At 37.8% G+C, this 69536-nt stretch overlaps 8 protein-coding genes and 1 long non-coding RNA gene across 26 annotated transcripts; 3 read left to right on the forward strand and 6 right to left on the reverse strand.

Annotated features, from left to right (window-relative positions):
- Nucleotides 1-9197: 9197 nt before the first annotated feature.
- Nucleotides 9198-11527, reverse strand: LOC108221837 (cytochrome P450 734A1). The gene is made up of 4 exons (XM_017395690.2): nt 11048-11527; nt 10388-10632; nt 9901-10258; nt 9198-9617 (listed from the first exon to the last, which is right to left on the reverse strand). Exons 1-4 carry the CDS (start codon nt 11525-11527, stop codon nt 9198-9200), a joined length of 1503 nt encoding a protein of 500 aa, XP_017251179.2.
- Nucleotides 11528-19059: 7532 nt separating this feature from the next.
- LOC108223309 (uncharacterized) lies at nt 19060-27443 on the reverse strand. Of its 2 annotated transcripts, none has more exons than XM_017397491.2 (16): nt 27242-27443; nt 26484-26692; nt 26175-26311; nt 25990-26100; nt 25811-25909; nt 25554-25665; nt 25274-25471; nt 24726-24894; nt 24476-24557; nt 24136-24229; nt 23888-23984; nt 22783-22876; nt 21892-21964; nt 19981-20154; nt 19735-19857; nt 19060-19447 (listed from the first exon to the last, which is right to left on the reverse strand). In XM_017397491.2, exons 1-16 carry the CDS (start codon nt 27252-27254, stop codon nt 19286-19288), a joined length of 1947 nt encoding a protein of 648 aa, XP_017252980.1. In that variant the 5' UTR covers nt 27255-27443; the 3' UTR covers nt 19060-19285. The 2 variants fall into 2 exon arrangements, with proteins under 2 accessions (XP_017252980.1, XP_063949638.1); XM_064093568.1 differs by having other exon boundaries at nt 26484-26913; nt 27242-27400.
- Nucleotides 27444-27562: 119 nt separating this feature from the next.
- LOC108220802 (vesicle-fusing ATPase-like) lies at nt 27563-33733 on the forward strand. Of its 12 annotated transcripts, none has more exons than XM_064092854.1 (10): nt 27565-27849; nt 28871-29082; nt 29404-29530; nt 29603-29658; nt 29941-30006; nt 30304-30604; nt 31306-31439; nt 31535-31617; nt 32225-32359; nt 33449-33733. In XM_064092854.1, exons 3-6 carry the CDS (start codon nt 29504-29506, stop codon nt 30443-30445), a joined length of 291 nt encoding a protein of 96 aa, XP_063948924.1. In that variant the 5' UTR covers nt 27565-27849; nt 28871-29082; nt 29404-29503; the 3' UTR covers nt 30446-30604; nt 31306-31439; nt 31535-31617; nt 32225-32359; nt 33449-33733. The 12 variants fall into 12 exon arrangements, 10 of the variants coding, with proteins under 10 accessions (XP_063948930.1, XP_063948924.1, XP_063948922.1 ...); XM_064092852.1 differs by having other exon boundaries at nt 29431-29530; XM_064092855.1 differs by adding an exon at nt 31708-31802 and having other exon boundaries at nt 27566-27849; nt 28871-29530.
- A 1779-nt stretch (nt 33734-35512) lies between these two features.
- On the forward strand, nt 35513-40573 carry LOC108219926 (COP9 signalosome complex subunit 4). The gene is made up of 14 exons (XM_017393524.2): nt 35513-35748; nt 35836-35987; nt 36535-36638; nt 36726-36786; nt 37773-37865; nt 37951-38051; nt 38901-39009; nt 39171-39215; nt 39386-39454; nt 39565-39656; nt 39754-39796; nt 39903-39962; nt 40067-40126; nt 40351-40573. Exons 1-14 carry the CDS (start codon nt 35619-35621, stop codon nt 40423-40425), a joined length of 1194 nt encoding a protein of 397 aa, XP_017249013.1. The 5' UTR covers nt 35513-35618; the 3' UTR covers nt 40426-40573.
- A 426-nt stretch (nt 40574-40999) lies between these two features.
- On the reverse strand, nt 41000-43240 carry LOC108219758 (uncharacterized membrane protein At1g75140). The gene has a single exon (XM_017393264.2). It carries the CDS (start codon nt 43050-43052, stop codon nt 41115-41117), a length of 1938 nt encoding a protein of 645 aa, XP_017248753.1. The 5' UTR covers nt 43053-43240; the 3' UTR covers nt 41000-41114.
- Nucleotides 43241-43572: 332 nt separating this feature from the next.
- Nucleotides 43573-46654, reverse strand: LOC108222144 (outer envelope pore protein 24, chloroplastic). The gene is made up of 3 exons (XM_017396053.2): nt 46355-46654; nt 45667-46026; nt 43573-43785 (listed from the first exon to the last, which is right to left on the reverse strand). Exons 1-3 carry the CDS (start codon nt 46553-46555, stop codon nt 43702-43704), a joined length of 645 nt encoding a protein of 214 aa, XP_017251542.1. The 5' UTR covers nt 46556-46654; the 3' UTR covers nt 43573-43701.
- Nucleotides 46655-47827: 1173 nt separating this feature from the next.
- On the forward strand, nt 47828-49731 carry LOC108222903 (uncharacterized). The gene is made up of 3 exons (XM_017396871.2): nt 47828-48341; nt 48581-48913; nt 48980-49731. Exons 1-3 carry the CDS (start codon nt 48066-48068, stop codon nt 49463-49465), a joined length of 1095 nt encoding a protein of 364 aa, XP_017252360.1. The 5' UTR covers nt 47828-48065; the 3' UTR covers nt 49466-49731.
- A 360-nt stretch (nt 49732-50091) lies between these two features.
- Nucleotides 50092-60488, reverse strand: LOC108222902 (protein ESSENTIAL FOR POTEXVIRUS ACCUMULATION 1). Its single transcript, XM_017396870.2, has 10 exons — nt 60317-60488; nt 58448-58536; nt 57385-58308; nt 57184-57304; nt 57002-57052; nt 55812-56549; nt 52960-55663; nt 51149-51330; nt 51016-51075; nt 50092-50678 (listed from the first exon to the last, which is right to left on the reverse strand). The coding sequence occupies exons 1-10, from the start codon at nt 60366-60368 to the stop codon at nt 50290-50292; spliced, it is 5310 nt and encodes a 1769-aa protein (XP_017252359.1). The 5' UTR covers nt 60369-60488; the 3' UTR covers nt 50092-50289.
- Nucleotides 60489-63208: 2720 nt separating this feature from the next.
- Nucleotides 63209-67346, reverse strand: LOC108222946 (uncharacterized). Of its 6 annotated transcripts, none has more exons than XR_001807093.2 (3): nt 66670-67117; nt 64811-66582; nt 63209-63508 (listed from the first exon to the last, which is right to left on the reverse strand). It is a non-coding gene; the product is annotated as an uncharacterized LOC108222946 (long non-coding RNA). The 6 variants fall into 6 exon arrangements; XR_001807094.2 differs by having other exon boundaries at nt 63209-63544; XR_010292154.1 differs by lacking the exon at nt 63209-63508 and adding an exon at nt 63682-64368.
- Nucleotides 67347-69536: the final 2190 nt, after the last annotated feature.

The following is a 69536-nucleotide window of genomic DNA, read 5'->3' on the forward strand; positions in this document are numbered from 1 at the left end:
AAGGCCAACCTTGATGTGTTTGCTTGGAGTCATGAAGACATGATCGGGATTGACCCGGCTGTTATGTGTCACCATCTCAACATTGACCCCACTAAAAAAGGTATTAGACAGAAGCGTAGGCCAATAAGTGGGGAAAGAGCTGAGGCCCTACAGGAAGAGGTAGACCGTCTCATGAAAGCAGGACTAGTAAAAGAGTCGTTCTACCCAACATGGCTAGCGAACCCTGTACTGGTGAAAAAACCCAACGGGAAGTGGCGTACCTGCATAGACTTCACAGACCTCAACAAGGCGTGCCCCAAAGATAGCTTCCCACTACCTAGGATTGATCAGCTGGTGGACTCAACGGCCGGACACGCCCTCCTTAGTTTCATGGATGCCTACTCAGGCTACAACCAGATCCCCATGTACGAGCCTGACCAGGAGCACACCTCGTTCATTACAGACAGAGGTCTATACTGTTATATTGGCATGCCGTTTGGACTCATCAACGCGGGCGCGACTTATCAAAGGCTCGTAAATATGATGTTCAAGGATCAAATCGGAAAGACCATGGAGGTGTACGTCGACGACATGTTGGTCAAATCCAAGAAAGCCAATGATCATGTGTCCCACTTGTCTGACATGTTCGAAATCCTAAGGAGGTACAGGATGAAGCTCAACCCTCAAAAGTGTGTCTTCGGAGTCGAGTCAGGGAAGTTTCTTGGTTTCATGGTAAATCACAGAGGTATCGAGGCCAACCCCGCGAAAATCAAAGCTTTGTTAGAAATGAAGTCTCCAACCAATATTAAACAGGTCCAAAGCCTAACCGGGAGGATCGCCGCTTTGAACAGGTTTGTGTCAAAGTCTTCCGAAAAATGCAAAGAGTTCTTCAAGGCCGTGAAGGGTGCATCCAAAGATTTTGAATGGACGGTAGAATGTGAAAGCGCTTTCGTGAAAATCAAAAAACACTCGGGCGAGCCACCCCTCTTAGCCAAACCAGATGAAGGTGAGACACTCGTACTCTACCTAGCTGTCTCAGACTACTCCATTAGTGCCGTTTTGGTGAAGGAGGACGCGGAGGGTCAGTCCCCAGTCTATTATGTAAGTAAAAGGTTGTTGGACGCGGAGACTCGCTACACAAGTATGGAAAAGTTGGTGTACGCTTTGGTACATGCATCCCGAAAGCTACGACCCTACTTCCAAGCACATAAGGTGGAAGTAAGGACCGCGTACCCCCTTCGTCAAATCATGCATAAACCAGAGGTAACAGGTAGGATGATGAAGTGGGCGATTGAGTTAGGACAATTCGACATTGACTACAGGCCGCGAACCGCCATCAAAGGTCAGGCCCTGGCGGATTTCATTTTAGAATTCCCAGAAGATGGGGAGAACTCTGGCCTACTCATCAAATATGACCCAGACCTACCACCACAACCGGACGCCCCGAAAGAAGACATTCCCGAACTATGGTGGACGGTGCACACCGACGGAGCAGTAAATAGTGATGGGGCAGGTGCCGGCATAGTGTTGATAAGTCCCGAGGGACACAGGCTCTTAAACGCCATCCACTTCACCTTCCAACTATCTAATAACGACGCAGAATATGAAGCGTTAGTGGGAGGCTTAAAGCTAGCCCTCGAAATGAAAGTCAGAAGGCTCGTGGTAAAGCTTGACTCAATGCTGGTAGTAGAACACATAAAAGGGGGGTACCAAGCCAAGGGACCTAAGACAGCTATGTACCTCAGATGCGTCCAGAGGTTACTAGGCCAATTCGAGGAGGTGCAAGTAAACAAGGTACCTAGGGAGTTCAACGGAGACGCCGACGCCCTGGCAAAGTTGGGATCTCAGAAAGAAGCTTCCTTATTGGGGGTAATTCGATTGGAAGTCCAAGAGGTGCCTAGCATCCCAGAACTAGATGTCATGGAGATAGGAGACGGCGTTGAACGTCAAACATGGATGACACCGATATGGGATTTCATTAAGGAAGGAAAGTTACCTGAAGATAAAGCCGAAGCACGGAGGCTAAGGTATAAGGCAGCCAGATATGTCGAGTATGATGGCAAACTATATAAGAGAGGCTTCAACCAACCATTGTTAAAGTGTATAGACGGTGATGAGTGCACCTATGTACTGAGGGAGGTCCATGAAGGCATATGTGGGAACCACTCGGGGGGTAACTCATTAGCTATGAAGGTTCTAAGGCAAGGATACTACTGGCCTACCCTAAGGAGTGACGCCTTCGATTTCGCCAGAGCATGTGATAAGTGCCAACGGTTTGCCAACTTCACCCATAACCCAGCAACATCCTTGACCAGCATGACCAGTCCTTGGCCCTTTGCCATGTGGGGAATAGACTTGATTGGGGAACTCCCTAAAGCCAAGGGAGGTGTGAAGTACGCAGTGGTAGCTGTGGATTACTTTACCAAGTGGGCGGAGGCCGCGCCCTTAGCCACCATCACAGCCAAAAAGATTAAGGATTTTGTTTTTAACTCTATTGTTTGCAGGTTTGGAATCCCTTACAAGCTGATCTCGGACAACGGAAAGCAATTCGACAGCAAGGAACTGAGGGGCCTCTGTGATGACCTAGGAATAAAGAAGGACTTTGCAGCGGTGTACCACCCTCAGAGCAACGGGCAAACGGAGGCAGTAAACAAAATCATTAAACACACCTTGAAGACAAAGCTGGAGGATAGCAAGGGAAACTGGCCAGAGGAACTCCCCATGGTGCTATGGTCTTACAACACGACTCCTAGGACTACGACAGGGGAGTCGCCATTTGTGTTGACCTACGGATGCGAAGCCATGGTTCCCATAGAGGTTGGAGCTGGATCGTTCAGGCGAGATTACTTTGAAAAGCGAGACAACGATGTCAACCAAAGACTTTACTTGGATATGATAGAAGAAATCAGAGCTACCTCGCAGATACGGCTAGCTGCGTATCAGCAAAGAACAGCGAGGTATTACAACAGCAAAGTAAAGGCTCACCCATTCCAAGTGGGGGACCTCGTTCTCAGAAAAGTTGTGCTCAATAACAGGAACCCCTTGCATGGAGTCTTCGGGGCTAACTGGGAAGGCCCCTACAGAGTAAAGGTGATACTATGGAAGGGAACCTATAGGTTGGAAGACCTAGATGGAAAGCCTGTTCCGCGCCCTTGGAACGCGGAACACTTAAAGAAATACTATCAGTAGCTTACGGCTGCATAGACTAGCCATGACACTAATGTCACCCCTAGTCTAGGGGAGTAGCAGTGCATATATGCTCTCTCTTAGCTTAGGTTTTTTGCTAGTCTTTTTATGTCCCCTTGGGGTCAAAAACCCCCTGGGACGGGTGCGGTTTCGTACTCGAGCGTTTTATCTCTATCGTATGTAGGTATGGGCCCGAGGCCATGTCATGTTTTAACCATTTTAATAAAGGCCTAGAGCCACTCTGTTTCCACACAAATCTTGTGTCGAATGATTGTTTCTGAACAACTATGGTTGGAATGGCTTCTGAGCCGCGCCCTGGCTGATAACACAAGGGTACAAGCCCTAAAATATTCTAAGGCAGGAGAAGGGCGCGCCGTTGGTATGCTAGCAAAAGAACCTGTACCATAAGAACGATAGAAATATTCTATCACAGGGAGGCGCCCCTAATAAAGCGGAGGCCGCGCCCCTTCTAACAAAAGACATGCTTAATCCCATATCCAAAAGTGATAGTCATAATCCAAAGCCGTGGACAAACGATAAAGATAAGACACATTTGCAATAACAGTTTCACAAAACCACGGTAAAGCCCTAAGGGATAACACCTTCGCTATAGGTATAACGATACAAACCTTGGGATATATGCCGAGGCAAGCGGAGGCCGCGCCCTCCATTCAAGGGTTATGAAAAGCATCATACATGAAAGGTCGCGCCCTAGCCTAAGGCTGGACGTGAAGAAAGCTATAAGCTTGTGATTTTAAGCAGAAAACAATGTCTTCGCCACATGAAATGACGCAATGAGGTCACATAGCTAAGTTAATAGCAACAACATCTATTGACGGGGGACATTAACCATACAAGCAAGAATGGGCTCGAAAAATTAATGTCATTAACCGGAGGGCGCACCCCCGGATAAATTAAAGGTCTCGTAAACAAATACAAGTTAGTTAAATACAACCTGCGAGGCATTAAAAGAGGGCCCGCACCTCACAATCTGTTTAAATAGAGGGGAAAGAAATCAAGAAGCTTGGTTGTTGGCCGCGTCCTCTGCGACATTGTCTTGAGGGCGCGCCCGTTCTTCAGCGGTCTGATGAGTGGATGCCTCTGCAGCCAAAGCCTCCTCGACCTCAGCCTTCTTTGAAGCAATGAGGTTGGGCTGCTCGACCTTGAACTCCTCCACCCACTGCGCCATTCCGGAGCCAAAGTGCTTGGCCCAGTCGAAGGAGGGCGCGCCTGCCACGAATGTGGCAACATAGCTGTTAACCCCATCATCAAAGGCCGCGCCCTCGATCTCTTTTCTCTCTGCGGCGGTAAGGGAAGTCTGATTCTCCTTCAGGGCCTGGTTGGCAGAGGTTAAGTCCTCGTTAGACTTCTTCAAAGCCTCCACTTCCCTCTGGATGGGTTCAAGGCGCGCCCTCTCCTCCTTGAGCAATTTCTGGGAGTTTTTCCAGCCTTCTTGAGCTTTTTTCAGAAGCTCCCTTTGGGACTGAAAATCCTCTTTCAGCTTAGTCAGATTCTCCTCAGCTTTTTTCAGTGAGGACGCGTCCTCCAGCCTGCGCTCTTCTCGGTCATGAAGATGGACCAGAAATTCAGCCGCGCCCTTCAAAAGGAAAGAATCCTTCTCTTCCTGAGGCTTGGCCCTCCAAGTTTCAAGCTCTCCATCCTCGACATAGGTGTCCCCCATGTCAGCAAAATGGCGCGCCGATTTGCTCATCACGGGCGCGCCCTTGGTCAACTGCCTCTTCCTCTTGGCAGGCTGGTGGTCAGTGGAGGGAGCCTCTGGAATGTCAGGAATTGTTCGAGTTAGGGCCGAGGCCGCGCCCTTCTCTGGAAGCTGTTTGGAACCAGAGGCCGCGGCTTTGTCTGGCTGATGAGCAGCGGAGCCCTTCTTGCCCAGGAAGCTTGGACGCGGCATATCTGTATAAGATGGAACCAAGGCAAGAGTTAGAACCTGACATAGCTTCGGAGGACGCGCCCTCCTGTATTAACAAAGGAGAATAAATAGGGGTATGCCGTGCAAATGCGTGAAAAATAATACAAGTACAAAATGCGAGGGGAGTGGGGATGCAAACATGGCAAAATAAATGACAGAAGCATAAGGGCGCGCCCTTGGGTAAGGGCGCGGCTCTGGCTTACCATTCTCACCATCGCTTTCTGAGTCACTAGACTCAGCCCTTTTTCTCTTGGTTCCTTTCGATTTCTCGCCAATAGGGCGCCCATCTATGAACCTCTTCCATCCCACTTTTGTGCCCACTTCTTTAGGCAGCAATTTGACCTTTATTAGGTTCTCTTCTGTCACCACCGATGGGATGTTTCGTTCTAAGGGCGGGAGCTCGAATACTTTGGCGACGCGGGCAGCCTCCTTCGCGGTAAGAGAGATCTTATCGTGGCAAACTAGAGAAGAAAAAGGAGAAGTGTAAAAGACAGAGTAAATACCTAAGTATAAAAGGTGAAGAGGTCGCGCCCTCCGTGGAGGACGAGGTCGCGCCCTCTGAATGGTATGATGGGAGGTTGTACCTGGGTTAGGATTGAATTGTGTGGTGACACGAGTCGTGTTGTAAGTGTAGAGGAAAGTGTCCTTCCACTTCTTGACATGAGTGTTTCTCCCTTCAGAGAGACCCTTCTTATTGTGCTCGTGTTGCACAACTAAGTAGAAATACCCGGGTTGGCTTTGAGCAAGTCTGAAAAAGTGGCTTAGTTCGCGCATGGAGGGCGCGCCCAGACCCACCTTATCAAAGAGAATGTATAATCCCGCAGCCAACATATAGGAGTTGGGCGACAGCTGGATGGGCGCGACCTTGAACCAGTCGCATAGATCGACGTAGTATTGAGGCAAGGGCGCGGTCACGCCCAGAGGAACGTGTCTCAATGTGGTGACCATTCTTGGGATTCTGATGTTTTCCCTATCAAATCGGTGTGGGCGCATTCCTGCTTTGGGAACCACGGACTTCCCTTGCATGTGGTAATAATCTTGAAGCCACTCCAGTTCATCCCAGGAAATGAAGGAATCTTGGTCTACACAGGCCAGTTTACCTGCTCTTCTCTTGATGGTTTCTACAGCCCTAGGAGATAGGGTCTCGTTGTCAGAAAGTGCAGCCCAATCAACATCCTCCTCCCACGCTTCAATCTTGGGATGCTCGTACGGTTCAGGGGAGCTGTCAGGAGAAGTAATGACAAACTCACTAAAACCTTCCTCGGGCGCGCCCTCGGATTCGGAAGAGCTCTCCTCGTGAGCTGAAGAATTGGAAGGGGAATAAGGAGAGTCCTCGATCACAATACTTTTCCCCTTATCCGGCCTGGAGGGCGCGACCTCGGCTGTTCTTGAAGGCGCGGCCTCTGTCGTCTTGTTAGCTTCGCGACCTGTAGGGATGTCATCGAACCAAGACTCAAGCTCTGAGTCGTAATCGTCTGGCCGCGTCCATCCGGTGGGGTGTTGTGTATTTTGAGTACCTTCCGGCTGAGGGGAGGAAGAATCCATATCGGAGCAGAAGGTGCCGTCTGCTATTTGTTTGTTAATCTTGTTTATGAACTCTTGAGGGACTCTCTGTGGGCCTCTTAGAGGAGAAGGAGGGAAGACCTCAGGAGGAGAAACAGAGACTCCAAAGCGGCCTAGGAATTCTCTGAAAGGATGGAAAGGAGGAGACGCGCCCTCGTCTGCCAGCTGAAAAGAAAAAAGAACAGAAGAAGTGAGGGCGCGCCCTTGAAGATGAATGTGAGAAGATAAAGAGAAAAGAGATGAGTGAAGATGGGAGGTTCGAAAGAATAAGAGGACGCGACCCGGTAAGAGAGGGCGCGCCCTTTATATATTGTAAAGCAATGTGGCTAGCGTATGGGAGAAGGGTGGTCCAGTGTGGCTGTCACTATGGTTCGAGAGCGCGCCCACGAAGGAGGCCGCGCCCCTGGGTATTTAAGCCCTTATTCGACAAACAGGATGCATTCTATTACTAATTGTGATTTCAGATCAAACACAAAGCAAGCTAATATATAGATATACATATACATATATATAGCAGGAAGAACACGAAGAACAGCGAGAAGATGAAAGGTCATATGCGTAGATCTAATTAAATAAGCGATGAAATCTTGCAAATGAGTAACGAAAATGTACCTTAGGAGTTGGGGAATTGATTTGTGGGAGTGAAATCGCCGGAAAGAGCTCGGAAAATGTTGTTTCGCTGCTGGAAAGTTGAAATCGCCGGTAAGTCGCCGCTGTAAGAGAGAAAGTGTGGAAATGATGAAAGAGACGAAGTAAGTGGGTATTTATAGGGTTTCTCTGACAGCTGTCCTCTTGTAACGGTCGTGACTTTTCAAATCCATGTGGAAGGAAGAGGTCGCGCCCACCACGGAGGGCGCGCCCTTAGTTAAGGAGGGGAGTCGTGCTGTGAAGATTTCCTAGACATCTATGATATCTACAAAATCTGGGGAGTACTTGTTATGACCGATTTTGGCTATAAGAGAGAGAGGAGGGCGCGCCCTCCTCGGGGTAATCCCGAGAGGCGCGGCCCTTGGTCTCAGAAGTATGCGTACCATGTCTGAAGAATGAAGATGAAGGGCGCGCCCTCCGTGGTCGCGCCCACAGGTGATGAATATGTTTGAGGTTGAGTGAGTCTCGACGACGACCCTTCCGAGGGATACGAAGACCTACCCTTCCGAGGGATATGAAGACTAGTGCCAGAGCTCATCTGGTAGTTATCAGGCTCATCTGGTAGTTCCCGGGTTACGTCCGGGCGTGATCTATAATCCCCAGTCCTGCTATCTGCCGGGTTGTCCTCGTGCGGGGGCATGGGGTGATCATGGTTGTAGAAGGCCCTCAGGGGTGACATGAAGGCCGATCGTATGTCTGGGTCCTGTATTCTGGTGAGTTAGCCCTCATTGGGGGACTGAGACGATCGTGTAACTTGGCTCCTTATTGGTCTTATCTCTTAGTGAGAACCTTCGCTAAGGGGTAAGGACGCGTCACTACACCTCAAGGAAGTGGTCACGGCTCTATCCGATGTCTCCTCCATGCTACGAAAGAGTAGCGGTTAGTGTCATCTCTCGTAGTGGAGATGATGCCGTATCCGTGATGTACTTGGACTAGGAGTCTAAGGTAGTCGCCTCAAGGCATACTTCTAACTGGAGTAGAACTCTAAGTGATAAGTCACCGACCCATGGTTGGTCTTATCCCCAAGAGGCCTAGTCCTGATCAAACTAGGACTCCTGGTTCTATAGAACTACGTACGGCTTGATCCCCTATATAAAGGGGTACGTAGGCACATCAAGGGGATATATCGAGAGTTGTGAGAACGAGAGCAGAAATATATTCCCTTGATCTCAGCCACCCTCAAACACCTAAAACCACCGTCCACGACGGATCTCCGTCATATAATCACAGTTAAACACCTAAGTCCGTCAGCGAACCTCATCTTTGTTGATTACCAAATTCCTCTATCAACAAATTGGCGCTAGAAGGAGGGGTACCAGGTGAAATCTCAAAGAGGAAGAGATGGCCAACCACGACGATGATTTGTATGAAGGAGAGTACTACGTTGAAGACGAACCAGTAGAACCGTACTCACCGGTGCACATTGAAGACCCCCGCACCTTGCCTAACAACCCACCTCCGGTTGTGGTCAGTAATACGGAGCTTCTTAGTGCCCTTCACCGAATGGAGCAAAATCAAGCAAGGTACAACACAAGGTTGAATACCCTGGAGTCCGTCCTAGAAGAACTCGCACCCCGACGTCCTCACCAGTCTAGGAGCCATGATAGGAGGGGACGCAGACGTTTCAGACGCCCTACACCTCGAATGTTGGAGTATGGAGATGCAACGCCATGTTGAAGTTTCTGGTATGGGTCAATAACCACCAAATTTCAGTGTGATATTTCAACTCAATTTATTTATGGATTACATTTAATAAAATGTCTTTATCCAAAAATTAAAGTTAAAGTCGGCCTTGTACTAAGGAACAACCTTCAACTTTTAATTTCAGGAAGGTACATTAAAATATATTAATAATATGCTTCAAACTTTCCAATTCTAACACAACCATATATCAACTGTTGATCCTCTTAACAAGGATCTGAGCACCATACTGAGGCTGCACAGTGAAAAACATCATCGGAGCATGGACATAGGATTGCGAGACCTCGAAGGAAAACTTCTTGATAATCATAGCTAGGACAATTTTAGTTTCCACCATGGCCATATTTCGGCCAATGCAAATTCTGGAGCCTAGCCCAAATGGAAAGTACGCGCCCAAATGCTTTGGAGGTTTCTCAAACCTTGCAGGATTGAACTCATTCGCGTCGGCTCCCCATATCTTTGTGTCATGATGCACGGCAGCTTGTGGCACGCACAATTCTGTTCCAGCTGGGATATCTAAGCTGCCAATTTTTACGCTCTTCAAGGTCCGTCTACAGATACTGTTATCAGGGGTATATAGTCGGAGTGCTTCCTTGATTATCATACTAACCTGTCAACAATAATTAGTTAATATAATGCATCAAAAGCCTGTAGATTAAAGATGTGTCAAGAGCCATAGGTACATCAAGGGGCAGATCTAGTAAGAGGCATGGGGTATATGTGTTCTTTTTAGAAAAAATTTGACATTTTTTCACCATTTTAAATTACAAAAATATAGAAATGTCCCAACAAAATTTAAAAATATATAGGTGTTTTCTGAAAATTTGCTTGGTATCTCCAAGATTTGAATCCTAGATCCGCCCCTGGGCACAACAAGTAAAGATTTGACTCACAATCTTCAGCTCCTGCAAGTTCTCAACAGTTGGATGCTCATTGTCTTTGCACACTAGAAGAACTTCCTCGCGGGCCTTGTTTTGCCATTCTTGGTGCTGAGCTAAAAGGAGAAGTGCCCAAGTCAGAGCATTAGCTGTTGCTTCTTTCCCCGCGTAGAAGAACGTCTTACACTCATCAATGACTTCCTCAATCTCCAACCGCGGTCCACGTTTATTCATGTTAGCAGACATTAACATGCTCAAGAAATTCAGTGAATTTTCACTTGTATTTCTACTTGCCTCAATAATCATCCTCATCGTGTCTCGGGTTTCCTTCTCTGATCTCCATCTCAGTCTGTTCATTCTGGTTGGCAAAAACCTGGAGGTAAAAATATTAAATCAATCCTAATTATGTAATTAGCACCGATGTTCAAAACATATTAATTCCAAACGATGGACTTATGATAAGAAATTAATAGCTAAATAAAGGTTGGCATTTCAGGATCACCTGAATCCAGGAATGTAAACATTCTGCATGGCCAGATAAGTAGAGATCTCTTGTTGTTGTTGCAACTTAAAAATGCGTTTCCCAGTTTCATAATTATTTCCCAGAGCCGTTCTAGAAAAAATTTCAGCTGATAATTCATGAAATTCTTTGTGAACCTCCATCTCAGTTTCACCCATTTCTCCTACTTTTGCCTCCCAATTATCCAGCATCTTTGTTACACTAGCTACCATCCCCGGCACCCAGACCTGTTAAACAACAAAAGCTGCAATAAGAAGACGTGTATAGTTCCAGTAAGTTTACTATTGGCTCTGTCTCTACCATTTCTTTACAGTTTTATTTTTGGGCGTTCATCCAATTCATTACATTTCAAAACTTACCAAAAATAGTCAATGATCCCACCACTTCCCCACTTTTCATTCCTTTTTACACTACTTTTACTCCACTATCTCCATTTTATGCATTAAAAATCAATAGGTCTCGCCACTTCACCCACTTTTTTTTCTATTTTCCACTACTTTATACATATTTCTTAACCTCTCTGCCAAACCAAATGTAAAGAATTAGTTGGGACGTATGGAGTATAATTCACTCTAGTATATCTTATGAATTATGTAAAACTTTTGAACAATTGCAACAAAATATAAACAGCAAATTACAAACCTTGATTCTATCCAAGTTGAATGCTGGATTTGCTATCTTTCGATGAACAGCCCACGTGTGACCCCTCAACCCCGGAAGTCCCTGTGCGAAGAGCAGCTTAGACAAAGGACTGAAGTCATCCCTCTCAATAGTATCACTTGTTTTGAGCATAACATCTTTGATCATATCTGGATCTACCACAGCCAGCCTTGGCCTCGTCCCGAACCAACACAAAAAAATCTTGCCATACTTGACTGACCACTGATAATAATCTGGCAACACACGGTGCACAATGTCATGATTAAAAGAAATGGCTCGGGATTGAGCTTCCTTTGTCATCCGTATCATTTCTGCCGTGTTTCCATAAAATGGTTGATAATCTGGGCCGTCTACACCTTGTTTTCTGAAATGTTGTTGAATTCTCCATGGCACCCACATTACTGAGTAGAAAAAATATGAGCTTGCGAGAGTTAGCAACAGAATAAGAAAAACAAAAGCCATTGTAGGAATAAGAGAAGTTTAGTGGTTGAACAAGGCTAGATATTGTACTCTATATATAAGCTTTCGCAAACACTGGTTACAATTTACAAGGACAGCATGTGAAGCCGATAACCATGGCCGGCTCAAGGAATTTTAGGGCTTAAGGCAAAAATTAAAGTGAGGACTTGATTTTTTAAAAATAAAATTTATATTAATAAAAATATTGTTACATCATTTAAACAATACAAAATAAAATTATCTAATAAATGCAAGTTCAAGTTTATGTAAAATTAATTAAAATTAAATCATTATTTAATATATGATAAAACACTAGGTCTCGTCATCATAATATTTTTTTCTTGGAGACAGAATTCATCTCAAAATACTTTTTTCTATGAGAAGCCAACATATATATTGTTTCAATATACATAGCATTAAATAACTTTTATACACATGTAAGATGTTATATATTTAAATATTAATTGTATGATTTTATATAACATCATTATGTAAGAATTGTGTTGCTTTATATTAGTATTTCTATTATAAAAATATAAAGTATATGTATGCTTTAGTCTAAAGATACTTATTTTCATGTAAATAAAATATCTTTCAATAATAGAAATTCTAAATTTAATATTTATAATTTACATGATTTTAATCTATTCTTGATTACTAAATAATTTATCAATATTTTTAAAATTTAATGTACAATACTGTACTATTAAAAGTAAAAGTTAGAAATTAAATAATTATAAAATAAGAGTTAAAAATCAAATGAATTCAAGTAAAATGAATTGATATAAAAATACATATAACCGCTCATATCTTATTTTGTCATCACCGTGACCTCTTTTTTGACAGCTACAAATTTGTATTAGAATACATTTCGAAGAAAACAATGATTGACATGTATTAGGTTATAAATATAAGTATAGAAATAGTTACGTGAGCACACAAAAATAAATAAAACTAATTATATTTATTTGTTTTTATAAAAACACAACAATCATATATAAATAATTATTTATATTAACATTTTTTACATGAATCATATATACTCCCTCCGTTTCAAATTACATGTCCACTTTTAAAAAAAAAAAAAATTTGTTTCAAATTAGTTGTCCACTTCAATTTTCAATACAAATTCATAATTCCAAAGTCAATTCTACTCCACATACTTCTTATTTATATTTCCTATATCAACCTCATACCACATATTATCATCACTTAATGCAACTGATTTGTGAAAATTCAATTTTCTTAAACTGTGTGATTTTTTCAAAATAGACATCTAATTTGAAACGGAGGGAGTATTAATTTTCAGTTTTCATTTTTTTTCACACACATGAAAACCTATAATATTATATTTTTGGGGTCTTAAAAATTTGGAACCTTAGACGGTCGCCTAACTCGCCTGTAGGATGAACCGGCCATGCTGATAACTTGTCGATTTGAATTTCGATGCAACTAAAACATGTTAGAATCTCACAAGGTTGTGATTCACATTGTGTTCATTTCCATATAAAGGAGGAACAAATTAATCAACAAGTACTATAACAAGCCACAGCTCATGAGCGCTAACATATATAGATAGAAGTATAACAAGTCTTGATAGCAAACGGGGATGAAGATACAAATGAGTCGAGCCAAGCTCGTGCACAATTTATGCGTATGGGTCTAGGACTCTAGGTTCATGCTCCTTGTGCTCTAGGGTTTTGACAAAAACATGCAGCAACCCAATACATGACACGTTACAACAGTAGTACAATAATAATACTGTAATAACAATCAGTTTTGACTGAAATTAATGCTCGTTTTCGTGTAAAACCATAAGGGAATCCAACTTAATCACAAGACATTTACTATTTATTTACACACACATATATATGAATAATATATAAATTTTCAATATGCACACCAATACGGAGACACTCATGTAAATATTGAATCATATAAGCAAATTATAGAAAATGACGTAAAGATTTTTGAACCTTATTTAAATTTTGAACCTTATTGTTCTAAAAAGATTTTTTTTATTCTCTACAACTTTCGTTCTTTAAGTTTTTCTGAAAAATATCGTTTAGATGGTCAGAAATTTAAACAAAGGTCTCATTTTAATTAAATATAATTAAATTTCTGAAAATGCCCCTGCAAAAGTTAACGGTAACGGCAGAAATTAACGGAAAGGGTACAAAGTGTCTACGGGTTAAAAGTCTGGGGCTGCAAAGTGTATTTTCCAAAACTATTAGGTGCAATGTGCATTATGCTGAAAACAAAGGGGTGCCAATTGCAATTAACTCTAAAGATTATGCGCGCATAATATACATAAATTGTATACAAAATTACAAATAATAATTGTAAGTTAGTTAAGAATACGTTATTTTAAATGGGTAATTTAAATATGAAAAGTAACCTTAAATAAATTTACATGGAATATGTGGTCGGTTGTAAATATATTATGACTGGCCAATATGTTGGAGTCTCGGAACTCATATATATTACTGTCTACTGAGTATACTAAATTTTAAGCTTGCAAGAGTTGGCAACATGATAATTATAAAGAAAGATGGCGAGTGTAGAAATATAGTCAAGAATGGCTGGATCAAATTTGAGAATGTTTGGATCAAGGAGCAGGAGTGTAGAAATATAGTCAAGAATGGCTGGGAATTGTCGGGGGGTTGTGATATTGTGGAAAAAATACGGAGGTGTGGTGTTAGGCTCCAAGAATGGGGGGGAGGTGATAATGCAAAGTATAAGTTGCATTTGCAGGAGTGCAGAAGAGCTATGCGGAAATTACGTTCGAGAAGGGATGCAGCTGGAATCAGCCAATATAATGAAGTAAGAGGTGAGTATTTGAAGTTGTTGGAGCGACAAGAGATTTATTGGAAACAACGAGCTAAGCAACACTGGTTACGGGAGGGTGACAGAAATACACGTTTCTTTCATAGATTTGCATCAACTAGAAAGAAGAATAATAGACTTGAACGTATTAAGGATGCAAACGGAATTTGGCAAGAAACACCGGAAGCAGTTCAAAAGGTTATCGAGAAGTACTTCGAGGACTTGTTTACCGCTTCTAATGTTGAGGGGCAGCTGTCAGAACAGGAGAAGGTGAAGCGAGTAACAGAGAATGATAATACGGAGCTATTAATGCCAGTGACAAATGATGAGGTCAAAGAAGCTGTTTTTGCTATGCATCCGGATAAGGCATGTGGTCCCGATGGATTAAATCCGGCCTTTTTTCAAACTTTCTGGAGTATTGTTGAGAATGATGTGGTCCAGTTTTGTCGAGGTTTTATGCAAACAGGAGAACTTCCAGAGGGGGTGAATGAGACAGTGGTTTGTTTGATTCCTAAGGTTAAAGAACCAAAGTCGATGGGGGATTTGCGCCCCATCTCATTATGTAATGTGCTTGTGAGAATTCTCTCGAAGGTTATGACCAATCGGATGAAGAAATGCTTGGGGTCTATCATATCAGATAAGCAAAGTGCGTTTCTTGAGGGAAGATTATTGACCGACAACGCGTTGATAGCATTTGAGATTAATCATTACATGAAAAGAAAAACACAAGGAAAAGAGGGGACAGCAGGTCTTAAGATAGATATTTCAAAGGCATATGATCGTTTGGAGTGGGTATTTATTAAGAATATGATGATCAAGTTTGGTTTTAGTGACGTATGGATTGAAAGGTTGATGAAGTTTATTAGCACAGTATCTTACAGTTTCCTACATAATGGGGAAGAATTTGGGTGTGTCGTTCCAAAACGGGGAATTCGTCAGGGCGATCCAATTTCACCCTATATCTATATCATGTGTGCTGAGGGCCTAAGTTCAATAATTAGATGCAGTGAGGAAGGTGGGTTAATTCATGGTTGTAAGATCGCGAGGAGAGCGCCGGCTATTTCTCATTTATTATTCGCGGACGATTGCTATCTTTTTTTCAAAGCAAGTGAAGGGGAAGCAAGCACAATGAAAAATATATTGCAGAGGTATGCTAATGTCTCAGGGCAAATTATAAACTATAATAAATCTGCAATTACATTTTCATCGAACACAAAATTGGAGAATCGAGCGGTAGTGTGTGAGAAGTTGGGAGTGCAAGAGAGTGTTGAGCCGGGTAAGTATTTAGGTATGCCTATGAGAATTGGGAAAAATAAGCATTCTACGTTCAATTTTTTAGTTGATCGTGTGGACCAAAAGTTGCAAACATGGAGTGTACAGAGTATATCCAAAGCTGGGAAGGTGACACTGCTGAAAACTGCGGCTCAATCCATTCCAAATTTTTGGATGAGCTTGCTTTTGATTCCTGGAGAAATATGTGATAAAATTGAGAAAAGTATGAATGCTTATTGGTGGAGAGGTGGGAAGGAGAAGCGTGGGATTAGATGGATGTCTTGGGAAAGAATTTGTGAAGTTAAAGAAGCCGGGGGCCTGGGCTTTCGAAAGCTTAGTGATTTTAATGTAGCCATGTTGGCTAAGCAGGCATGGAGATTAATAAATAACAATAACCCACTGGTCACAGAAATTATGAAGGCTAAGTATTATGCTCACACGGACTTCTTGAATGCAAAGCTTGGTACGAATCCATCTTATATGTGGCGGAGTATATTAGCATCTCAGGAAGTTATTCGTTCTGGATGTAGGCGAAAGATTGGTGACGGGAACGATACAAACATCTGGGATAGTCCGTGGTTGCCTTGTGAAATAAATGGTTATATGACAAGTCCGAGATACATTGGTCTTGAAGATGGTTCAGTAAGGGGCTTGATGTCTGAGAACTCTAATTCATGGGATGAGGATATTATTAGTGAGTTATGTAATGAGCGAGATAGGGGCTTAATTCAACAAATTCCTCTGCCTAGTATCAGTCGAAGGGATTCATGGTATTGGCTCCTGGATAGTAAAGGCGACTTTACAGTGAAAAGTTGCTACAGAAAATTGAGAGGGGAAAGTAGTGGGCAAGAAGATGGGTTTTGGAAGAAGTTATGGAACCTCCGTTTACCAGGTAAGATATTGAACTTCTTGTGGCGAGCATGCCATAACGTGCTGCCAACTGCAGATGAGTTAGCTCGAAAGCAGGTGGATGTGAATGTAATGTGTCCTTGGTGCCACGAGAAAGTTGAAGAGGCTATACATACATTATTTACGTGCAGTTTTGCGCGTACTTTATGGAATGAAGTGGGGATTCAGGAGGTGATTAATATCGATGAGGGCATGAAGGTAAAGGACGTATTGAAAATGATGTTTGCTACTAGTGCTCGTGAAAAGTGTACAAGGATCGGTCTATTCTGTTGGGGGCTGTGGACAAGACGTAATACATGGGTTTGGGACAGAAGAGCCACATCGGTGTTTGGGGTTCGGTCTATGGTTACAAGCATGCTGCAGGAATGGCAACAGAGCCAAGTAGATGTAGAGAAAGGAGGTCGCGAGCGATATAAACAGCTCAAAAAGTGGTGTAAACCACCTGAGGGTTGGATAAAAGTTAATATTGATGCCGCATGTCGAAGTCAGACCGGAGAAATAGGAGTGGCTTGTGTAGTTCGCGATGACCGTGGAGATTTTTTGCGAGCCAGGAGCAATAGTTTCAAAGGACGGACGCATGCACGAGAGGCGGAGGCTTTAAGCTTGAAAGAAGCACTGGTATGGATTCAGAGTTGGAGGACCCAGAAATGTATTTTTGAGCTGGATTCCAAACTGGTGGTGGACGCAATTCATGGGGAGCGTGGAAACTCAATTTTCCATGCTATTACAGATGAATGTGTCATTTTGTTAAAACACTTTACAGAAGTGTTAGTATGTTTTGACTATCGATCTGCGAATTCTGTAGCTCACTTGTTAGCACGAGCTGCGTTTTCTATGTCAGGTCCAAGGGAGTGGTTCGGTGTAGCTCCTGAGATTATTAGTTGTAATCTTATTTCTGAAGCAATTTAATATAAGCAAGTGCTTTGTTTCAAAAAAAAAAAAAAAAGAAAGATGGCGAGTATTTGTGAACTGAGAAGTATAATATGTCTGTACATTTCAAAATAATAACCATTTTGATTTATACGTATTTGAGGTGTAGAAAAATATATGTTTATAAAAAAATTCAAAATTTTTGTTTTTAATAAATTATATCATCTATATATTTATTCAGGAAAAGAAAAAATTAGAATATAAGGTCAAGTTTTATGGAGTACATAAAAACATTGTATTGGAGTACCAATCATAATTTTTTAATTAAATCATAATAATATCTTTGATTATCCAAATTTATATATAATTTATAAGTACTTTTAAACATAATTATCAATTAATTATTAATAATTTTGAACTTTACAAACATTAAGACAATTCATGAGTTATATTGTAATATATATTGGGTGGAAAGACTGTTGTTTTTTAATATTTGACGCTTTAACTTTGTGGAGTAGTTAAAATTATTTTTAAATTTTTTTTAATAAAAATATATAATCAAAATTTAATTCACAAAAAAAATTAATTAAAAATAATAATTTTTACTATCCAGTCAAAACATCAAATATTAAAAAACAGAGGTAGTACTAGACTTGTAAACTGTTGGTATTCGGTAAGCATCAATTATTCAATTTCTCCGACAAGACGACAAAGACCCCACCGTCGCACCCATCAATAACCAGCCGTACTGTTGTACGTAGTCGCACGTTGGAGAAATCATGGGTTATCAGAAATCTATTTCATGATTGTTGCGGGATAAGTAGGCAAATCCCATATACGAGTATACTGATTGTGCACGTAAATATTTTTCCATGCATGAGCATGACTTCTCTTAGGAGACGTAAGAGGAATGAACTCTATCATACTCTATCCACCTACTTTTGGAGATAGGAGTAAAGGAACTGCTTGGTACGAGGAATCAGGTATGGAATTAGCCAAACTCACATACATGGTTTTTGGTTAAATTTTTTTATCTTCATAATTATATTATTAGGTTTTTTTATCTTCATAACCATATTATTAATTATAACTTTTTGGAACCTAAGTGGAGAGGTGAGTATGAAATGCTGGTATGAGTCTCATTATTAATGTTTTTTCATATTTTTCGGGAAAATATTAATAATAACAAAAAAAATTATTCATATGTACAAAAATCCAAATATATAAAGCCAAGCCGTACAACACTTAACTTTAAAGAGGGGCCGCATTCCAATTTAGAGATAAGTAATGTATCTTCGAAAAAATGTGTAAAATAAATTGAAAAAGTTCAAACATGTTACGAGAAGAATTGCTAAGAAAATGAGCATGGGGTAGAAGGTAACATTCATTCCCAAAAGTAGGGTAGAGTGGAGCTATAGGAGTCCGAATGCAAAATGCAAGTACTTAACAGAAACGATATCATTAACAAATCCAGTAAATTGGAGGGTAGAGTAGAGCTACAGGTTGTCCGAATGCAAATTGCAAGTACTTAACAGAAACGATATCATTAACAAATCCAAATGCAAATTGCAAGTACTTAACAGAAACGATATCATTAACAAATCCAGTAAATTGGAGGGTAGAGTAGAGCTACAGGTTGTCCAAATGCAAAATGCAAGTACTTAACAAAAACGATATGATTAACAAATCCAGTAAATTGGACAGCTCTGGTACAAGGGCATGGAGCCATATGCTCACAGAAACGATTTACAGGCCCAAAGGTGAAGTAAAGAAAAACTATTTTCTGTCCTTCGTGTGACATAAGTATACACAGAGACGAAGCTGACAGTTATTTTAACACCAAAACACAGTTATAAACATGAGAATAGTCAGTCACAAATGAGATTAGGATCGACAGGTCCTGAACACCTCCCCTCGCATTGCATCAATTGGCGTATGATCATGAGTGTAGCACTCAGGGCCCATATACATCCCTGTCTTCTCCAAAATAGCAGTTCCTTCCTCCCTACCAAATTTTGAAGCATACAGCTTCAGGTATTCAATGTCCTATGAACATTAATAAAGAAAAAGAGTTGGTCAAATATTAATAAGATATAGAGTAATAATGATAACATAACAAAGTAACAAACCGCTACTAGAGACGAGCCACAAAAAAATCAGCAATTGTACCCAGATCATAGAATTTCAAGTCAAATTAAAAGCGCAAACAACAAACTAAAGGTGGTTATATGAGAATCATTTCACCATAATCCAATCCAGAACAACAAGGAGAAGTCATGAAGCTAAAAACTCAAAAAAAATAAAAAAAATTGAGTCTGGAATTGAGAGAGTACTTGTAAGCCACTCAGCAGCCGCTCTAATCTAACTGAAGCAACTGGCTGATGTGAAAGTGAGAACACCTCACCGGGGTAAAACAAGACACCGTCACCAGGTGGAAGGCCCCGCCTGAATCTTATCTGTGACACCAAATAAAATATAACAACATTCTTCAATTCCTTTTTAACGGCACGCTTGTACCTAAATAAACACATGCTGCTTAAATAGCAAGGAACATAAAGAGTTAAAGACACACGATTGACCTCTGCACTGGCAGCTGTTGCCTTCTCGTAGCAGTTGGCACCCCAGTATAGAAAACCTGTTCCGCCTTCTTTCCACACTCTCCACATAACTGCACGATGTTGTGTGCCTCGCATTCCTAAGTGCCAATTCGGATGAGGATCAGATGGCCCTAAACATACATATGTCCACCATTCCTGTGCAATAGAAATATACTTAATTTTGATATGTAAATAGTAACCAAAAAGTTTTGCTCGCCCTCCACACAATACACACACATATTATTACCCTCAGCTATTAATTTATTTTCAAGTTAACTGCTTCCACCGTTCCAAAATAAATGACATACATCTGTGAAGAGCTTTCTTGAACCATATAAATTCAAGGTTTATATATATTCCCGGTATAATTATGGCTATTATCCATGCTGAATATTAGTATTTAAAAAAATTATATAATTTGTAGTGATTTGGAGGTAATACTCAAGACGCTATTCTAAAGGAGTGCAAATGAATAGCATTAGTCATCTACAAATGATAAAGCCAAGAAAAATGTAAAGGTTCACAACTTCACAAAATTAGGAAAAGAAAAGTGTTGTCTCTCTGTGTGCTCATGAGTGTGGGTATTTTTAGGGAAAAGAAAGAGGAAAACAAATGAGAGAGTATATGAAGTGAATTCCTAGTATTTACCAGCACTGGAACACACATAAGTATGCACAAATATGCATTTTATCTTATATTGACTTGTGTACTTAAGACAACCTTTGTTAAACAAAGATCTGTGTACTTTCATGCATCCTTCAGGACCAAATTTGTAATCCTCTTTGTTAGAAAGGTGTATCATACAGCGTGCAACACTTCCTGCAGTCACATTAATTCGAGATAAACCCTAACTGCATAACTCTAATAATCTAAGGATAAGCACATTAATCAATCATCAAGTATCTAATACCACTTATCCTCGTACATTATAACTAATACAAATACATATACATGACAAACAATTTGCCGTCTCAAACTGTATCTAGGCATTGATGCCAATCAGCAGAAGTGACGGCCAAGTAAAATCTTGGCCAATTCTTTTCAGGTATATAATTTATAAACATAGCTTCTGAGGAAACAACCAGTGTATTTCACTAAAAAAAACTGGCTCAGAAAAAGGAATAATAAGATAGTTGAAAGAATAATGAACTAATTTTGATTAATTCCAAGTTATATTCTTTGGAAAATATATCATGACAAGGTAGGAACTAGGATGCCACATTTGTATCATAAAGTAGAAGGCATATTATAATCTACTTATTACCTATGCTGCTCAAATTAAGGCACATGATTACTTAAAAGATAAATAATAAGGGGAAGGAAGTTTGCTACTCAGGGTCACATAGTGCATGCTTGGTCAGTACATGTAGGTACAAAGAAAATAAATAATCTTGTCATTATTAATTTGCCCACTTCGAGTTTGACTTTGGTTAGCATATTTTTTGAGTTAGTAATATAGTAAACTCAGTTTTTTTGCAAGTTTTTGTTATGAATAATGCTAAAATCTTTGTTCAAAACACAACATAAATAAGCCCCGTCAAGAATCTAATACATTAAAAATATAATGAACTTCATGGAATGCTTACCTTAAAGTAACTGGTTATATGCACTACAACTCATAAGGCAGTAAAAGCAGCATTATTGACTAGTATTATTTATCTAATAAGCCTAGTTATGCGCTATGTGCTTACTGCAGTACAAAAATTGGTCCAAGTTGCCTGTCATTGACGTTATGTGGCAAGGAGGACCTTATTGTGCTAGAAGACATTCAAAGCATGATATATTTATCAGTGTTAAAGGAAAAGACTAGAGTACAACAGAACCAAAGAAAGAGCACTCCCCCTAAGAAGGCGTACTTCCACAACCCAGCTCAAGCAAGAACCGTGATATTACCTCACCATTTTCTGGCTGAATCTCTGCAACAATTCTTTTTGCCAATTCCTCTTGGTTGCCAATCACCCATTCACTGCCAAGAGGTAGATTAATTTTAAAGACGGTTCAAGATTTCAACATACGCTACCCAGACAGTTCATAATCTACCTAATTTAACTTTTCCACCCGTGTTTTCCTCCCTCCTACTACAAAATTTTACTTATTAATCTCCCAAAATCCCACAGCGTCAGCTATTTACTGTTTTGATCTCCAAGTTATCAATTCACAGAGAATAAAAGGTTTGTGTTGATATTAATACACCCAATTTATGCATAATGCTGTGCACAAAAACAAAATATATAATTAGGACATGCATAAATTTTAAGACCAATACTTGCAGAAAAAGGTTTGAATATGGCCATGTGAAGTTTCCCCGGTTTCATAAGTATTAATAAGTAATGATATATCTATTAGGAATAGTCTAGGACATACTTGGTTGTTTTACTTCCGGAGCTAGGCTACACTTCATTTTTTACAAAGGAATGGTATCCCTGCATCAAAGAGACTAAATTATTTACCAAATCTAATATCAACTTGTATGGGTTCAAATTTTCTCCCTTTTGCGGGTGGGAGTGTGGGACCCTAGAGGCAGATTGTATTTTAAGCGAATTAATTGCCCTAGTTTTATCTTTTTGGTTGTTTTATTCTATAGATCCTACTTCGAAATTTATGTCCAACATCAACAATTTTCATTATGATTGAGAGGAATCAACTTCTGTCCAGGGTGAAAAGGAACACAAGGTGCCACAAGCGCGGAGAGCATATTCAGATCACAATAAATCAATTGCTAGTTGCTGGCTTGCTGCTCACATGCAAAATCAAGAAGATATAAAGATAAGTTCAGGGTAATACCTGGTACAATATATTTGCGTATGAGGGCGCAGAAATTCAGGCACTTTCAAGAAAGCCTCAAATGAGGTAGAAGCAAGAGGTGCATCGTTTGGGCCTGGAATCAAATTAAGATCAATATGAGATTTTCTACACAAAAGCACGACGCTCACATAATTAAGTACAACAATGGGAAGATAGCTATATATAATTAAACATCTCCACATATCTTTTCTAATGCCAAATAAAATATTTAACAGTAAAAACATTGTGGTATGTAATAAGTATCTGCTACGTTCTTAGGCTGCACTCACTTGGGTGGAATGGAATGGAGGGGAAATGGAATGAATTTCGACTCTAATTTGGGAGTGGTCGGAGAAAATGTATATAAATTTCATTCCTTCAATCGTTCCATTCCAAACCATTTAAATTGGATATTTAACCCACATCTTTTGGAAGGAATGCTCCATCCCACTTCTTCGTCATTTTCCCTACAATCTTCATCATAAAAAATTTAGACTCATTCATATTTAGCCACTATTGTCTCATAAGATTCTTCTTTCTTCATAAAACTTCTATATAATTTTTCATTCCATTCTCTCCTCATTTCAATCCATCCAAAAGAACGCAACCTTATAGTCTAACTAATATCTGTGTGAGAGTGTGTGCGTCTCAAATTTAGAACCATGATGTCACTATATTATGACATTATATTGTACAAAATCAGAGAGAAAGTGGGGGTATTCGGCGTAGTCCAGCTGATCAGCTGTCCTTGTTCAACCGACCGTCCAACAAGTCAGAAAAAAAAAAATTTGACGGCTCCTTCAAATGGGCTTGTAGATAGAGCAAAACGAGTGGAAGTTTTGAGTTATCCTCTAATACCACGGTTTTAAAGCAAGCGCAATGACATAATTCTTCTAATAAACCAGATTCATATTTAGAATGGGCTTGTACTTTACAAAATAAGATCAAGTCCAATGCTTGTCTGCTAAATATTAGACAAAGGCAAACCTGGGTCGTTATATTACATGTATGAGGTATGAAAATGTTCGTATAATTTTTAGTTTAGATTGAAAAATAACAAGAAAAGTAATCATTAAACCTATGGAGAGGTGAAAATTATTCTTACCACAGTAGTAAGTTGTCAGAACACGAGCATCAGGTGCATATGCATGGATATCACTGGCTTGGTTACGAATGGCATTGTACTGTTCCAGATTAAGAGGCTACCAGGGAAGAAGAGGTATGCAAGTAAGAATATGTGATTGAGATTATCAGAAACAAATGTAAATGAAGGTATAATTCTAAAAAAGGTTACTGATTATTTACAAAATCATATCACTCGACTCTAGAGCAATGACTATCATACATTCATACCTCATCCCACAGGTAGAAGTACGCCTTTTTCCAGTGATTTTTTGTTCTCAGTATCTCGACTTCTTTTTGCAGGTAATTTTTAGCAGCATCACCGCTGTTGATATCAAAGTGCATCAGTATTATTGTGTAGATGTGATAAACGAACCCAGAGAAAAAAACTCAGTTCTATATACTGTTCGGTTAAGTAAGAAAGTAAGGTGCTGTGAGAACATGAATTTGCTCAATTTGGACAGCTTTTAGTTGGAATCATTACTTACAATTGAAATGTTTGTGGAAATTTGTATACTCAGTGATAATGTGCCAAATAAATAGAACTAATCCAAGCATCAGATGACATTACCTTGGAACTACTGGGTTATATGGTACAGCATATGCTGCAAGTCTCGGGTCTGAAAAATATTCATCTGATTTTGGATGATCAGCTACACCGTCATACAAAAGCAAGTAATATGAATCATGAGAAATAAGTCATCGCATATATAAAGTACGATAGTATAACATTGCGGACTAAACATTGCGGACTAATTGGTGTAAGCAATGTTTTAAAATTACACCAGATACAGAGAAGGGTTCCTACAGCAGCATCTTACCTGGCCATGGAGATGTATATGTCAAAACACGCATACTTTCCCCCCATCTGCAGAAATAAGGACTGATTCTAAATTGCAGTAGCCATTTAAAATGACGGTCCAATGCCTCGTACCACTCAATACTCCCATGTTCAACACCAAACCGATCTTCAATTACAGTGTCAGATATCTGTATATGATTAAGTATACACAACTATTGACTCTTTTGCTGTTTATAAGATGTCCGGTATTCTTTTTACCAGGTCATGCTTTTCCTATTGCTTATTTTGCCATATTATGATTACTACCAATTACAGAATGGACTGTGGAGAAGTTGTAGACAATTGAGATGAAGAATTAAAGGATATTTAGTGGCATGACTTGCATAATACTACTATCGACATCACACAAAACATAAGGATAAACTTAAGCAGGGTGATGTCCAAATTTTAGGATAAAAGGGTGAACTTGGACTAATTAACAGAGAACAATGACATATAGAGCAGAAAGATGACAATTATACACTTCAAACGTCATATACTAATAGAAACATAGACTTGACAGGATACACCAATCACTGCAGGAAGTGAAGGGGTTTCTGGAAGAACAAAATCCCACACGGTCAAATTTAGCTTCAGTCGTATTGAAAAGTTTGAAATAGCATCTTCCTCCATATCCACAGGGCCATTGTCTATACAGAAATCAGAAAATGATGGTGACACGAGAATCCTCCGTAAGGATGTTGTTGCAGATTTCGCTCTCTCAACCTAAAAATATCATTATTATGAGCACCCGTGAAAAGGCTGATCAATGAAGTCCTAATTCACTTTCATAGTAATAGAAACTCACTGCTTCAGCCAAAGGTTTTCCACCATCAATTGGCTCCAAAATGTCAAGACAATTTTTAAGTTCTCTGTATAGCTGCTGCTTCTCAGCTTTGCCTAGGATTTGCGATAAAGATCTGTAATAAGTCAGATTGATTAAATGCATATATAATGTCCTTGGTCTATTGTGAATTTGAGACCACAATAAAATTTTAACAGACAAGGATGAAATGTCATATATAAAAAAACTTTGTATTCAAGTGAGAGAGGACAGGCAATCACTCTGAATCAGCTTTGGCGGTTATGATCAACTCTCCTTCATAAAGACCTGGGGGTTGTGCACTTGGAACATTTACAGATAACCAAATTGCTGTTGTCTCACTGAAGAACAGAATAACTCAGCAACAAATTTCTGGAAAGAATAGCACTATACAGTCATCAATGTAATCACTACTCATTACCCTGCAAGTAAGCTGATTTGTGAGACTGGCAGATCAAGAGGCACTAGTGCATCTGGAACTCCCAAGACTGGCACCACCCGCCGCAGTGTTATTGATTTGTCAATTAGCAACCTAGCAATTACCAACATCTGCATAATATAAATATCCTACTAATGTTTAGAGTATGATCTTTTGGAAACACTAACCTGTCACCAGAAGCGGAGCATAGATCACTGCACTGAATGTGGACAATTCCTGCCACACTAGATGCAGACCAAGAAACTTTTGGACGTATAGCAATTTGAACACTTTCCCTCTCATTTCGTGCAGCTAGAAGAGATATCTAAAAGGTAAGTAATAAATCAGATAAGAGTTACCTTTTGGTTGCTAAATCTCAGATAACAAGTATGTTCTATAAACCTTGGTGATGCAACAGTATGGTACAACAATAAAACGTAAGAGGCAGGGAATCATGCCTTTAAAGTAAATATAACATATAGCGAAAACATACTAACAGGCTCATATTGTCGAGGCATATCTTGCAGTCCAACATTTGCTGTGCTCGGCATACACCATACATGCATTAATTCTGCAGAAGGAACTTTTGTTGGATCAATAGTACCCCCAAGTAAACCTGGATCATGCAAGCCATCATCCCATCCATATGCTGTCCCACCTCCAGCAACGCCTTCAACTGGAGGTACCATCATATCCTCGTGATTCGCTGCACAATGACAGACAAAAAAAGACCCATATCCGACTTCAGTAGGCAAACCGCACCAGCAAAACTCTGATCATACAATCTTGCGCACCAATGAATTAATATTTAACATAACAGAAATCAATCAGAAACCCCCGTATTTCGAAAAACCATCCCATTCCATCAAATCTTTAAGTAAAACAGTCATGCCAGGTTGCCACCCTCAGAAAAACTCAACCCAGACTCTACAAAACCATACCAAGAACCCAAATCACTACTTTTTCACCAACAAGCATATCACACCGTAATGTAATCTAAACAAAAAATTGGAAATAAAAAAAAAAACTAATCAAAATAAAGAACAAACTTTACATCAAAAATCAAACTTTTCAAGATTTTTACTGAATGGGGTCTCTTCACTTTCTACTAGCAATCAAAAAGTTGCAACAAATCAATAAAATCAAACTGACAAAAAAAAAAACATTAGCACAAACAGTCTTTAAAACCCTAAGAAAAACACAAAAAAATGAGTAAACTACTAAAAGAAAATAGGGTTAATCAGAAGAAACAAACCAGAGCTCTCCATTTTGTGTTGCAAAGCTTGTGATTATAATTGGGCTGTGCTGTGTGTATAATTTGTGCATACACCTGTGCTTTTGTTTTGTGCAAGTCTACAAGGTTATACAGGTGTTGATCGGATTGATTTTACAGTACCGGTCTGTATATAAAAGGGGTTTTAATAGGTTTATTATTGTGCTCATGATTGTTTTTATTACTGTTCTCTCTATATTGTGATTTGTGGGCGATTTTAAAGTTTATTCAAAGTAATATTTAACCGGTGTTTCAGAATTTTTTATTTATTTTAAAATCTACTTCTATATATTAAAAGGGGACTAGGGGCAAAAAGAGCAAAACAAATACCTGTGAAATGACAAAAATACCCTTGATTTACACGTAATTTCTGAAATGCCATCGTCTCTTCGTTTTCTTCTTGATCTGCAGCAGTTTCTCCATGTATATATTCTCTGCCAACTCTTTCTTTAGCTCAGTTGTCTCTCCTTGGCTGCGATTTATTTGGTGCTGGGCTCCCTCTCCTCAGTTGGAGTTTTTTTCTGGTTTGGGTCTTAGAGAAAGGAGAAGAAGCGCAAGACCCGAGAAGCTGCTAAGCGCAATTGACGAAGGTCTTTACCTTCTCTGCACCACTTCATTTCTCACATTAATATATGCATTTGCTAAACTTTGTTTTATTCCAGTGTTGTGCATATCTTTATGTGTTTCTCTATGTTATTAGGAATGCCTTTCGGCTTTCTGGTCTCAGTCGCTTCTGTTAATGTCTTAATTTAATATTGTTCTGAGAATCCTAATATTTGATAAAAAATTAAATTCATATGCTTCAAGGAATGAAATTTCAAGAAGGGGCTCATTTTAATTCATATTCAGGGTATTCAAGTGATATTACTATTAGGCTTTGTTTGGTTAAATCGAATGAAATGTAAAAATATTTGAAGTGGAGAGTTAGAAATGAATAATGAAAAGGAATTCTCGTGTGGTTTGTTTTATCATTTTAACAACCATTGTTAGTGAAAGTGATGCATTTATGAAATTGTTGAGTTATTATATTTAAATTTGTGTTTTGGAGTTTTATATGTGTTTTGTGTGTAATTATAATTTCAAATGCTTATGTTGTTTCTTCCATGGGCATGCAAGTTTTCATCTCCATATCAAATGATTATCTATTAGAAATCTTTGCTTATCTGTATTTTGGGCAATTAAAATTGTGCTTGCTTATTATACCAAAACTACCCAAGATGGTCTATATGTAGCGTATGATCATTCAATCTTTAGGTCTGTTCCAACTCTATTCATGATTCTTACTGGCTAACCAGGTAATTTCTCCATGGTGGGTAGTGTGTGAAATCTAGGCAAAATATATGGCTCTTGAATACTCTTTAATTCTCTATATTTCTCTGTAGCTTATATACAACAGTTAATTATATAAGCCCTCCAGGGAGGATGTGAGGTGTGAGTGAAAGATATGATATGTAAAAGTATGTATAAAATTAAACAAGGATTAATGAACTGCTGAAGTGGAATTTCTTTCCAGGATAGGCATAGTTTTTTTTTACAGTGAAAATCAATTTTTTTAGCATCACTACAGATATACAAATCTCAAAATTTGACTTTAGGTGTCATGACTTGCAGGTTATGACAACAGGGCAAAAGGTAATGCTAGAGTATCAGGGAAATGATTATGTTATACCGTGAATGAAGCTGCTATACGTGAGCAAGAACAGTCAGACTTGGCATTAAGCATGTCAAGGGAATGCTGCTCTATGGACCTCCTGGTACTGGCAGTACTCTAAACTCCAAAGGCTCGTCAGATTGGGAAGATGTTAAATGGAAAAGACCCAAAGGTATGGAATTAGAGTTGTCAGGTTAGCATAGAATAATCCTTCTGTCTTTGTTAATTGTTACATAATATCTAATTCATATAACCAAGCAAAGATGCTGGTGCGAATTCAACTGCAAAATTTCTTGTCCTCATGTTACTCAATTTTTTAGATGTTGAGACAACTTGGTTGCAGCTTTCAGATATAATCATTTTCCAAAATAAATTTTTACTTGTTTGTTTAGTTTATGTTCCATTATTAGGCATAGTATTTCTGAAATAACAAATTTCTCGATTTGCCACTCCAAATAAAAAAAATACTTTTCTAATCATCTACTAAAGGTAGGTCCAACCTTTTGGCGATTAATTATAGATTGTCAATAGACCAGAAGTCTTGAGTAAATTTGTTGGAGAAACAGAAAAGAATGTAAGGGAATTATTTGCCGATGCTGAAGAAGACCAAAGATCATGAGGTAATGATGAATTCTGGCTATAAGCACATCTTTGTATTCGTGATCGTAAAAATCCTCTTATCTTACTTGTAGGGGATGAAAGTGACCTGCATGTTATCATTTATGATGAAATCGATGCCATCTGTAAGGTAGGGAACTTTTCTCAGTGAACCTGGAGTTCCTATTTATGTTTATACGACTCAAGAGTTTCTCTCTCTCACCACACACACACACACATTTTATAGTTCTCTGGTCTTCACTTTGCTTCAGATAATTTTGCTTCTGCATTTGTTACTTGAGGGCATAGGGCTACAAAAACCTTTACTACCGCTCTGTTTCAGTTATAAATTGCAATCATACATACGTGTCATTAATTTATTTTGTAAAATGTTTGTGCTAACATGCAATGTATATTCTATTCCTTTTTGCAGTCCAGAGGTTCCACTAAAGATGGTACTGGAGTTTATGATAGCATTGTCAACCAGCTTCGTACAAAGGTTGGTTTAGGATCTTTTAGTTCATGTCAGAACTGATATTTCTGTGCTCTAAGATGAGTTGACTAATGACACTATCTGGCTGGTAATAAATTTATATTTAGATAGATGGTGTGGAAGCTCTAAATAATGTTTTACTCATCGGAATGACGAATAGGAAAGATTTGCTTGACGAAGCTCTTTTAAAGTGATGCATGCCCTGCACAATTTGGTTCTGTTAACTACTTAACATTAGTTATATATGCACATACAATACATGTATGCATAAATTTGTGCTCACAGACTACTTATATGTTACAGCCCTGGGCGTTTAGAAGTACAAATAGAGATTAGACTTCCCGATGAGAATGGCCGTCTGCAAATCATTCAAATCCATACAAACAAGATGAAAGAGGGTTCTTTTCTTGCCCCAGATGTGATCTTGCAAGAGCTTGGTAATTAAGACACGATTTTTGTTGGTTTGTTATTGACTCAGTAATGGCAGAAGGATACTGGTGGTTCCGAGCAGACTCGTGATGGATTTCGTAGAATAAGAGGAGCAGTGCTGGTGGTTGGTAAACCAATTATGTTTAAAAATAATCTGCAACCCACTACGGAAGAGGTATGTTCATAGGTTATCGATCTCCAATATATTGGAATCTGGTTTTGGATAACTATAACATATAAGTCAATAGAATTATATTAAGTATAACGAGAACATATTATCAAGTGGTATATGATATCTGTTTTAATGACTAGAGTGTTTAGACTTGAGAATTGAAGGACAAAACTAACAACTTATTCTTGCATTAGATACACTTACAATGGACTGCATATGATAGCCAAAGTAGCAAAGAGCCAACAGAACATGAACTTGTACTCTCTGGGTTCTTTGATCTCTACTTCCAGGATAAACCATCTCCCTGACTTCTAGAAGCTCCCTATGTTTATATCATACTTAGTAAAATTCAAGAGGCATATTTGTCAAACTTCGTAATTCTCACTTTTATTTAATAGTTTTTTGTTTTTCAGAATTCACATATCATTTTGGTATCGATATGCATCTTTTTTTTTATATAATGGATAATTTGTTAGTGAACTATGTTTTGTTCTATTATTAAGTGATATCAGATTATTAAATACGAGCGCATTATAAGTCCCACAAATATTTGATCATTAAAGCAGAGAATATTGAGTTTTATCGCTTAGTTTTCTGTTCACTCTCTCTCAAGACAACTAAGAATCAGCTTTTTTTTCCCTCTGCACACTCTTTTTTACACTATTGTATGTTTAATGATCATCTTCTATAAATGGATTTGGCAGCTTGGAAGAAGCCACTGGCTTCGTCCTCATATTTATCATCGGTAGAACAGGAGATAAAGCAAATGTGTCAGAACTCGTGAAGGAGGTGGCAAAATTTGATGACTTCATGCTCTTGGATATCAAAGATGAGTATAGTAAGCTCCCATATAAATTAGTCCTTACATTAATTTCATGTCGGTGAGTTGGATTCATAATTTGAAACTCATACAAACTTGTGCATTTATATTAGGTCGTCCTTCTTTAAAGCCGCCTATGCACTTTATGATTCTGAATTCTATGTCAAAGCTGATGCCGACATATATTTGAGGCAAGGTTGATAATTTTAGAAATGTATACTATTTATGTCATTGCTTATTTTGTGCATTTGCGCAATTATTTATTTGTGGTTTGGGTTATTGTTAGATCGACTTTCACTTCTTTTGGCCAACAACGTTCTCCCACTTAAACATATCTTCGATGCATTAATGTTCTGTTTTCACTGATCTAAAGCAAAAATGGTTAGCTTCATAGTTCTTTTTAAATTTATCTCTATTGCAAATTTGTATTATGCGTTTACTTTTGACTTGTCCTTTCTTCATCTTCCTTTTACTTCCAAGATGGTCCAGGTCTTTAATTTCTGTCCTTGATAGTAGGGTGATCCAAACAGATGATATTCGACCATCAAAAGGTCAAATGTAGCTTAATTCGTAGTTAGAGACAAGCCTATATTAAAAGCATCACTCAGTTCTAAGTTCCAACAGAGGCATAAGTAGATGAAACTAAATTAAATGTGGTGAAAGATAACGTGCTATCTAATTATAATAATTGTTGAAAGTAGAGCGAAAGTGAATGAGAATACAAAATAATAATAACTTATTGTTTCATGTCTTTTAATTATGATAATACATTTCTTGAATATTATTGCCACTATATGTTGCAGTTCAGAACCTCAGGAGCCTCAGAGAAGCAAGATTCATTGGATAATTGCCTGTTGTATTTGGCTCCCACTGGAAGTCCATCATTTGTGAATCTTATATTAAATTCGACAGAATGATACAAACACATGACAACGCAGGTATGTTCTGGTTTTCTATTTGGATCACGCATGAAATATTCAGAGTGTGTGGTAGGGGAAACATGAGAATTCGAGTGTTCATTGACATCAAAGCTTTTGCAATTAGATAAGAACATGTATTTGCAAGGACATATAACATTAGATAAATGATCCAAAAGTCCAACCTGAAACTTTAGTTAGCATATATTAGTTTAGCTTATCATATAAAAGTTTAATATTTTAACATGAAATTTAGTTTCCAGCAAAGAAGACCTTTTTAACTTCATTAGCCAGTCCTCATAGGCCATGCTATATTATATATCTGTGTTTTTGTTAAGTATGCATTCTTTTTCCCAGTTCCAGACACAATATCTTAAAACTAAATTGCATAGGCACTAACCTATCCTTTTAGTTCTGTATAGTAAACAGAACCAAACCTCCTTTACTAATCTTGTTAGCCAGGCTAAAGTTGCAAGTGGCTTCAACAATTATAGAATATGCGAATTCCAATGATTTGTCAATTCTGATACTCATGAGCTTTAAGGAAAGGATGTCATTGAAAAAACTAGATTCTGCGGTGTTCTCATAATAAGCTTTGGGTACAAGTTTATTTTGTGGGTATTGCTTTCAATTGTGGTATATATCATCATCAAATCATATATATAGTAATCCCATGTGGCTATCAGAAAATAAGTAAATAGTAACATGCATATAGAGGAGTACACATACTTGACACTTTCAATTATCAAATTTTAGAATTAACAAGCTTAGTCTTTATGGGGTGAGTAAATGATCTTTTAACAAAGAATCTGCGCTTGTAGACACAATAGTAGAAACAAGCTGCCAATGCAAGAGTCCCGGTAACACTTTATTGACTATCTATTTGAAATTAACTTTACTCTCCTTTTTGTGAATAAAAATATACAATAATTATTATAGTTATATATGCATCAAGCATGTCACCTTAATTTTTGAGCGAATGAAAGAAGCAAATTAGAATAGTTACACCTGCAAGAATCCCTTGATTGTTTTTTTTCACCATATATATGATCTTTACTTCTACTCATTTAACTCATTCAGATTTAATTTTTAAACTATATTCTGTCACAGGGTTTTGGATCTCAATACGCAAGATAAGGGTGGCTCCTTCAACTTGTTTGTGTTCAACTCGTACATTGAATCTTTACATAATGGACCGGTCAAAAAAAAATTCTCAAAAGAGGATGAGTCTATTTTCTGATTCTATACTCGAACATATACCGGATAGACGGAGTTTGTATTTAAACTCAATCCGGATAACTACAAAATGAGTGGCCTCATTCAAAATTATATTTTTGGTGTCATTTTTATATCAGATTCTAATTTGGAAAAAATCTAAGAAAGTTTTTGTCTTTATATCGAGACGTATTTTGATGGTTAGCGGCACGTTTTGACACACACATACTATAAAATAAAATAAAGGGGCATACTATAAAACAAAGACATGATACTGTTGAACTTTTTTAAAAAGCACATACAAAATCGTAAAATATTGATATTTGAAACTCGAAAGTATATGTTAGTTATACAACATATCAAATCGTAAAATGTGATATTCGAAACTCAAAAGTATATGAAGTTATACAACAGGCCCGTGCCTTGCACGGGCTTTTACGCTAGTTATTTAATTATTTAATTTGTTTCTTTAAATAATCAAATTCCGAAATCTGTTATTTATTTTATTTCATTCTTTTACTCATCGTTAAAGGTTTATTTAGGGGCCGTTTGGGTGAGTTTAAAATAAGTGCTTCTTGCTTAAAATAAAAAAGTGAAGTAGAAGTTAGAAGTTAGTTAAGACTTATAAGTGATTAAAGTGTTTGGGAAAAAAGCAGAAGTCATGAAACAAAAGTTAGGAATCGTAGCTTTTTATAAGTGCTTCTCGACTTTTTACACAAACGGTACGAAATAAGTGCTTCTAACTTAAAAGTACAGAAGCGGGGCTTAAAAGCCCCGCCAAACAGCCACTTAATCTTTTTGATTAGGTTTGATTTATATTTCAAGATATACATCATCGAAGTTTTTCATTTATTTTTTATTCCATTCCAGCACAATTTATCGGATGTGAGAGTTAATCGCCTATCCAGTGACTTCGACTATTAGATCTAAAATTTTTTTATTTGTTTTCGATTTGCTTTTATTTTAATTTCTGACTTGTATTTTTAGATTATGATCATGTTTGGGGGTTAGCGGTTAGTTGTTCAGATGTTTTGACTAGCTGATTCAAGTAGATGTTTTAACTAGCGGATTGAATTAGTTGTTTCTCCTAAAATTGTTTGGTAAATAGCTGAATGATTAGTTTTTTCTAACACAAATCAAAGCCTCTGACCTAAAACGCTCATCAAAGTAGTTTTTTCAAAAATAGCTTTTTGAATCTAAACCTCCATTTCAATCCGCTAACTACCAGACACTAGTTTTAACCTATTCTAATGGTCAAACCTCTAAAACACCACAAACTTTTAATTTGCTCCAAACCTCTGACTTTCAAAGAGGGTCTATATTCTTTCCTCGTATGAGTTTCGTTTTCCAGTGAAATAAGAGTTGTAATCTATTCATGAGTGTGTGATAAAAGAGTTTCGTTTTCTAGTGAAATAAGAGTTGTAATCTATTCATGAGTGTGTGATAAAAGAATTTACATTAATTCAACGAGAATACATGAATCAGATATTTGTATTTATATATACATGATTTTTAAGATATTGTCTAACTGTCTCGTCATACGAGAAGAGACTAATCTAGATATCATCTAATATAATATCGTTCTTGATATTATATGGTCGATTATTTAAAATTGATAATAATATTTAAAAAAAACTATAAATAATAAATTTTATTAAAAATATTATTAATGAACAAATCTACTACTATTATAAATTTTGATAAAAAAAACTATTCACTCTGTCCCATTCGAACATGTTTGATTTTTTGACACGCATGTTCAGATGCAGAAAAAACTATATCCAAACTCAATAAAAAATTTATTCTTATATTAAATAAAAATTTAAATTCTAAAATCCCATTCGATATAAATTTTATGAAGAACAACTATATTTAAAATACGTATGAAAATATTAAAAACAGTTAAAATGAGACACATGGATTATTAAGAGTTCCAAAAAAGTAGTCATGGAGTAAATAAATTGCATAATACTATTTTTATTTTCCATCTCCTCCAATTTTATAAAGAGGGGTTTGAAAGTGCTGAGACTAGAAAGCTCTGCAAAAAACCCTCGTTTAATCATCCATGGAGAACGCATTCGCCACCGCTTCCGCCATCGGCGACCAACGCCAAAAGATCGAGCAGTACAAGCACATTCTCTCCTCCGTCATCTCCTCAAACGACGTCGTTCAGGCTCAGAAATTCATCCAGCACAGTTCGTTTTCTCTACTCTCTTCACTTATTGTCTCGTGTTTTAGATAGATTGTGTAGATTCAAGTGGCTTTGTGGTTGAATTGAACAGTTTTGTCGGATGATGTGCCGCTGGTGGTGTCGCGGCAGCTGTTGCAGACGTTTGCGACGGATTTGGATAAATTAGAGCCGGAGAATCAGAAGCAGATCGCGAATTATACGCTCACGCAGATTCAGCCGCGTGTGGTTTCGTTTGAGGAGCAGGTTCGGTTTCGTGTGCCTGGGAATTTTGGTTTTAACAGTTGTGACACAATGCGTGGTGGTTGTTTTGTGTTTCGTGTTTGTGCTAGTTTTAGGGTTTTAGTTGATGATTACTGCATTTTGTCGCGGTTTGGTTCGATAATTGGATTTTTGGATTGGTGTTGTTTTATGTAAATCTAGAAGTATAAATAGCTTTATACCCCTGTTATTATTCCCTATTATTTATACAATGTTTGCGCGAACTCTTTTTCTTCTGTTTCTTACTATTTAGTTTCTTTGTTTATTACTAATGTAATGTATAGGTGTTTCTTAGATAAATGGCAATAGTGTACACCTAGAAGCTTAAATAGTATTTTATCATGCTATTGTATTGTTTTTAGGGCTTTTTACTCGACTATTAGTACATTGGGTTGTGGTTTAGTGTTAAATATTTGACTCTTCGATTGATATTGTTTTGATGTCTAATTGAGTTTAATGTTACTTAACTATTCCTATTAGGGAGATATCCTCTGTGTATACATCCTGTTTTAGTTACCCATCCGAGTTGCAGGTTTTAATTATCAGAGAGAAATTGGCGGAATTGTACGAGTCGGAACAAGAATGGTCAAAAGCAGCACATATGCTCAGTGGCATTGATCTTGACTCTGGAATGAGGTAATTAAGTTGCTGCACCAGAGTTTTTTTGGAATTCTTTGATGATTGTTTTGAAATGGCATCATGTGTTTTGTTTTGCATCTACAGAGTGATTGATGATACATTCAGGTTGACAAAATGTGTCCAAATTGCTCGTTTGTACCTTGAGGTATTACCTTCCCGTTCTCATTAATTCACGACTTTTCACACTTTAGTCTGGCGTCTGTTTTTGGACTGTTCTATATCCTTAAATCTACAGAAATATGCCATATTTAGTGTCTTAGTCTGCATTCATATTAACACATGTTACAATCATGCATAATTATAAAATGCTTACGTTGTATAGAACGGTAAAAGTTACCCAGGGGTTAATGCTGTTCTCGAAGATTCTTGAATTGGATCATATATTTCGAACCAAAAAAACTAAACCGAGAGTCCGAGAGTTCTGCAAATTTTGTTATATGACATGGTTCTGTGTTTTATTTTTAGACAAGAATTGACCTAACATTCTATGAACTGTAAATTGCAGTGAATTATGACTGTCTAAAACTATGATTGTTAAATGTACAGATATTATATATAAATGTTCTATCCTCTCATTAGTCATTAGATTCATGGATATTCCCTAATGTTCTGTTCCCGAGTTCAAGAAAGAAGAGAAAATAATGAAAAATTGGTTATTTTCTTTTCTGTTTTAAATCTTTCCGAAAGTGGGAAGAAATTTTTCTGGACAAATATACAAGAGATTTCTTTCCAAATCCTTAGGTTTCTATTCATTTCCTTTTCAAAATATCACATGGGAACACGTTAAAGAAACCAAATATTTCTGTCTTCTCTTTTCTTTTCTATCATAAAAAAAAAAATCCTGAACACAACATAAGAGAATAATTTAGGTTTATCAGAAATCAGAACGGCAATTACAATGGGCTATTGTATAAAAGAAGTCAATTCACTATTATGACTCTATAATTGAATTTAATGTTCAATTCATGATAATTACATTTTCTGATGTCAGGTATCAATAGTCCGTGTAATACATATATTGAGTTATTAATGTAATTTGGGTGTTTGCCAAGAACATCTCTATTTGGTTACATGTGGTTATGATTTATAGCTACATTTTTGTTGATTTGAATTTGATTGCTTGTTTTGTAGGACGATGATGCTGTGAATGCAGAAGCTTTTATTAATAAAGCATCATTTTTGGTTAGCAATAGTCAACATCAAGTATTGAATTTGCAATACAAGGTTGACTATTTTTAACTCGTAGTGGTAATAGTATTGTAATGTTTCAAAAATTTATACAGCTAGTTTCATGATTTTCATCTTTCAGGTTTGTTATGCAAGAATTTTGGATTTGAAGAGGAAATTCTTGGAAGCTGCTCTACGATATTACGACATCTCTCAGATTGAGCAGCGGAAAATCGAAGATGAGTATGTATTTTATAAAGAAATTAATTGCCACTTTAATGTCATGATATATTATTTACATTTAATCCTATAATTTAAGAACCTTTACCTTGCTACATAAACTCGGGTCTAATTGACAAGTCTTCGGCGATGGGGAAGAAATAAGTCCAGAAAGAAGTGTGTATTAATTCAAAACGGTGAAAACGTGCTAAATTTTTATTACCAATCTTAATAATTGTTTTAATATCAAGCAAAATCTAGAGCTTAGATTTATTCAAATGATTGGTATTCCCTTTTCAGGACAAAAGTAATTTCCCTCTAGCTCTCCCAATTCTAGTTGAACACTGTTGTTTCAGATTTCTTACCTGCATCCGTATGGATCAACAACGTGCTCAGTTTAAGTTAATTACTTAAAAAATTATCTGGTAAGACTATAAGTATAATATAACCTCTACAAGTTTCTCTTGAAGTCCTCAGAAACAACATCACCAGTGTAAAAAACTAATTTTACCAATGATGTAATATCTTATTATTCTCTTAGATCAGTTCTAAAACTCTCTGTTGGTTAAACAGGGCTCAACTCAGTAATGGGCTATTGCTGCTGTTAAACAACTTACATTATATCAAAAAGGGTGTGCTATATATGAAATTGGTCAGAATAACAATAACAATTTTTATTAATGTTTTAATTAGTCTGGATTCGGGAAGCATACATCTACTCAGATGCAATCGTTTTAAGCTTTATTTGTTCTCTATATAAGTCACCAGATCTCCTGTTATGGAAGTTTTGATCAGTTTTAGTATATGCTCTGTGCTACATATGGAAGTTGGTTGGAATGTTCCTCATTTCTTCAATATCGTTTTGGGACTCAGAGTGATCGATGAGGAGGCACTAGAACAAGCTTTATCAGCTGCTGTCACGTGCACAATTTTGGCTGCTGCAGGTCCTCAACGCTCCCGTGTTCTTGCAACACTTTACAAAGTAAGTATCTAGCATCTGTGTCGAGGGTTTTTTCACATGCTTTTTTCTTTAATGTTTATTATTTTTTTCACAATGCATTTTATTGTAACCTATAATAGTTGTTATGCTGTTTAAACCCATAGTAGTTATTATGCTGTTTAACTGATACTTGTTATGTTCAGGATGAACGCTGCTCAAAATTGAAGATATATCCTATTCTGCAGAAGGTAGCCCACTCTTATGATCTTATCTGTAATTCCTGAGCTGCTATGGAACTTCTTGCCAGTAACCTATGTTCCCTGCATGATTATTTTTTCAAACTTTATTAGCTTGCTAAGAATTGAGTATAACATTTCATCATTTAATTACAATGCTAAATTTTATGTTGAGATCACAGGTGTATTTGGAGAGAATCTTGAGAAAACCTGAGATTGAGGCATTTGCAGAAGAGTTAAAAGCTCACCAGGTCTCTACGTGCCTTTGTAATTTTTATTTTGTTGTCTTTGTTTTCTAAACCGGCAGAAATTCTTTTCTGGTATCGATGATGATGCTTCTAACAGTCTACTCTATCAACAGAAAGCACTTCTGCCCGACAATTTTACTGTGCTTGATCGTGCTATGATTGAGCATAACCTCTTAAGTGCAAGCAAATTGTATACTAATATAAGGTTGGAGTAGTTGCATATTTTTCCATATTGCACTTCTCTTGGAATAGTCTCTCGGTTGACTGATATATGCATTTATCCTTATTCTTAACTTTTTTAGCTTTGACGAGCTGGGCACTTTACTAGGCATCGCTCCTAACAAGGTAATCAGCTGTTAAGGCTCATAATTTTTTGTGTTTGTTGTCATTAGTTACCTTCATATCGTTACTTTGTATGTTGTGGAAGGTTTAACTGTTTCTTTACATGCAGGCTGAAAAAATAGCATCAAGGATGATCTACGAGGATAGAATGAGGGGTTCTATAGATCAGGTTTATTATTTTCTAACTATACCGCCACCTTCCATTTGTTGTTGGCAAATGCAAACACGAAATGTTTTTTTGTGATTTTATTGCATAAAATTTGGGAATGTCAGGTTGAAGCTTTCATTCATTTCGAGGACGACACTGAGGAACTGCAGCAGTGGGATCAACAGGTGCTTTATTTATTTCGAGCTTAAGTTGTTGCACATTTCCCCACAAATTTAGATGTTTTAAAATCTGGCTTGTTTTAGGAAAATTTTCCAATTGTACATTGCAGTTATTTTGTGGAGAAACCAGAAACTGTAAATTTTTGATTATTTTCCCAGCTCTGATCTTTATTTTCCCACCTCTCCTATACGTGTTCTTTGTTCTCATTTGACGTTTTTGTTTGTGGCAGATTGTCGGTCTTTGCCAGGCACTGAATGATGTTTTGGACAGCATGGCTAAGAAAGGCCTACCTATTCCTGTTTAAAGTCTAGTATCTGATTCACTTGTTTTTGTGAACTGGCAAACATACATCTGAACAGTTTTTTGATATTATTTTTGGTTGCTGCTGTAGATATCGATAGCTCTAGTATCCATCTGCAATTTTTAAATTATAGCAGCCACATTGGCCTTCCCTTGCCTCTGTCTACTATGCTCATCTTCTAAATATATGTCAATCCTACCCCTGCACTATAGGTACCCCTTATATACTGCGACATGGATGGAATACAAATTCTCTTGAGAGACCAATTTGCACCACTTTTTGATATTTTGCTGCCCAGTCGAAATGTGTGATTACTTGTAACAACAAACTCTCTCTAACTTCGAAAGTGTTATCTTCGTTTATTAAGTCATTTAAATTGGGTTTTTTTCTCAAAAAAGAAAGAAAAAAGAAGATAGAATCAGCTACAACCAGTCTCTACTACAAAAATTGAATAATTAATTGATTATTTTCACTAAACCACGAAGTATTAGGGTTTCCATTCTAAGAAATTCAGGTTAATTTGTAATTCCCGCTAATTGGACTCATTAATCATTAACCAAAAATCTCTTCGGTTTGCACTAAGATTGCATTCAGAAGATTACTAGAAAGATGTTTTACAATAACAAATTCTATAATTTAACCAAACATCTCAGATTACACAGACTTGCTAAGGATGAAACTGATTTTACAAGTCAATTGCTATCATCCACAACCGGTCTATTTCCATATAAGCTCTCTCTTGTATGTGAATAAGTTGTCGATTCAAGATTTGATCCCCTAAACTTCAACTCTGAAGCTGTCCTGTAATTTGAATCAACAGGAGCAGGCCTGGAGTTGGTATCAGAAGGGTTTGGCCTGAACGAACTCGCTACTCCACCGGTATACCGGGGTGGTGAACCGTACCTTCTCGATGGACCTCTTAAACTGCTACCTCTTACATCCATTATTTCACTTTTCGGAGAAGAATCCAGGAAAGACCTATCCCCTGAATCAGACACCGAAGCAGCTTCATTTTCATTTGTTACTGAAGTGGATGTGAAAGGATCTTCAGGCCCCCAGAGGGAATACGCTTCTTTTTTATTGCCAAAAAATTTCCATGCACCGAATAGAAAAACTATAAATATTACTAGAGGAGTTCCCCAGATCATGGTACTGTATTCTACTCTGGAAATCGGAAGAGTCGACCGATACACTCCCACGTATCCGGCTCCGAGACTGAGAATGACTAGCTTTTCCTGATCACTTGCTATCAATGGTATTACCCCTTCCTTTTCGTCGTCTGACTCACCTTGACACTTGAGGAATGAGGCTACAATCTCCTCAAGACCCGCGGAGAATAAAAACCGAGGTCCAGCAGACCTGTAACTTTGCGAAGATGAGACATTATATACAAATACCTTATCCCTGTTAGAAAGAAGCAGATACCCTTTAATAGTCTGAATTGCAAGAGGCTTGTGCACATCAAAATTTTTCATGGATCTAACCCTGCATTTGAAGTTCATCATATCACCTAGCAGTAATACATGGATCAATTCACCTTCTGATGTGAAACCATACGCCTTTGATCGCTCTGTAGCATCAAACACATAATTCCGAACAACAGACTGATCTAGACCTTCACAACCTGACTCCAGAATTTTCATGGTCCTTAAATCCAGAGAACCCGCCCCTGTCTCAGTTAGAAACAAGAGCTTTTGCTTCAAGAACACAAGGGGTCTGCTCATTGGCACTGCCAACCCATGAAGCGCTCCATTCTCTCGGAAAACCTTAATTTTTCCACTAGCATCAGTGGATATAATGTACCTCGTCCTCCCAACATGATGTATTTCCAAGATAGTAATTGCTGACCCGCCTTCTTCCATCTCAGATATGACAAATCTTGTGTCAGTTTCCATCACAAGCGAATATCCTTCCTCTCCACCCGACATCTCCGATATGCTATGCATCAAAATTGCTCCATTCTCATGCCCCGTAACCAACATACTCCGATTGTATGAAGACATATACAACAACATGGTGGTCACCGGTGAAAGTGCCAACGTACTGAACTCAATCAGCACATCCCCATTCCTCGAAAACACATAAACCTTGCCTTGATCATTCCCAACCGCAACATACTTACTCAACCCTTCCGAATCCTTAAAAGGCAATACACCAACACAACTAACCCTCGAATCCAGCTTCACAGCAGACACAAACTGAAACCTCTCAGACCAAAACAAACTATGCTTCGTAATCGACACAGCTCCAACTATCTCTCCATCACTCACACTACTTCCACTCCCCCCCTCCTCACTCTCAGTCTCAACTAATTCCCCAACAGGGTTTTTCTCCTCACCCTCAAAAGTTTCAATCTTTACACTTTCTTTAAAAAAAGATTCCAACTTGTACACTAATTCAGTCAGATTATTAACCACCTCTTCAAGCTTTTCAATATGCACTTGTTGTTGATTCAATACATCTAAATCACTCATCTTTTCATTGGGTATTTGAGATACTAATTCATTATTATGATCAGCTAAACTATCATTATCAAGAATTGAATTTGCATAAACAAATGAAAAATCAAGAAAATGAAAGATTAAGAGGAAATGAAGATAAAAAGACTTGCCTTTGAAAGGGACAGCCATAGAGGATGGATCCACAGTGGGGTTTGAAACTGAAGAGATCAAGAATTAAATGAGATTGTGTTAATTTTGAGGTTTGATCATATCTGGGTTCTAGTTGTGTAATAAAGTAGTACTATCAATCTAGTGGTCACGACTTGAGGAGACACCCCACTTTAAGACAGTTGAGTTGATATGGAGGTGAAATTAAATACATTATCGGTTTATCTAAATGTCTGCTCATGTTATACAGGAGCTTTGTTTGTTCCGTTTTGAAATATAAATTATTTAATATTGTATAGATAATTTAAAATTTTTAATTATATATTTAAAATTATTAGTTTTAACTTTTTTTAAATTATAATATTAAAAACAATAATAATGATTTTAACGGCAAAAGACTTAGAAAAAAGCATAAAAGGACTCCAATGACCTATGTTTCTATTTTTTATTATTAATTTGTTTGTGCTAAAATTATGATCCATAAATAAATAAAAAACCAAAAATTCAATGAGCAACAGAAATAATCTGACATATAACGGTAAGTATGCCAAAAAGAAGTGAATAAATGTGTATGATAACACAGTAATAGGCTCTGTGAGAGTTCAGAATCAACGCTAGATACCCCATATAAGAATCCAAATTTTAAGCAATTTTCCCTGAACTGATACGGTCAAAACATTTCAAAATCCCATGAACTCTCGGCGCTTAAATTTGTCATTTTTATCTGCTCTCCCATCGCCAAGGATGCTGATATCTGGCAACACGAAAAACAGGAGTTAAAGTTGGCTAATTTCGAAGATGAAATGATCTAAAGAACTATAATTAACAGTATAAATAGGGTAAAACGGTGAAAGGGAAGGTTAGTGACTGCTAGTTGCACATCAAATATGAAATTCATGAAATAATTTGAACAGGAGTGCACATTCAGCATCTTGATTCCGGTATATCAGCTTATGAGCTTATAAATAAAAGATTTGGTGAATTCATAGCAACCCCAACTTGTGGTGAATTTCCCTGTTTCCAGAATAGCAAAGGTTGAAACTTGAAAATTTAAAACTACAACTCTTTTGTGGAGCAGGAGTCGTTAGAAGGACGGTATGCATTGAAATAAGGCTGCATATTAAGTACCCAATAACATAGAAATACAAACATTCTGGAAACAGAACACAAGTTAAAGAAATTAAAATCAGCCACACAAAAAAAGGCAAAAACCAAGTAGCAATAGATTCATTCTGGAAACAGAAAGCATAAAGCCAAGCAAACATTATTTAGAGTCGTATAAATAAACAACTAAACCACAGACGGGGTTATCTATACACATTTTAACAGTCATATTCTAAGACATGATATAGGAACAAACGGCAAGTTTGTAAAATACATTCTTAAAATGTTCATTAGAGTTCCCAGGGGTATAACTGCAGTTCTTAATAAACCAAATTTACGCAGAATATCAGAATATCCAGAGTCTTATATTTTTGGGTAACCATATCAGAAATTCAGCCTCATGTTTGCCTCAGGAAGATATTTACTTAGTTCAATAAATGCTCTTTGTTAATGATAAAAAGATAAAGGGGTGGGTGCGCTAGAGCTCAGTACTAGACCTTTAGAGGATTCCGAGTATTCTTCGGATTTTCACAAGCATTCTACTACCTTTGCATAGTGACTTAATCTGTAACTTGTGTGGGAAAATCCTCACACTGCATGGATTTTTACACTGAGTGTGTTGTTGTGTATCCTTAATGATAGGGAAGGGACAAGGATTCAGGAGAGGGTAAGAGCAAAGTCTGAGGTTGTTGAACGCCATGAAGGAACCAGTCGTTCCAGTTGAAGTATCAGTTTGCTTTAGATCTTTTTTGTGCACTTCCACAAATTTGCTTACTGCTTCAGTTATGAACTCAAATATTTATTCCTCACACGCTCGACTCGGACAGTCCACGTCTGATTTGATCCCCTATTTGGTTTGACCAAATTCTTATGCACGTGTGACTCTGAAGACTAATCCCTTACATTGTAGTCTAGTGGATACCCCTCTTCTCTTGGTAAGAAGACGTTAAGGGGGTTCACCAAAGTAGAGGCATATGTGCGTGGATATTTAAATATTCTGTAATAGATTCTACCAAATATATAAAAAAACTCAGAGACATTTAATCCATAACCCACCCCCCCACCCCACAACACACACACGTAATTTGGATTTCCCCAACTACACCCTGAAAACAGAACTCAAAAACAGAACTGAAAACCAGCGCTAGTTATATCTTTAGTTCTGACTGGCTATACCAATCACAAAACTAGACAATAGTCACAAAGAGAATGTTCTTATACAGAAAAGGAGGAGATATTTCAAAGACGACAACAAAACCAATGCCTTTGCTGCTATTTAGAGCCTCAGCAGTCAGCATAAAGTCCTCAACTTTCAAATGCACAATGGAACCAATTCTTAACATATATTATCAAGAATCAACTCTAGTTACGAAAGGTCGAAAGCTGTCCAAAGATACGCCTAAACTTAACCTATCATGAGTAATTAGCATTTTCCGCATCTACATTCTTTAACAAACAATATATACTGCCAACTGAACTAAAACCATTAATGTCAACTAAATCAACAAATACCAAAAAAAACAAAATATACCTTAAACAATCCATTATGCTTCGACGTCCTAGTCCAATCAAGCCCCAATGCCTTGCTCGACGTCTGATACGTAGCCTTAAACACATCATTTCCAAAAACCTTTCTTGAGACCGCAAAATCCCAACAATCCTTAGCTATATCATAACTCGGTTCAAACGTAGTCACTCCACCGTGCACATAAGTGTACTTCAATTTGGCATTTCCCGAACCAACCACATGATTGGCCGAAACCTTATTAGTCGAATCAAACACCAATGTACCATCAAGTATCGTCCGATTATCATTCTTAAAATGTACATAACTCAAGTTTATCGGTTTCTCCGCAATCCTAACCGTGTTCATAAACTGAAATCTTAGATCCTACACAACATAATTGAAAACACTAATCAGTTAATCATAATCACAATTAATTAATAACTTACCGAACTAAATTATAATAACTCCGTAACTTATTATCAAAAACACTAATCACTTAAGCATAATTATAATGAATAAATAAATTACGGAGTTATTAATTTACTGTAATGTGATTTTAATTTTTCGATAACAAATAAATAAATTATCAAATAAAGATGTTAATAACAAGTGACAACAAAGCATGTACGTGTTATTTTGGGATCAGAAAAAAATAATGAAACACGGAGTTATTAATTTATCGAATATTAATTTATCGAGATTATAACGAGACCTTTTTCGGGAGATCGTAGTCGACTATGAAGGAGCCAGGTTTGTCAAGGGAGAGAGCTAGGCCGTTCAAGGAAGGGCCGTTAATGAAGGTGGCGTCGGTCATGGAAGCTCGGAGCTTGACATTTCCGGCGTTGACGGAGAAGGTGGCGCCGGCGGAGTTTTTATCGGTGGAATATTTGGCTTTGAGCGAAGCTTTCATCATTTTTAGTGTTGAGGATGTAAGAAATCACGCCGCAATTTTGTGTTTTGTAGGACAGGGCTACTCTGTTACCTTCGACATCGCCTAATATTTTTTTTATAAATTCTTAATAAACAATTCCTGACTAATTAATTTTTAACTGATACTTCCGTCCCCAGAGTTATATACATTGCGGGACGGGACGCGGCACAGATTTTAATGCTCCTGTAAAATATAGTTTTATAACTTTTTTTTTTAATATTATTTTTTTCTGAATAAAAATTTGAATGTTATATTTTTATTCAACAAAAGAAAATTTCAAAAATAAGTTATAGAATTATATTTTATAAGAGTATTGAAGTGCGTGTCGAGCAAGTGAAAAAGAATTGTATAGAATTAAATGGACAGAGAGTAAGTTATGTGATGAATTAGTGTACAATATTCTATCAGTTTAATTTTTAAAGTCGGAGTAGTTTTTATATATTTTTTCAAAAATTATATAAAATAAGTTAATAATTAAATATTTTTTAAATTATTTTATTATAGCCGATTAGTTTTATATGGTTGGGGCTGCGTATTTTGCGTTTTGATAGCATTTATTGTTAAAATTATTGATACAAAGATCTTTGAACTTAGGATTAAAAGTATAAAATGGTTTAGTTTATAATTTTGTCTGCGATTCAAACTGGCTGTAAAGAATCTCAATTTTAACGGACTAAACCAAGTTGTTTCCTAAAGAAGTCGACCATAGCCAACTAATTTGGTACCAGCTGTTCTCATCGTCTAAACTTTGACTAAACTTATTTCTACGGAATTTGAGGATAGTTATATGATTATATCTTGCTTGTTTATTGAATGATATTTTATATTATAAAAAATGATTATAATTGTTTTCTGAACAAAAAAATTATATAAATTTTGTTAGCGAAATTCGAACATTTGAATTTTAACGCCATCTTAACAAAATATAGAAAATTCAAGTTAACGTTTTCTCAACTTGATTTAAATGATCCAGTTATTATAAATTGTATCAGATCGAATTTTTGCATATTTAATTTTAATAAAATAATATAATATAAATTGAATGATATTTTATATTATATTTTGTGATATAATTGGTTTTTGAAAAAAAAAAATCAAATAACTTTTGTTGAAACACTAGTTATTGGCTTATTGCCCTAAGAAAAGCATGGATTTTAATCCCCAGGAATATAGTTAGTTTCCTCAAGAGACCTACAACCAAGCTCTACCATAGGCTACACAAAACTATATTAATCCACATTTCAATATCTCTTCATTCTTCTATCCTACTAACTAAAAAAACGTGAAAATTTTAACTTAGATATAGGACAGACTTTTTGAGGAGCCAGGGAAGAGGAAGCTGCCCTCTTCCATAACATAGACAGGGTCCTTCCTTCTTCCTATTCCTCATTCCTCGACCCCGCTGAGTGGAGCAAGGTTGATACCATCTGACCAAGACGTCATTAGTTTCCTATCCGTCCTTCGGAATTCTAGAAATTGTTGAGTTGTAGACATGAGGACATTGTATCCGAATTTCGATAATGAAGATGGGCTAGAGACGGTGCTGGAGGTGCCATTGCCAGAAGAGGTGTTCACGAGCACGGATGGAAATGCTTACCTCCGGTGGCACAATATGCGTAGCAGGATAAAAGCTCAGCTTGAAGAAAAGCAGGCCCCTGATGATCTCTTCCTTATGTTGCTTAAAATTGTTAGCTCGCCTGTGATTCCCTACCAACCTCCGTTCTTCCAGGCTCATATTGCCCTCCCCTCCGTTAAAGAAGGTTCTTTTGTAAGCACATATTCATCTCCGATCTCATTAATAATGATGATTTCCTGCATGTACAAAATCTCCACCGATAAAATTTTTTTGTCTAAGCATAAAATAGTTGTTAGTCTGTGACCATGAACACACTAGAAAGACCTATTTAATTATTTGTTTATCTATTTGATTCGGTTTGCTGTCTGTTAAGGTTTTAAATGAGCTGATTATTTATAAACGCGGGATTAATTATGTTGTTGAACATGCAGCAAGCTGCAACAGCAAAATACATTGTGCAACAATATATAGCAGCAACAGGAGGACAAGCTGCACTAGATACCATACACAACATATGTGCTGTAGGAGAGGTATATATGGTGTCTTCTCCGATGCAGTTAGGGGATGCTGAGGACACGCCGAGCAATCGCGATTCTGGTGGCTTTGTGCTGTGGCTGATGAATCCAGATTTGTGGTATCTCGAACTGGTTGTTTCTAATTGCAAGATAAGTGCTGGAAGTGATGGCAAAATCGGCTGGAGCCAATCCTCGCACTCCTCCATAGCTACCAGAGGCCCTCCCAGACCCCTTCGCCGCTTCTTTCAGGTACACACTCTATTCTGCCTGTTCATCTGAGTTTCTAAATTTGACATAGTATCTGTTTTTCAACAGGGTCTTGATCCGAGGTCCACGATCAACTTATTCAATAAGGCAACGTGCATAGGAGAGAAGACAATCGACGACGAAGAATGCTTCATTCTAAAACATGAAACAGATAAAGTAGTCCTCAAGTCACAGAGTACAGAGAACACAGAAACAGTCCATCATACCATTTGGGGATACTTCAGCCAAAGAACCGGACTTCTTACTAAATTCGAGGACACGAAATTGGTGAAAATGAAGACGAAGACAGATGATCATGTTTACTGGGAAACAAGCATGGATTCGGTTCTTGAAGACTACAGATATGTTGATGGAATTTGTGTAGCACATAGTGGGAAAACTAAATGCACAGTCTTTAGATACGGGCACATGCATAATCACAAGGGAAAGATCGAAGAAACGTGGAGAATTGAAGATGTCGACTTTAATGTTCATGGCTTGACGAAAGATAGTTTCCTGCCTCCTGCAGAACAAGTGCAGGATGTTGAATTCTAAAAAAAAAAACCGAACGCTGTTGAAATTTTTTGACATGATATTTGATGAGAACTTTACCGATACATTCGGCCAGAATTCAGGCTTAGAATTTAGATTAGACTCTCTCTGGTTCCACTCTAGAAAAGACGTGGCTAGTAACGATGGGTATAGGAGGTTGATTGTGGTGTTCTATTACCTGTTCAAGCGTTTTGCTTGCTTGTATATTTGACAGATCGGTAAATGAGCTGAAAATTTTGAATATATTAACAGAATTGAGTTTAAGAGACGAGTGTTCATTCCAACCTCGTCTCTCACTGTTAGGGCTTTTGTTCGAATCAAGCTGGCTTGAACTCGACTCGATAACATAAGCTCGATAACACAAGGCAGAAGCATCAAGAGGCTCTAAGCTACATAAACAGTACACTAAACAACTTATAAACTTTGTAACCTCAGATTTCTTAACACGAAGAATGGAATAGAATACCTTAGAGGAAAACCAGGGGGAATGTAGACTGTTCTAGGTCTGCTTAATTTCAGGCACATGGCACAAATATAATCAGAAAGCTTAAAGCTCAGACATAATAAGCAAGGTGCTTTCAAATTTCCGATGATCTGCTTAGTAAATTATAGAATAGAACACATGCAAGGGTGAGAACATGGATTTGATATAAGTTCTGTAAAAAACAAAATGAGTAATAAGTTAGTGAAGTACTATTTCACAAAATTGCATGTGCAGATAAAAAATGCACTGCTGTCCACCTTTAGAAGAATAGAGAGCTCCAGATATCTAAAGCACATTTAAAAAGTACTTTGAAAAAATGTATTTACACCTAATGATAAATTAACTAATCCTCCACAGACTGAATCTCTCCCATCATGATCCTGTTGCTAACCACATTAAATCCCAAAACTGTGGAACTTACCTTTTTCCCCTTCCTTCCTTTTTTCTTACCTCCCCCTTTTGTGGTCCCATCTGGAACTGTGGCCATACCCTGATCAGAGTTCCCAAAACCACTGACAGCTGAACTCACATCTCCAGGTCCATGTCCAGTGACCTTTTGATCATTCTGGCCTTCCAAGGCAATCTCAAGAACATTTGCAGGTAAGAAGTCTTTGTAATTAAGGAATTTCTCAATGAATTCGTGTTTAGGATCATAAGAGCCAAGGTTCTCTGTCAAAAGAATTTCTGCCTCTGATCTGGATTGCTTCAGGCAAAATTCTAAAAAGCTTGTATCTGTTATGAGAACAAGAGAAACTTAGAATGATGTCATACAGAACCCCATGGGAAAGAAAGAATACCATACAGGGAAGATTGGGTGGCGCCTAAGGATCTGATTTTCAACTCAGCTAGAAAATAAAAAAGTAGAATTTATACTACCTATTATCTGTTGGAATGCAGCTTAGATTCATGACATAATAAAAGGCTAATTCTGACAAATATATTGAATATAAATTTGCATAATTCATTTCCTAGTATCAGCTAATATTCCACCAGTTTCTAACGGACTTCCAGAATATTTCTAAATATAGCAATAATCACAAACAAGATAAACTGCACCAGTTTAATGTACCTTTTGTCCCTATGAGTCTGACACATTCACTTTCGCACCAATTTCTGAAGTCTACAGCTTCTACAACAGAGCATAAAAGTGAGATCCAATTGCCATAAAAGAAAAAAGTGGACAACCAGCTCAAGTGTTTTACCTGATTGTTTAGACACTACATCCTTTTTACCCCTCGAAGAAGAGTGAGCAGAAGCAGGTGATGCAAACTCAGCTGTTCTATTACCCGTCGACTTCTGTCTGCTGACTGAGGAGCCAAGAGCTCCTTTTACTGGAGAATTTTTCCCCCAACTACCCTGACTTGCCAGTTGAGGAAAATCTGGCCTGCAATAATCACAAATTTAATGACAGGCAACAGAATTAAACTTAATGATACTAGAAGAAGAAAAAGTCGAAATTGGGCATCAACATGATTCTACAATATATTATGACACTCGGCAAAATCCAACTATTAATTCATCTAATCTAAAATAAAATCAGGCGAAAAGTCAAATCACAGGTCAATCCAAACATGTAAAAGGGAGAATTTAAGAAATTATGCATACATTTCTTCTAGGATTACCATCAAAGAAGTTATTCTACAATATCAAAGGTCATTCAAGATAAGGAATCAATTCTGTGTATGTTAAAACTTCTACACGCATATGCTGTCATAATAGTTGCAGTTCAACTGCCTCTGTTCAACTTTTGAACACCATACACGTGATGACACCAAGACACAACACTATTCCCTGTCTCCTTGGACTGATAATTGAACACTTTATGACCGAAAGACCAAATATGGGATCACCTAAGAATGCAAAAAGGAAAAGAAAAAACAGTCGAAGGAAAAGGTTGAAAAGATATGTTTAATCAAAGTTCTACACAAAACGTCTCACACAAAGCATTATGTTTAGTTTTCCCTATGATATCTTGTCCACTATACTTGTTTTGTTAATTCAATTACTTCTCACCATATTTGTGTTCAAGGACACAGTCGTATCTCCTCAATCTCAAAATAAATAATAACACTTGGATTAGTGTCCTGACCAATACTATGTGAACATGTCTAAGCACTATAGTCACCGCCTATTCTACTAGTTCTCACCCAAGTGACAATGTTCATTTAACTGGTTTAAAGTATATCTGGAAGTGAGAGCCGCATAAGGAATCCTTTTGCTTGCTATAATCCATGAAAACAAGGAACACGGGATGGCCACCAAAAATGCTGGAAGCAGCGTTCCATAAGAACATACATGGTTCTTGTTGGGAATAAATAGATCTATGACTCAGATGATACCTTATGACAGTAAAATAATTTTTTGTTCGACAGATATTGTCTGCAGAATGATGAAAAGAAGAAAAAGAACAGGGGTTGGTTGTATATATATGTGTATCTATATGTAATACAAACGGTGGCTGATTATAGAGGTTACTAGAGCATACCTGTATTTCGGCCCAGTAATCTACAGGCCCAACACGTTTTCTATATTCATATCAATTAACTTTTTGTGTTCCAAACACATTAAGTCTAATAAATTAGCTCATTTTCAGGCCCAATCATCTTTTAAATCACAAAAATAATTAGTAAATTTATAATACACAAGTCAAAACAATTTTATTAAATATAATTATTTCAAATATATAAATAAATATTTAACTTACTAATTAAAACTGTATATTTAACTGAAAATACATATATAGTTATATATTAGTTTTTTAACAAAACCCATCGTACCCATACATTCCTTCAATACCCAAACATTTTATCGTACCGGATTCACTGAAACTAATGTTACGCGTATCCGATTTTGTCCCCCATTTCGAATCGAACCTCTTCTTATGTAACATCACTATAATCACAAGGGCAAGAATGAGACATCATATTATTTTACATATAACAATAAAGGAAAAAAATAACTTAAGAATGTAACACATTTAAAATAATTCGTCAGAATAGGATAAGGATCTTACTGTTTTGTTTCTTTTTTTGGTTGATCTAATGGACCCCAAAAGAAATCATCATCTACTCTCTTCTTCGTTTGTGATGAAGCTTGAGGAGTATTCTGAACTGCTGAAGCAACCTTCACAGGAGATGAACCAATAACCGTCTTAGAAGAACCATTTCCATGAGCAGAATGGGTTGGAATTTGGATTGCATTCTGATGCTGCCCAGTAGAAACCTTTTTACCTTGTTCCTTTAGAATGTCCCTAAGGGAAGTGGGTTTTGTAAGCTTCCCTGAGTCAGTACACCATGCCGGAGCAGCCAAAGTGTTTGCATTGTCACCCTTCCACAGCACAAAATCACCCAGAGAGGGACCAGATGGAACTGCAGGCAAAACCTCCTTATCCTGTTGTATAAAACGAGAGCTTTTGGCTTTTTCGGTAGGACTTGAAGCAAAAGATGCATCAGCTGAAGCAGCAGCAGCTGATACTTTACCTCCAGAGCTCTTAGCTTTTGCAGACTTTTTACGATTCTTTTTACTATCTTTGGCTTCTATGAAGTTGTCATTATCAATAGAGTCAAATTCACTGTTTTGAGCCGATACTAAAGGCAGATTAGATTTACTATCAAGAACCCCAACAGCTACACTAGGTTTCACAACTTCATCAACCAAGAGGTCGTGCAACTGACTTTTCATGCTCTTCTGGGTTACAGAACCTCCAGTGTTCCCCATCTGTGACTCTAAGCTACCTCCATTATGTTGCCTTTCCCTAATCGATCTACGATCTGAACTGGCAATAACCCCGGCCCAGGCGGTAGGGATTGTGGCACTGGTGGAACCAAGAGAAAGAGAGGTGTCAGGAGCTGACATCTGTGCATGTGCTTTTTCTTGTTCTTCTTGTTGAATTTCCAATAATGACTTTGGTTTTAGACCAGGAGAGGGCTTCCAACCTCGGGGTCCACCTTGTTTATGAGCATTTAGCTGAGGCAGAAGCCCCAACTGCCCTGATATGCTCTTTGCCCCCATGATTTCACCATCTTCTACATAACTCTGTCCAGGTAAACCAGGTGAATCAATTTTACCCTGCTGGGCCACAATCTCACCCATAATTGCATTAGATTTGCTCTCTTGTGTCTCCTGAAGAGGCACCTCATAACTACTATCATGTGAAAGAAAGATCGTCTGCGACTCTAAATTAATATCAAAGCCACTTTTGACTTCATATTCTAATTCTTTTAGTTGCTGCACTTTAGGTACATCCTTTGCTTGATCAGAAGCTTGTGCCTTCAAAGATTTATGCTTCCTTGATTTCTTCTCCGCACCCTTCTTTAAGTCCTTTTCATCAATGCTTTTTACTTCCTTCAATATAGACGAGCTGCCACCTGGTACGCTTCCAATCTGTGTACCAGCAGAAACAGTGGCTGCTGTGACATTTAACTTATTAACTTTTCCGGGCAGAAGAACCTCAGTCTGAACATTTGGATTAGTGGCAGGTACTACCGTTTGCTCCAAGGACGAATATCTTCTACCAGCTTCAGATAGTTCAGGAATATTAGGTTTATCAGTTTTCAAATTGTTACAAAATATATTTTCTTGTTGATAATTGTCCAACACTTTTGAAATATGTGGTGGTGATGCTAGTAAAGCAGCCTGTGACTGAATGTCATCAAGTCGTTCAGGTAAATTAGTACCCCAAACTCTTTGATGGATAGCATTTCCAAACATTTCATGAGGTAAATGGATAGAAGAGGTTTCAGAGCCAACAACAATGCCTTTCCCTTGAGACATATTGGGTGGCAAGTTTGTGGAGTTGGGTTCATCTGGCATATTGGAGACTTGAATTTGTGCTCCAGTCTGTAACGACTCATGAGAGGTCTGGAATCTATTAAGAGCAACAGAAGCATTCTCCTCCAGCAAACCGGTGTCCTGCAACTGCCCATGAGATGTCTCATTGAAATGCTGTTGAGATTGTTGTTCAGATATAACCTGCGATAGCAGTTGATTTTGGCGCAACAGTTGTTGCTGTTCTTCCTGCTTTTGTTGCTGCTGCTTAAGTAGCAGGAGCTTATCAAAAACAGAAAGCTGCTGTGAGGGAGCTGGACCCTGGGATTGTAACTGCATCAAATATTTCTGTTGCAACAAACTTAACAGTTGAGGATTCAAATGTTGCTGTTGCAACAAACTTAACAGTTGAGGATCTTGAGACAGGCCAGAAAGCAAATTTTCACGAGTTAACATTCCAGATGTATTATCAACACCTTGGCCTGATAAAGCAGTTAAAGAGGGTTGGTTCGGGGATTGCAGTCTCTGTTGATATGCAACTTGAGGAGGAATATTCTGGCCATGAAGCATGTTTAATTTATCTTGATGTGGGTCTGGACCTCCTATGACTGGAAAATTTGACCAACCACTCGCCACATTATTGACTACAGGGGAAGACTTGTCAGATAAACCTTGAAGGACAGATATGAAGTCTGCATTCTGAGAATGAAGCGGCGAACAAGGGTTGTCAGTGATTGATGACGAAATATTTGACTGCTGTAGTGAGGATCCATGTAAATAGTCTGACTTTGGACCAACCGAAGGTGCCTCTCTTCCAGGCCAGAATTGATTGGGATCAGGCAAAGAACTTTGTCTTTCGAGAGTCATCCTTTTGACCAGGAGAGAGAGATTATCCCCACTTTCCATTCCCAAAGGAGGCACTTCACCAGATCCATGATAACCCTGCATGCCTGGAAGTGAAATCAGTGCTTGTCAATTCCGTTTGCACAAACAATGCAAAATTTTAACTTTAATATAAGAGACATGGTCAGGATACCCACAAAACAAAAGGCAACTACATAAGTAAAAGAAGCAAAAGATTCAGACAAAAAACTTTACCAGGAGAAAAATTTTCGGCAGGGGTGCTAATATTGCCAGACATCAGCGATTCAAGAAACCGACTTGCCCCATCTGTTGGACCCTGCATATACCTTGCATCATTTCTTGTCATATCAACCTCACTTGAACTAGTGTGAAGTTTTCCGAGGTTGCTGTTATTAGGCCTATTTACAGCATCTGTCATTTCATTCTGTTGGGGTGCAGCAAATCCAGGTGGAGGGCGGGCTTTAGAGCGCAGGTGGGGCATAACGTCACCAAGTGGTGTAAAAGGCGTGTCGGTTGGTGCATTTGCCAAGCGTACTAGCAAATCTAAGCCAAAGTATCCACCTTCAAACCATCCAATGATATCAACACCAGAAAAAGGACCTTGAGTTTCACCTCGAGGATCTTTGTAAAAAAGGACTAATTCTTCGGGCGAGGGCTGAGAAAGAGTACGCTGTTCCTGCTCCCTATCCACCACTGCAGAAAATTGCCTTCTAATGACCGGATCATCTCCCCAAGTTGGTGTCTTCCCCACATTGTTAGATAGATCCTTCTGCGACTGTGGCCAGCTAAAGTCTGAAGTTCTTGACCAACTATCAGAAGGAACACCTCTCCTGTCAGGCAAGGCTGAATTTGTGTGTTCTCCCATTGCTGAAGATCTCCATGCACTAGGATGAACAGAGGAAATACCCTGCGTACTCGATTCATTACTTGCAGTAATCTGATCATTCCTCCTATAAGAAGCACCTTCTTTTCCTGCGCGAATATTAGATCAACAAATAGGTGGCATTAATCATCAAAACATTAACCAAAGTAAATACTATGACACTCACGTATACTACATCCACTTCCATGCATTGAGCATCCAGCAAAGAAGGGTAAAGAACATACCCTTTAAAAAGTCACAAATAGAACTGAGCATTTGAAAAACAGATTATTGGTGGGAATCCTACAAACCATTATTTCATGTAAACATGCAACTAATGTGTTAAAAAGTACATTGCAAAGATGTCCAGCACATAATATTTTGGCACCATAATAGAGGTTTTACATACCACATGTAATTTAAATAACTTTGTATTTTGACTTGTAATATAAGATGGTGTGATGATCTTCAATTGATGCAAATATTGCATTTGATTCATGGAATTCTCCAGCTTTCAGGGGGAACAAGACAACAAAAGGGATATAAATACCAGAATTTCCACCTTTAGACATGTCATTCCCATCAGAGCCAATAGGTAAATCTTCTCTGCTTCCTGATCAAAGAACGAAAACCCAAAAGAAAATAGCATTACAAAACATTTTTTCACAGAAAATGATGTAATATTTAGTTTTACTTATTTAAAAAAAAAAACTACACAAAAAACATAATTACAGTATGCAGTACCTAGCCTTGTTCGCCTTGAAGGTGTATTATCAATGGAACCTCTTCCAACAGATCCATCTTTAGCACTTTGAGGCGCACCGCTGCTTAATACTTCTCCCCTGTCAATTCCTTCGATAACAACCTATCAAGGATTTGAACACATAGTTAACCGACTACAGCACAATTCTTCAAAAAAACACCAACATAATATGGAAAACATACCAGTTCCTCAGAAGAAGGTACACAAAATGCTAAAGGCTCTACAGCTTCATCCTGAGTAAGCGAAGGCACTTGTGTGATTCCATTTAATATCTTGCCGCAGGATCCCATATCAGTATTCCTGTATAGATCAAGCAGCTTTGTCCGGCTATATCTCAAAGGAGACTGATCATGATACTCTCCCTTATCTGCAACTGAACCAGGAGAACGCGGATAATTTGATAAGTTATTAAAAGAGTTACTTCCGAAAGGAACTTTGCCTCGTCCGAGAGAGAAGGTAGCAGAAACATTTTCCCCGCGTCCCCGACCTTGACTTTGGACAAATGAAGATATCTGTTTGTTGGGCACCAAAGTTTGTTGATTAGGAGAATCAGCTTTACCTCTGCTGACAGATGAGTTAGATCTCCATGGTCGATAGTGATTTCCATCCTTGTCATCCTTTCCTTGATAAGTATGATGGGATAACCCCTTATGAAGTGATACGTCAGTAGCATCTTTACCATAGTCCACCCTCTTTTCACGCACACTGTCATTCTCCTTGTGATCAGGTCCCCAGCGTGTACTCCACTTGGTATCACGATGTTGCTCATGATTATTGTCCTTGTTACTTGAATCAGTCCATCGCTCTGGAGGAGCACGACGCACCTCTCCAAATTGCCTTCCAGATGAGTTATCGGTCCATCGATCTGCCTTCCGGTGGTCTCCAAGTTCTTTATCCCCCTCCCTCCATCGATCCCTGCGAACAGAGGTATTGGTCTCTCTTTCTTCATCACGCCAGCGGTCACGGCGACCTAATTCTGCATCAAGCACAGACGGCCTAAACACATCCTTTCTTTTCTGAACATCATGCGCCTGATCACCATTACCTGGTGATTTTGTGACATCTGCACGAGCACTGTGACCTGAATATGGACTGAACTGGTTCTCCTGCACCAACCACATTTATTAAAGTGGATAAACAAAGCCACAATTATAAGTCAATCGAGATCTAAGACCATCACAAAGGAATCAGATGCCACGTGACCTTGAAAGGAAACATTAATAAAACAGTAAATTAATAACATACCCCAGTCGATATTCCAGTCTTATTCTCCCCAGGCTTAGTTTGAAGCCACTGTGGTGAAAGGGGGATATGATTGTTAAATCCTTGACCATCTACATGAAGCAAACACAAAACCTGGTTCACTTACTATAAATAGGTCTCTGTCAAGTTAACGCATCAGGTAAATTAAGGAAATGAGTATATATGATTCACCAAAAAGATTTACAAGGTGCAGAAACCAGAGGAACATCACAAACTACATATATCTCATACAATACAAATATGTAGATAATCTAACACTGGAAACTGGCAACATCAAAAACTCGTGCAAACAAGCATACCAAAACTTCAAGATATCGTGCCTAATATTAACCAGAAATGATACACAAGGTAATAGAAACTTCAATTTTTCAGCTTCTATAATGACATGAGACGCACGCACCTTTGAATGAAAATCTCAGCTACCTTCTAATGTAAAGAAATAGACGCAATCCAAATAGTACCTTGAGTACTATTTGAGTACCAATCCAAATAGTATTTGTTTATGGTTGGTACTTATAACTGCATATTCATATTGTAAAATTGGTAAATTATCTGCTGACTGCTAATCAGTCAAAGCAAAAGCTCGGAATCAAAAATATTACAAACTAAAAGACAAACGTCGCAGTCAAATTAAAAGGAGGAAATGAACCAACTTAACAGATAAGAGGTGAACACAAATGATTTGCAAAATGTCTTCGAATAGTTTCTACTATGTAAAATTTTAGTCCAATTTTATTCTATTAGCATTTCTATTAAATGAATTATCAACAAATGTTATGGGAGGTATTTAAAATTCATGAATAATGCACACAGCATATTAAAGAAATTGTGGATATGAAACTTATAATAAATACTTATAATCAACCAAATGCAAGAAAAAAAAGCAGATGGGGTAAGGAGAAAAGAAAGCTGAAGCAGCTACTTTCAAAGTAACAGAAAGCAAAGCAACGAAATTGAAAAAGTAAAAGGAATTTAAGAATTCAGCCCATATTTCAAGCAAGTAAGAACCAGTGTCCTAAAATTGCTAGTCGTCTTAGGGGCTCAGGGTACCTCAAGGGATTGAGACAAGCATGCTAGTAGATGATTAAGTATTTTTAATATTAACAAGTAGAATATTAACTATTACATAAATAATTAACACAAAAATTAGACTATTTGCAAAAAAAATGGTCCAGTCTCCCCTAGTCCCCTATGGCTATTTTCTTCCCAAATCTTATCATACAAGATCTGCACTCCCGTTTTTTTATTCAAAATCTTTCCTCCTAACTCTACTGTCTATTCTCCCCAACCAAACACATCATAAATGCAGCTGAGCCACGATCACAGACCACTCCTCATTCTGTAAGATAGCATGCATATAACTACATCTAATTCATTCTTTCTTTTAACAAATTAGAGTTAACTAATATGGACTGGTTCATTTTTCTAGCAGTTATTAATATTATTTATTTATTGTGTGAATAAAATTAAAATCTCAAGCCGGCAAGCCAGGAACAATGTAAAATCTCAAGTAAATAAATTAAAATCAACACTGAAAATAAAAGAAGGCCAGGTAGTTGTTACTACATTCAGTTTTTATAATGAATTACTTTATATATACACGCAGAAACGTGTATGAGAAATGAGGGTTTAACAGAGAATGTTGGAGCGAGCGAGAGGCAGAGAGAGAGGGGGAGAGAGAGAGGGAGGGAGAGAGAGAGAGAGAGAGAGAGGGAGAGAGGGAAGGGGAGAGAGAGAGGGAGAGGGAGAGAGGGAGAGGGAGTGAGAGAGAGAGAGAGAGAGAGGGAGAGGGAGTGAGAGAGAGAGGGAGGGAGGGAGAGGGAGAGAGAGAGATGGGAAGGGAAGTGAGACCTTGGGAGATGTGATTGTGGCGAGAATCGAGGAGAGGGGAGTTGGAAGCCATGGATTGAAAGAGATGATTAGCGTTGCTAGAGAGAAACCCTTGCTGTTTGTGTGTTGGTTATTGGAAGAGGGGACTGCTGTGAGTGTAGAGACGAGAAAATATAGGTTTTTGCCAAGCTAGGGATAACCTCTCTTCTCCTTTCAATTTTCATTCCTTTTTCTTTTATTTATTTATTTATTATGAGCTATATTTTGACAAACAAATATCCACAATTATAATAATTTTTATTTATTTTGAAAAAAGTCATATATAACTAAAAAATGTTAGAAAACATTTTCACAGGCTTAAAAATAAGATCTTAATTTATGAAAGAGATATTTAAAAGAAATATCAATTATAACATATGTAACTTCTATTATTTTACTATATATTTTACTGTTCTTCGGTTAAATTAAAAATAAAATAGTTTAAGGATCCGTTATGTGAAAAGTTAATTATTTGTTTATTTCGTCCTATATATATGAAAACCACGGATAACAAGATAACAAGGGACATTGCTTGAGTTTTTGCTATTGGTTTAGGATAACATGGTATATCTATTTTTTTTTTTTTTTTTGAGACAGTTGTATATTTATTTTTAAATTGGGGTTGGGGTCTGTAAAAAATGGAATGGCTGATAAAAGATGTGATGAATTTTTGAATAATTCATTATAATGTACCTCAAATTTTCACAAATTCATTTGCCCCAATCAAATATGATCCCAAATTTTTCAGAGTCAAAACTAAAAATGTGTCTTTTTCAGATCATTAAACCTAATTTTACTCAAAGTTTGTTTGGACCAAGGATTAAGTAAAACTTAAAACTCAATATATGTTGCAAATTTCTAATCAAACCAAATAAATAGTTATGTGGAATGAAATAAAATACTGTTACATTTTAATATTGAAGTAAAACCATTCTCTGCACATTCCGGGAGTGAGGTGCTGCCATGCTTGGGTATGAGTACAATAGAATGTCCGTCTGGATTAGTCGAGGTGTGCGCAAACCAACCCGGACACCGAATTTAAAAATAAAAAATAAAAATGTGTTACATCACATATTCGACTCAGATACTAAATAGTGCTATAATGATCTTCCTACAAAGGATGTTCTGCAAATCGGACAAGTTGGTCTCCTTACCAGCCACAGATCAATGCAATGCTTATGGAACACATGCTTGCAATCTGGGAACATTCGACACACCTCTTTGCTCGCAAAACTGTCCAAACATATGCCACAAAGCGACGTTGCTATAATGATCTCAGTCTGCTGAAAACAGGGAGCTTCCTGCAGCTCCTCCTCAGATAAACCCGAATTTCTTCTGCCTTCGCGTGATTCCAAATCCTCCCCTTCAGCAGATTCGTCGATGATATCTAGAAGTAGGTAACATATTACTAAATACACGAATAGGATACCGATGATTCCAAGGAGCGGGAGAGGAGGTGGTGGAGGAGACGGAGGAGGATGATAGGCCATCGCAGACTCACCTCTTCTCAAATGGAAGATTGTGTAAATAATGATGCTCAGACTAATGCATGAGATTGATCATGTAGTTAACGTAGAATATAATGAGTTGATTGACAATTCTGGTTTGCAATTTGACATGTAGAACCTAAGCATTCTGTTTTTGAAGTTAACTTGCATGACTATATCAAACACTTTTATTCTAGCTCTATACCTTGTACTCCATCTCTTTTTTAATTGCAGACATTATGACTTTTTTCGCGGTCATTGACAAACTGGATCAAATACATTGGCAGCCCCTATTGCAAGTTTAGTGTCTCTTTAAGTTGCAGTTACTTTAGTTCAGCTTACTTGAATCCCCTAAAAGATTGAAGCTGTGAAAAGTAGGAAGCCTTTTCTTTGGATGGGTATTCCTTATACTTGAAGGGACATTGCCTAATGTATCTGTATTATGTACATTGAGAATACACTAATTTTGCTATGTGCATGGATGATGATGTAGTATCTGTAGTGTTCTTTGATCACAAGAAACCTCTGTCTCGAAATTATGTTACCAGATTTCTGTTTAGAAATTACGGTTTCCTACTTGTACTGGTATGAATGGAAGTGCCGCGAGGGCAAACTCAATTCACACAGCAACTTGTCGTTGCAAATGGTTTACCAGGCATGTACCATTGTAGACCCTATTAATGTCGTTTTCGTGCTGTTTTTTGGTATCATTCAAGAAAAATAGTATTTTAGGGGGCGTTTGGATCGTGAGTGGAAATGAAAATCGGGAATAGAAATGAAGAAATATGGGATGAGTATCCCAAAGGAATGTAAGAAATGATTTACACTTCGAATGGGATTGGTTCCCAATCTTATATCACAAAATTGCAAATACAAACACCAACACATAGGTTTGAGATTCCGATTCTCGTTAACCTTATTAACCATGAACCAAATGCCTCCTTAGTTGTTATGTGCAGTATTTTTTGAACTGAGACCTTAATTACCAGGAGTTTGGGGAGGAGATTTGTTACTGTGCAAATTCTCCCATTACAAGCTTTCTTCTTTACCTACAACAGCCGATATTGATCTGTCAAGGTAGGAGATACAGCGGATTGCACGACAACAAGAGCTTCTGAGCGAAAATATAAATCACCAACTGAGATATATTACATCTCAGGTTTTTTCTGCTTTTGTTGAACTCAAACATTCTCACCATTTTATTGCAGAGAGTCTATATAAAATCTGGTGGATCTTATTGATTTGTAGTAGTTGATTCAGAGTGTATTTAAATGGTAAAGAGTCCAAGATCATGCATAAGATGAGAAATAAGGGTAAGACTTTTGATCTGTTCGTATTTGGATTAATACTCTATTTGATCACCGAACTTGACCAAAATTTTTGGCTCGTCTACCAAGTGAAAAATGATTTCAATTAAATAATTAAGCTATCTAAAAACTTACAATCATTTTTTTCCATCTTTTTTCATCTGAAATGACTAATTTGACTTTCTTCTAGAGAATCACAATTTCATCTGAGATGATTAATTGACTTCTACTAAACTTATAAATAAGAGCGCCTCACGTATGTGTCAAAAGAAGTCTCGCATTTCTCTCGGCGATATATAGCCCTTGCCCTGCTTGCTTTTGATAGTAAATCCGTCTTTTTTGTTTAGTAATTTCCTTTCCGCTCCAGTTGGTTCCATCTTCTGCATTGATATTTTAGCATCAGCTATTCAGCTGTGCTGGTAAACAATGCACACAAGAATCATGAGGTCGTGCTTTACTCTTTTGAATATTTTCGGTGTATAATGTATCTGAATTTCATCATTAGCACAGGAATAATTGGACACGCTTATTGCTTGAAAATAAAGGACAAAAATTTCCAAAAGCAAGTGCTATATATCTCATTTCTAAAAAATAATACAAGCCGAGCACGGTTGGATAGCCCAGTGGTTAAGGGCTTATCCTCTGTCGTCCCAGGTCTTGGGTTCGACCCTGGCTCATCTCGAAAATATCTTAGAACAGATACTCACTTGTAAGGCTATAAGCCATATTTGTCAAAAAAAAAAATAATAATAATACAAGCCAAACAAAACATTATTGGACACAAGACGCAAAATATAAATCCAAACACCCCTTCAATGCTACAGGCAGATAAAGAACCCAGGTGGAATCGAACCACCAACCTCTCAAATAATCAAATTTGAGCGCTCTTTCCAGTTTGAGCTTATGGGTTCGCTTTCGCAATTTCTCGCAGTTTTAACACACGTCATTTACCTAAAGAGTTTATCCGAACGCATTTCCCTACAGAACTGTATAGATGTGTAACTTCTTTCAAACAACGTTTCTAAATGGACATTTATCTTTTAATGCCTCACCATCCTTTAAAACCTCACTTGAAATTCATACAGAGTTTAACAATTTTTTGCCAAGTCCAAAACAAGGCAAATCTTTCCTTTGGCAATCTGACCCAGTAACGTAAAAATATACAAATCATATTCATATCCATTTGACCACAGGAATGATTTCAACAACTCTGTAATTGATTATCTTTTCGTCCATTAAACTGCAATTATCAATATTCAACTATTAACGTAAATTATTATTTTAAACTGCAATTATAATCATCACCATATCATCAATGAAAAACCACTTCAAAAAATATCTTCTCAAAAGTTTATAAAACAACTTTTAAAAGAATAAAAACTCAGTTTAACCACTCAATAATTATTGAAAATCATTTGTAAAACGGGAGCTGCTTTGGAAAATGCAGCTTAATTTATATGAAGTCTCCCTTTTCCTTGATCATTAGTGTGGATATTTCTGTCACTTAAAATCAAGAATAACAGTATATTTACAACTAGCACATGGATAATTAACAATACACATTCATGCCTTCATTCCTGTCCGCCGGAGTACCCAAAAGTTAAGATCAATAAAATGGATGCATAAAACGTTAATACCAGAAAATTTAATATGGCAGTAGCGTAAAAATTAGGATTAGTTACCACTCCCATCCAAGAAATTTAGCAATCCTGGACCAAACTAGCAAGGCTCCTGAAGATTCCATCCAGTGATACTAGCTAACAGCTTCAACTACATTGCTCAATTTTGAAAACTACATAACTTAATAACATAAAGTACAGAGCATTTCACCAAAAAATCAGATGACTAATATCACATTAGATTAAAAACAGACCAATACTTTCAAATAAACAGCAATCATTATATCCGCTAAAAACAAGAGCTTGTTAAAATATCAATTGATATGAGCGCAGACTCGATATATATCTTAGAAACTCAGATAACTTGCTGATTGTGAAGAACTCGGCAAAACAGGTACATACTTGAGATAATTCCACCTGATGAGTGAAGCATATGCAAAATTTCGGTCGAAGAGATACAGATGCAATACAAAGACCTTTAGCCACCATGAGAAGTGTATCCATTTAACTGCAAATTGAGTCTTGAAAGGCTTCTTAACCTCATATATCTCTGAACAAGCATCATCCATCCCAGCAGCATAATCCAGTGAAGCGGGAATCAAACACATTCCCATGACCAACTTCAATACCAGTACACATAAGCATTGATGGTTCTTACAAGAAACCCTGAAATGACCATACTATATATACAAAGCCCTACTGGCTACCATTGTTCAATAATGCTAACAAACTTTTACATAATACAAAAAATTTATACCTCCAGCGTCCATGAAACTCAGATAATATAATTAACTAGTCAAAGAATATTAGCCGGAAAGTACTGCATAGAAATTGCTTTGCAGTGTACAAATATGTAAAAGAGAGAGATATCAAAATAGACTGTCAATTCTTGTTTGTGTTGGTGTTATCTTTGTGTGAGAACAAATATTTACTTCAATTTTTCAGGGTAAAATTAGTTTTTATGGTTTTCATGCAATTTATATTTGTCAAGAGAAATGCAAGGTATTGAATTGCAGACTGGCTGGAACAAAAAAATTAAAATTATACTCAATGGACAATGAAATTGTTTAACGCTATTTGAAGTTGGGTTATGCAATGCTTTAATACATAATATGGCTACTGTGCGTGTTAACCAAAGCAGCTTTAAAGTGAATAGATGTTTTTGCAATACCAACATATGTTAAACTAAGTCTGATAATTGAGAAAAATACGAAGAGCAAATTGTTGGTACCTCGAGTTAGGGAGACGTTGAACATGCTGCTGGTGATCAATCCATGAATTGCTTGCACATTTGTATTACCGACATAAGATGCATCTAAATCGATCTTGTTACCGTGGTATTCGTGCGTGCTATACTGTTGAATTGATAGATATTCGGGGACGAGTGCAAGAGAAAAGAAAAATGACACGGCGACACAAAGTGAAGGGAGAGCCGAGCAAAAACCTCGTGCCATCTCCCTTCAAAAACACAAAACAAAAATTTTTATTAGGTTATTTTTTTGACCTGCCAAGCAAGCGCACCTGACATGGCAAAGGCCAGACTCACACACATTTAACACACACGAACAATAATCAAAACATTCCCTCTCTGTACCTCTCTTTTTATCTCTCTCGCTACATATAATTATACTTATCACAGTCGCAACAATAAAATTAACATTTTCAATACCAATTCAATTATCTTCGCCGCCAGAGAGAAGCTTCAATCAAGAAACAACATGTCGTATGCGCAACTTCCTGAAAACGCCTCCAAATGAACACAAACAAACGGAGAGAGTCACATATCGCATCACCAGAAGTCCAGAAAGCTTCATCTGCGTACATTTCGAATAGACCTGAAACAAAAAGTTCAAAATATCAATACATATACACACAAACACGTCAAAAAACTCAGATCGGAAAGGTATGAAAGAAAAATTCACCTGGAACGCCTCCGATTGTGTAAATTCACCAGAATCACAGATCGGACCATCCGAAACAACCATAACATCTAGATCTATCGGATAGATTGAAACAAGACTCAATTAGCCACATATCTACCGATAAAATAGGCAGAAATGAAGCTAAAAGCTACATGTACAACGAATCGAATCACTTCGCGTACCTCAACAGATCTATACAAACACATATCGATCTAACCTATCTCCGCCGGAAAATCTCTCCGTCAAGAAATCTGACCGTGAAACATGAACCTCCGGCGCCAAACAGCGATAATCCATAGCCAAAACGTAGATCTGTCTCCGATCTACACGGATCTGGCCTATACATACACAAATATGTAAGCATATGTTGTGTGTATATGTAACAGAGAGGAGACGAGAAATGAAAAGGAGGAGATAAGGTGTAGAAACGAAAGGCAGAAAAAAAGAAGAGACGATTAGGGCATTATATTGACGCGGGGAGATGATCGAACGGCTGAGAATAGAGGTGACGTGGAGGGTTTCAACGGTTGAGATGAGAAACGTGATTAAGATGACTAATGGGCTGCGTGGCTTGGTCTTGACATCTTGTGGTGAATATTAGAGGTGTTGTATACGTTTCTTTCAACATGTGTCATCGCTGGCCTCACGCGTCTTTCCTAGAAACGACATCGTACAAGAAGTTCGTTCAGAAGATATTTGGCGTTTGAATAAATTATTGGAGTTTTTCTTAAAAATATTTAAATTGCAATTTCTTTTCAAATATGTCGTGCAATCTTATGTACAAGTTTAATATTATTGTTGCAACCGTAACAATCTGAAATTTTATTCAATCGTACAAACTCGTGTATAATTTTAAACATTAAGTGTATTTTTGAAAAAATAATAATAGAAATACGGATATTTTGATAAATATCTAAAATTATATATATTATTTTTATCACTATTCAATTCTTCCATAATAATTATATAGTTGAGAAATATATAAAAATATGACATCCTTTAGTAGATTCTTTTACAAAAAGAAATTAATTTTTGAATTATAAAAAAAAAATATTAAAAGGTTCTTAGATTTTGTTGTTATCTTGTAAATTATACTAGTTTGTCTTGAAATCTAAATAAAAAAATTCTGAGATTTATATCAGAGGTATAGAATTAAATGGGCATCCAAAAAAAAAGTCTCGGGGGAAGGAGAGAGCTATGTTGCAGGGGGACGCCTACCAGGTAGAGTACTGTAGTTTGGGGACGTCCCGGGGACGGGACGGCTTGGGGATGTCCACAAAAAGTTGGGGACAGCAATTTAAATTAGGGACGTTTCCTGAAGTAAAATGATAAATATACTTGTCCCCAATTAAACATAACATAGAAAACCCCAACTCAGTGGCTTCTATTCAAGTTATATACATTGTTGATAGAGGAATTTGGTGAATCAACAAACGTGAGGTTCGTTGACGGATTTAGGTGTTTTTACGGTGATTATATGACGGAGATCCGCTGTGGGCGGTGGTTTTAGGTGTTTGAGGGTGGCTGAGATCAAGGGAATATATTTCTGCTCTCGTTCTCACAACTCTCGATATATCCCCTTGATGTGCCTACGTACCCCTTTATATAGGGGATCAAGCCGTACGTAGTTCTATAGAACCAGGAGTCCTAGTTTGATCAGGACTAGGCCTCTTGGGGATAAGACCAACCGTGGGTCGGTGACTTATCACTTAGAGTTCTACTCCAGTTAGAAGTATGCCTTGAGGCGACTACCTTAGACTCCTAGTCCAAGTACATCACGGATACGGCATCACCCCCACTACGAGAGATGACACTAACCGCTACTCTTTCGTAGCATGGAGGAGACATCGGATAGAGCCGTGACCACTTCCTTGAGGTGTAGTGACGCGTCCTTACCCCCTAGCGAAGGTTCTCACTAAGAGGTAAGACCAATGAGGAGCCAAGTTACACGATCGTCCCAGTCCCCCAATGAGGGCTAACTCACCAGAATACAGGACCCGGACATATGATCGGCCTTCGTGTCACCCCTGAGGGCCTTCTACAACCATGATCACCCCAGGCCCCCGCACGAGGACAACCCGGCAGATAGCAGGACTGGGGATTATAGATCACGCCCGGACGTAACCCGGGAACTACCAGATGAGCCTGATAACTACCAGATGAGCCCGGCACTAGTCTTCATATCCCTCGGAAGGGTAAGTCTTCGTATCCCTCGGAAGGGTCGTCATCGAGACTCACTCAACCTCACACACACATTACCTTTCTGTGGGCGCGACCATGAAGGGCGCGCCCTTGATCTTTACCTCTCTCACATTTCAGACAGGTGACACCTGTTCTTGAACAAAGGGCCGCGCCTCCCGGGATTACCCTACGGAGGGCGCGCCCTCCTCTCTCTCTCATAGCCAAAATCGGTTATAACAAGTACTCCCCAGATTTTGTAGATATCATAGATGTCTAGGAAATCTTCACAGCACGACTCCCCTCCTTAACTAAAGGCGCGCCTTCCGTGAAGGGCGCGACCACCTCCATCCACATGAATCTGAAAAGCCACGACCGTTACAGGAGGACATCTGTCTTCATCCCGTATCCACTATAAATACCTCTTCTTCTCCCTCATTTCACCACTTTCACATATTCTCTCTCTTCTCGGCATCCCAGCGGCGATTTCAAGTTTCAAGCGGCGAGAACTCGATTCTCCGGTGATTTTCCGGCGATTTTCCTCCAGCAAATCAACTCCCTCACTCCTAAGGTACATTTTCGTTACTTATTTGCAAGATTCCATCAAGTATTTCACTAGATCTAGCATTACGTCCCTTCATCTCCCCACTGCTCTTGCTGTTCTTCCAGTTATATATGTATATATATCT

Source organism: Daucus carota, chromosome 5 (genome assembly GCF_001625215.2).
Source record: "Daucus carota subsp. sativus chromosome 5, DH1 v3.0, whole genome shotgun sequence".
NCBI classification, from domain to species: domain Eukaryota; kingdom Viridiplantae; phylum Streptophyta; class Magnoliopsida; order Apiales; family Apiaceae; genus Daucus; species Daucus carota.

Excerpts from the sequence above, each read along its gene's own strand:
- LOC108221837 (XM_017395690.2), bottom strand. The coding sequence starts at position 11,527 with ATGGCTTTTGTTTTTCTTATTCTGTTGCTAACTCTCGCAAGCTCATAT. Across the intron at positions 10,259-10,387 it reads GTTTACATTCCTGGATTCAG|GTTTTTGCCAACCAGAATGA; the intron begins GTGATCCTGAAA and ends TTTTACCTCCAG. Across the intron at positions 9,618-9,900 it reads ACTTGCAGGAGCTGAAGATT|GTTAGTATGATAATCAAGGA; the intron begins GTGAGTCAAATC and ends TATTGTTGACAG.
- LOC108223309 (XM_017397491.2), bottom strand. Across the intron at positions 26,312-26,483 it reads TGCCTCGACAATATGAGCCT|ATATCTCTTCTAGCTGCACG; the intron begins GTTAGTATGTTT and ends CTTACCTTTTAG. Across the intron at positions 20,155-21,891 it reads TTCAGCCAGAAAATGGTGAG|GAATGGTGGACATATGTATG; the intron begins GTAATATCACGG and ends TCTATTGCACAG.
- LOC108220802 (XM_064092854.1), top strand. The coding sequence starts at position 29,504 with ATGCTGAAGAAGACCAAAGATCATGAG. Across the intron at positions 29,659-29,940 it reads AAATCGATGCCATCTGTAAG|TCCAGAGGTTCCACTAAAGA; the intron begins GTAGGGAACTTT and ends TCCTTTTTGCAG. Across the intron at positions 30,007-30,303 it reads TCAACCAGCTTCGTACAAAG|CCCTGGGCGTTTAGAAGTAC; the intron begins GTTGGTTTAGGA and ends TATATGTTACAG.
- LOC108219926 (XM_017393524.2), top strand. The coding sequence starts at position 35,619 with ATGGAGAACGCATTCGCCACCGCTTCCGCCATCGGCGACCAACGCCAA. Across the intron at positions 35,988-36,534 it reads TGGTTTCGTTTGAGGAGCAG|GTTTTAATTATCAGAGAGAA; the intron begins GTTCGGTTTCGT and ends TCCGAGTTGCAG. Across the intron at positions 38,052-38,900 it reads CAGCGGAAAATCGAAGATGA|AGTGATCGATGAGGAGGCAC; the intron begins GTATGTATTTTA and ends TTTGGGACTCAG.
- LOC108219758 (XM_017393264.2), bottom strand. The coding sequence starts at position 43,052 with ATGGCTGTCCCTTTCAAAGGCAAGTCTTTTTATCTTCATTTCCTCTTA.
- LOC108222144 (XM_017396053.2), bottom strand. The coding sequence starts at position 46,555 with ATGATGAAAGCTTCGCTCAAAGCCAAATATTCCACCGATAAAAACTCC. Across the intron at positions 46,027-46,354 it reads ACTACGATCTCCCGAAAAAG|GATCTAAGATTTCAGTTTAT; the intron begins GTCTCGTTATAA and ends TATGTTGTGTAG. Across the intron at positions 43,786-45,666 it reads AGCATAATGGATTGTTTAAG|ATATCAGCATCCTTGGCGAT; the intron begins GTATATTTTGTT and ends TCGTGTTGCCAG.
- LOC108222903 (XM_017396871.2), top strand. The coding sequence starts at position 48,066 with ATGAGGACATTGTATCCGAATTTCGATAATGAAGATGGGCTAGAGACG. Across the intron at positions 48,342-48,580 it reads CCGTTAAAGAAGGTTCTTTT|CAAGCTGCAACAGCAAAATA; the intron begins GTAAGCACATAT and ends TTGAACATGCAG. Across the intron at positions 48,914-48,979 it reads CCCTTCGCCGCTTCTTTCAG|GGTCTTGATCCGAGGTCCAC; the intron begins GTACACACTCTA and ends GTTTTTCAACAG.
- LOC108222902 (XM_017396870.2), bottom strand. The coding sequence starts at position 60,368 with ATGGCTTCCAACTCCCCTCTCCTCGATTCTCGCCACAATCACATCTCC. Across the intron at positions 57,305-57,384 it reads TACCTTCTTCTGAGGAACTG|GTTGTTATCGAAGGAATTGA; the intron begins GTATGTTTTCCA and ends AATCCTTGATAG. Across the intron at positions 50,679-51,015 it reads CAGACTCATAGGGACAAAAG|ATACAAGCTTTTTAGAATTT; the intron begins GTACATTAAACT and ends TTCTCATAACAG.